Below are 71856 nucleotides of genomic sequence, written 5' to 3'. Positions count from 1 at the left end.
CTACAGGCACAAAGGATTGGGTTACTAGAGTTTTGTTATTTTCAGACTAGACACGACTTGATATGACCACAGATGGAACAATGAGCCAGTCGACCCCTCCCGTAAACCTCCTGGACGATTTAAAGCTTGCCATCTTACTTCCAACGGCACCCTTTGTCACCGCTCAGACAAAAAACAGGGGGCGTCAAGTTTCTAACCCTGGCTTTGGCCAACATCGGTTATCTAAACATGAGCAGTAACACAGAGAGAGCATCGGGGTGGTTTGTAGTGATGAGAATGGAGGTGACACTGGAGGTCATGTGGTGTGTGACAGTGTGTGAAGAAGCGCTGCGGGGCCTTGGCCTTGGTCATCCCCCCGTCTCTGTTGCATGGAGCTGTCATTAGCAGCACCAGCACTGGGGCTATACTACTGTTCCACTGGGGGAGTTGGCTGGGTTGTTTTGAGATGATAGCAAACCCTGTGGAGAGACAGATAACACACATTGATAACAAACAACAGTGTTACGTGGATGCATTAAAAGAGGCAGAATAGTGAGGCCATGAGGTTTACTGTCGGAGAAGATGTGCTATTAACCATCAAAAAAATGCTGAGGGTTTTAGTGTAAATCTTGCATGAAATAACCAATGGCTGCACACAGTGGCGTTAGCGGCTTCTGGATGCAGCGTGGAAAAATGCCTGTGCTCGAGACAATGCAAGCTAAGAGGTGTCACATGACAGTATCCTCGAGAGGCCTGTCACTCACCACTTTCCCAGGCCTAGCCCATGTGCAAACGAAACCCTCCTGACAGGCTGTTACCAGACAGTCCTCAAGGAAGATTAACACAGTGAGTCTCTCGTGAGCGATCTTCTTGCACACCAGCGGCTCGAGCAGCGGCACGTCCTCCATGCGCGGGCACAGCGTGGTGCCCAGAGTCTTGGCCGCTTCCGCTTTCGCCGTCCGCGTCGAGCTGAGCTGGTTGAGCTTGTCGCTGCTCTTGCTGCTGATGTGGCCCATGCTGTGGTTCCGCTTGTGGTCCTTCTCGTGGCGCTCCTTGCGCGAGTCGTGTAGCGACAGCGTTGCGAACTTGCTGACGCCGGTGGCAATGAAAGCGCTGTCTATGATGCTGTTGCCCTTGGTGGCGGTGGTGGTGGCGGTGGTCGTTGTGGTCGTGGTGGCGGTGGCGGTGGTGGTGCTGCTGCTGCTGTTGCTGCCTGTGTGACTGTTGGGGGTGCTGCCCCCTGTTGGGTTGGAGGAGTGTGGCAAGCTGTTGGACCGAGGCAGGGTGCTGGGGAGGGAGTTCGCTGGGTTGCCACTGGTGCTACTATTGCTCGCATTGTCTTTACCATTGGTGCCACTGGGATTAGTGGCGGATACAGTAGTAGTTGTAGTAGTAGTTGTAGTAGTAGTAGTAGCAGCAGTAGTAGTTAGTCCAGTGGCTGGAGGGCTTGTGGCACTCATAACATTAGTGTGAGTCCTAGTGCGGGACAAAGGGAGGTGAGGGAAGAGAATGTCCTCTGTTAGGTCCCACAGACACAGCTGGGTATCCTGTCCCACTGAGCCAAACCTGTATGTCACACTAACAGGTCTACTGTCTGTAGAGTTCCTCTTAGAAAGCCGAGAATGAGCGCTGTTGGCTCTGTCTCTGCCCGCACCGAAGTGAATCTGCTCGTGGAATTCCTCATCGCTCCCGCTGAACTCAGCGGGGGGGTCGCCGTCCTCCACGCTGGTGGTGCAGTGGTCGAACGCCACCACACTCACCCACGACTTGTGACCGTGCCCCCGCGCGATCACTCTGCAGTCTGAAAACGACCACACCGTCACCAGGTCGTCCTCCCCTCCCGCCACGATGTATCGTCCGTCGGGGCTCCAGCACACGCAGAGCAAGCCGCCGAAGTAGCTCTTCATAGTCCCGTGGAGCTCTGCGGCGTCGAAGCCAAACACCCGCAGGAAGCCGTCCTGGCTCGCGCACGCCAGAAACTTGCCGTCCGGAGAGAAGGCGAACTCGTTGAGCGCCCCTTCGCCCACTGTCCAGCGCAGTAGCGGGTTGCGAGCCGACTTGCTCTTGCAGGTATGCACAGCATAGTTTTCACCCTGCTTAAGGAGCTGGTAGTGAGGCGCCGTGGTGCCGCAGGTGTTTTCCACGTTGTACAAATACATGCTCCCACTGGAGTGGGCCACCAGAAACAAGCTCTCCGAACCAGGAACCCATCGTACACACGTTACTCGGGACTTGTCGATGAGTCTCTGGGGGGGAGACGGACAGAGAAACAGAGAGAGAGAGAGAGAGAGAGAGAGAGAGAGAGAGAGAGAGAGAGAGAGAGAGAGAGAGAGAAAACAAAGACACTGGTCAGCTAGTTATTCCATTATTTTAGACAACTGAAATTTAAGTTGTCTTCAGTATCTTTTAGTTGATCTAAGCATCAGAACATGAGACGCTGACTGGAACCCACCTCTTCATTGAAGAGTTTGCTGGTTTCCTTCTTTATCGGGTCGATGAGCTGCACCTGTCCTGCTGAGAAGCCCACCAGCAGGGAGACGCTCTCTGCTGTAGCTGTGATGGGGTTGAAGTCGTGACATGTCGGCTGCGTTCCTTTGTATATCCTCTTGTCTATGGGCTTACTAAGATCAGCAGCCTGGAACAATGAGAAATATAAACAAATGATTAAGTGTCAACCATTTAGACACTGCTTTGAAAAGACAAGCAGCTGTGATTGTGACACTTACTTGGCTACTCTTTAGACATTGCCTCTCCTTCAAGGTGACCTCTAATACTTAACTCCACTCAGCTTTTCTCCAAAGATTTCTAGATTGACATATAATCTATATATACTTCATTCGCAGTAAAGAACACCAAGCCTAGAAATTACATTTGATTCTCTCAAACAGCACCAGGGGACATCTTATCTCAGATCAGAATGCCAGAAATGGGGTCAAATGAACTTTTAGACTATGGAAAAATACCACTTTTTAAAAACTAAAATCTCTGCTTTCTACTTTTGTTGGTGTCTACAAAGTTCCAACCAAATGTTCCGGGTGCATGATAATAACGAATTATGACATATGGACAATCGTTATCCAAAAAGAGAGAGGAAGATCAGCCCAGCCAGACCATACAGGTTAACTGTTTAGTTTGCATTCCAGCAGGCAGTTGACAACACAACTCAATTTAATCCAAACATGACACTGAAGATTTAATGAAATGAAAATGTGATATAAAATGCATCTATTTTCCCATACCATAGGACACAAGTTTGAATCCTGTAAGCTTGAATAGAATGATCATAGTCGTTATCACCAATCATTACAAAACTGACCCTATATCATCACTGAGAAATAATCAGTTGTATTATTATTATTGTAGGAAAAAGGAAGACAATTAGCTAAACCTGTAGTAGGTCTAAAAAGAAAATGATTATAGACCTGATGAACATAGCTGCTAACCTGGCAGGGGTGTATCTGGCATTGGACCAGTGAAAATGTGATATTTATTTATTTAATGGCTTTACTGCTGCAACTCTCTTGTGGTCTACTTTAAAAAATGCATTAAAAAAGGAGTCAGAGAGAAAGCTTAGGGGACGTAATTAAAAAGCTGTCAGTGTTGTCGAAGTGCTACAATGATGATAAGGTTTCCCTATTGGCTACAAAAATATTTTACGGAATAATGAGACTTCATGAAAAATATTTTTTAAATCAATTAAATCATACACAAGCTGGGTCAAGACCACCAACAGCAGACTTTTGTAGGTCAACTCGGTTGGGGAAGTGATTGCCTAACATCAGAGGCAAGACACGCCATTAAAATAAATATAAGAAGAGATGGGCTGAATGAATAGATAAGCAGAATTTCCCCAACTATTGAGACAAGTGGGTCGGCCATATACTAATGTCCAACTTGTCCAATAATCCCCATCAGCAATCTGGCAGCATGACTTCTTATGATTCTATAGTCGTCTCTGATTTTCATCTAACAGATCAGAGTCATGTTTTCTGTTTGCCATCAGAGCTGCAATGAAGTCTAGATGTTACAGACCATGCTAACTCATTATTCAACTTCAAGCTGACTTGTAGACATTGACATATTTCTTGACTTTTCTGTCAACATACAAATTTGAAATAATATTGCAAGGGAGGAAGGGTAAAAAAAGATCCAGTCAGAGTTAGTTAAATCAAGAGCTGCAGGGAACAGGCGCTCATTATAATCTCGCCGAACCACCAAAAACACCACCGAGGTAAACACCACGTTTGCATCGTGCCTGCATTCCAAGAATGTGTTTGGGGTTGTAAATAGTACATCACAATGTAGATATCCATAAGAGTCACCGTTAATTGACCTCAAAGCAAATGCATCACACTTTAACCTGCAATTGTCCCCCAAAAATTAGCAAATTAAGTCATTATCTCTCACTACTGACTGATCATTTCAGCCTTCAGTTCAGCCATCACTATCAGGAATGATGTGGGTTGTCTTTATCAACTACCAAGTTATCTGGGCTCAATATATTTTAAATGAAAAACGTTTTATTGGGAAGATGATCTAATTTTTTTACCACCTATACTGCTACCAAATTCCAATCAATATACAGTAATACGTGTCTGCATAAATGTGTCTCTGTCATGTCCGGTTGTTTTTATCTTTCTATGTTTAATTTTATCTTTATAAGGTGTCCTTGGGTGTCCTGAGAGGAGCCACCAAATAAAATGTATTATTATTTTTACTATTAGTAAGTCTTAGCACAACTTCAAGTTGTTGTGTTTGAGACAAACCAAAAATCAAAATGATAAGAACAATATAGCAAATTTTCATTCTGTTGTTAAACTGACTTGTATTGTGCAATTGTCCTAGAAATTAATCATTAAAAATAAAAAAAAATACTTAAGTCATAACCAGGTAATTATCTGTATTAAAAATAATACTGGAATAACCCTGATGCTGCTTTTAAAAGCTGGAATTAGCTTGTTACTGACTGATATCTGTTTACCCTGTCTTTGGCTGTGTTGAGTCTACTTCCTCTCATAGTTTTTACTGTGCTGTGCGATTTTGAGAGACCACTGACTGAGGGCAACTGAATTGGATAAAAAAGCAGCAGAGTCCTCAAAGAAAGGCTTAGGCTTCTGATTGCGTATTCAGTGGTGGCTGCTTCAGGGACATCATCATCAAGCACGATCACCACTTGTCACAGTCACAGTCACACCATCCCTGCTTAAAACAAGACCTAACATGGCTTGCTGCAATGACATCATCACTGTGTGCAACCAAACAGTGGATCATATTACATCACATCCAAAACCCCTGACAGTAGAGAGTGCACACATCATTACATTACATCACGGATAACAAAACACCCCTCACTACCACTTACAATGTGAACACTTACAGTTCTGTAATATATCTGCAATATATATCTGCAACCATCTTGGACTCTAACCACTGGCGCACTTTACACTTACTTTACACTACACATCCTATATACCACTTTGTAGACTGCACATATGTACATATTACATTTATTTATTAATTGGACGGACTGCACACACTATGTTCACCCATTCACTCTGTATCTTTTATATCTCTATTATTGTTTTTATAATTTTTGTATACCTTTACCTCTCCTGTGTTTCACTCTGTTTGCTGATGTTGCTGCTTTGACACCTGAATTTCCCTTATCTTATCTTATCTTATCTTAATAAAAAAAGTTGACCCTGCTGGTTGTGCACACTGTTGACACTTGCCACCCTTTATATATAGCTTGTAAATAAGAAGGATGATAAACAAACACAGACATGACAAGCCTTTTTCTCACGTTATCCAGTTGGCTGGAAAAATCTCATGTCGCAGCTCACCACATCCAAAACCCCTGACAGTAGAGAGTGCACACATCATTATTACATCACGGATAACAAAAACACCACTCACTACCACTTACAATGTGAACACTTTCAGTTCTGTAATAGAAAAGAAAAGTTGACCCTGCTGGTGAGCAAACTGTTGACACCTGCACATCCTTATATATATATAGCTTGTAAAGAAGAAGGAGGATAAACAAACAGACATGATAAGTCTTATCTTATCTTAATAGAAAAGTTGACCCTGCTGGTGAGCACTGTTGACAACTTGCCACCTTTATATATATAGCTTGTAAAGAAGGAGGATAAACAAAAAGACATGATAAGTCTTATCTTATCTTAATCTTAATAGAAAAGTTGACCCTGCTGGTGAGCATACTGTTGACAACTTGCCACCCTTATATACAGTATATAGCTTGTAAAGAAGGAGGATAAACAAAAAGACATGATAAGTCTTATTTTATCTTAATAGAAAGGTTGACCCTGCTGGTGAGCACACTGTTGACAACTTGCCACCCTTATATATAGCTTGTAAAGAAGAAGGATGATAAACAAACACAGACATGACAAGCCTTTTTCTCACGTTATCCAGTTGGCTGGAAAAATCTCGTGTCGCAGCTCATCACATCCAAAACCCCTTACATTAGAGAGTGCACACATCATTATTACACCTCTCCAATCCTTTACAATGTGAACACTTTTACCTGTCTGTAATAGAAAAGAAAAGTTGACCCTGCTGGTGAGCACACTGTTGACACCTGCACACCCTTATATATATATATATATACATATATATATATATATAGCTTGTAAAGAAGAAGGAGGATGAACAAACAGACATGATAAGTCTTATCTTATCTTAATAGAAAAGTTGACCCTGCTGGTGAGCACACTGCTGACACTTGCACATCCTTATATATATATATATATATATATATATATAGCTTGTAAAGAAGAAGGAGGATGAACAAACAGCATGATAAGTCTTATCTTATCTTAATCTTATCTTATCTTAATAGAAAAGTTGACCCTGCTGGTGAGCACACTGTTGACACTTGCCACCCTTATATACAGTATATAGCTTGTAAAGAAGAAGGAGGATAAACAAACAGCATGATAAGTCTTATTTTATCTTAATAGAAAGGTTGACCCTGCTGGTGAGCACACTGCTGACACTTGCACATCCTTATATATATATATATATATATAGCTTGTAAAGAAGAAGGAGGATGAACAAACAGCATGATAAGTTTTATCTTATCTTAATCTTATTTTATCTTAATAGAAAGGTTGACCCTGCTGGTTGTGCACACTGCTGACAACTTGCACACCCTTATATATAGCTTGTAAAGAAGAAGGAGGATAAACAAACACAGACATGACAAGCCTTTTTCTCACGTTATCCAGTTGGCTGGAAAAATCTCGTGTCGCAGCTCATCACATCCAAAACCCCTTACATTAGAGAGTGCACACATCATTATTACACCTCTCCAATCCTTTACAATGTGAACACTTTTACCTGTCTGTAATAGAAAAGAAAAGTTGACCCTGCTGGTGAGCACACTGTTGACACCTGCACACCCTTATATATATATATATATATATATATATATATATATAGCTTGTAAAGAAGAAGGAGGATGAACAAACAGACATGATAAGTCTTATCTTATCTTAATAGAAAAGTTGACCCTGCTGGTGAGCACACTGCTGACACTTGCACATCCTTATATATATATATATATATATATAGCTTGTAAAGAAGAAGGAGGATGAACAAACAGCATGATAAGTCTTATCTTATCTTAATCTTATCTTATCTTAATAGAAAGGTTGACCCTGCTGGTGAGCACACTGTTGACACTTGCCACCCTTATATACAGTATATAGCTTGTAAAGAAGAAGGAGGATAAACAAACAGACATGATAAGTCTTATTTTATCTTAATAGAAAGGTTGACCCTGCTGGTGAGCACACTGCTGACACTTGCACATCCTTATATATATATATATATATATAGCTTGTAAAGAAGAAGGAGGATGAACAAACAGCATGATAAGTTTTATCTTATCTTAATCTTATTTTATCTTAATAGAAAGGTTGACCCTGCTGGTTGTGCACACTGCTGACAACTTGCACACCCTTATATATAGCTTGTAAAGAAGAAGGAGGATAAACAAACACAGACATGACAAGCCTTTTTCTCACGTTATCCAGTTGGCTGGAAAAATCTCGTGTCGCAGCTCATCACATCCAAAACCCCTTACATTAGAGAGTGCACACATCATTATTACACCTCTCCAATCCTTTACAATGTGAACACTTTTACCTGTCTGTAATAGAAAAGAAAAGTTGACCCTGCTGGTGAGCACACTGTTGACACCTGCACACCCTTATATATATATATATATATATATATATATAGCTTGTAAAGAAGAAGGAGGATGAACAAACAGACATGATAAGTCTTATCTTATCTTAATAGAAAAGTTGACCCTGCTGGTGAGCACACTGCTGACACTTGCACATCCTTATATATATATATATATATATATAGCTTGTAAAGAAGAAGGAGGATGAACAAACAGCATGATAAGTCTTATCTTATCTTAATCTTATCTTATCTTAATAGAAAGGTTGACCCTGCTGGTGAGCACACTGTTGACACTTGCCACCCTTATATACAGTATATAGCTTGTAAAGAAGAAGGAGGATAAACAAACAGACATGATAAGTCTTATTTTATCTTAATAGAAAAGTTGACCCTGCTGGTGAGCACACTGCTGACACTTGCACATCCTTATATATATATATATATATATATAGCTTGTAAAGAAGAAGGAGGATGAACAAACAGCATGATAAGTCTTATCTTATCTTAATCTTATCTTATCTTAATAGAAAGGTTGACCCTGCTGGTGAGCACACTGTTGACACTTGCCACCCTTATATACAGTATATAGCTTGTAAAGAAGAAGGAGGATAAACAAACAGACATGATAAGTCTTATTTTATCTTAATAGAAAAGTTGACCCTGCTGGTGAGCACACTGCTGACACTTGCACATCCTTATATATATATATATAGCTTGTAAAGAAGAAGGAGGATGAACAAACAGCATGATAAGTCTTATCTTATCTTATCTTATCTTAATCTTAATAGAAAAGTTGACCCTGCTGGTTGTGCACACTGTTGACAACTTGCCACCCTTATATATATAGCTTGTAAAGAAGAAGGAGGATAAACAAACACAGACATGACAAGCCTTTTTCTCACGTTATCCAGTTGGCTGGAAAAAATCTCGTGTCGCAGCTCATCACATCCAAAACCCCTGACATTAGAGAGTGCACACATCATTATTACACCTCTCCAATCCTTTACAATGTGAACACTTCTACCTGTCTGTAATAGAAAAGAAAAGTGGACCCTGCTGGTGAGCACACTGTTGACACTTGCACACCCTTATATATATAGAAGGATAAACAAACACAGACATGACAAGCCTTGGAAAAATCTCGTGTCGCAGCTTCATCACTTGACTGAGGGAGAACTCAAACAAACTGAGGGACCCTGAAGTGCACACAAAAACAACAACTACTGTGTCGATGTTAGCTCAGAGATGCTAATTAGCTTGGTCTGCTACATGGCCTTGTCTTTGACAACCTGCGCACTTCAATGACAGCAGCTAAGAGAGTTGACAGCCCTGCTGTTCAACACGTTTCAAGAAGCCCACATGTAAAGCTACTTGCTCCCTAGACAGCTTTGTGTCCTGGCTTCATGTGTCAGCAGCAGCAGGTCAGCAGTGTTTACCTTTCTGACGCCTTTGTAGATATAAAAGTAGAGTTCCCGGCCCACATTGAAGCAGATCCTGTCGCCGTTGCCGGACTGGTCGTTCACGTTGACGAAGGAGACCTTTACCGGGTTGGACCCTTGCGAGTTGAAGGGCACCCTGTTCGGCCGGCTGTACTCGGAGTGAGTGAGGAGTTTGTAAACGCCTTCTCGGGTGGTGAACTGAGTTTTAATTTCGTTCATCTCCTTCCCTCCTCCCTCCGCCGCCATCTTGGAAATTGGCGTTCATCCTTGTCCGAGGAGACCCGGATGTTAGTGACTGCGCATGCGCGTTGCATGTGAAGATCCTGCAGCCATGCGTGTAGACAGATAGAATAGTCATGTGAGGTAAGACTAGGAACATACAGTGTTTAAGTGTAGAAATCAGCTTCAAACCCAATAACAAAATATTGGCAATATTATTGGCCCTGCAGTGGATAGAGGAGAGGGAAATAAAAAATACCGTTATTGCATCTGACAGTTTTTCAGCACTCACAAGCATAGGATCTGGTAGATCATCAGTCAGAACGGATTTAATTAAAGAAATATTTCTCATTATGTATAGGATGGAAATAAAAGGCACAGGTACACGATTCATATGGGTTCCTGCTCATGTTGGTGTGGAAGGAAATGAGCAGGTAGACATTCTGGCCAAACAAACACTAAGAATTAAGAATATAGAATTACAGATTCCATTAAGTAAAGCTGAGGCTAAACCATTCATCAAGAACTATGCACAAAAAGTATGGCAGGAGTACTGGGATGAGCAGGAAACTGGAAGGCATATGTACAATATACAGAAACATGTTGGAGCAGGGAGAAAGGTGGGCTGGAAAAGAAGGGAAGAAAATATCATCACTCGACTAAGAATCGGACATACAGGTCTTAATCAAACATTATATCGAATAGGCAAGCACCCAACTGGGAAATGTACACACTGTAACCAGCCAGAAACTGTTGAACACGTACTGATACACTGCAGTAATTACACTATCCAGAGGAATCAACTTTTTCAGACACTAAGGAAGGCAAAACATCACGACTTTTCAGTGTCAGGTCTATTGGGGAATAAAGCAGATAATATATACAGTGAAATTATTCAGTTTTTGAGAAAAATAAGAAGAAGAAGAAGAAGAAGAAGAAGAAGAAGAAGAAGAAGAAGAAACCCAATAACAAGATATGCACGGATTCAAAAGCTGTTTTGGAAAGTATACATTCAACAAAAGCTGTAAGGCAAGATCTAATCATTGAATTGTACTATAGCTTGCTAAGACTACACAGAGGGGGTATAGATGTATTATTCTGTTGGGTTCCAGCACACGAGGGGGTGAAAGGAAATGAGTTTGCAGATAAACTAGCAAAAAGTTCACTGCAAAAAGACATTACAGTACCAGTTTTACTTGGGAAAGGAGAAGGAAAAGCTGTGATTAAAAGGAAAGGAGTTGAGATATGGCAGAAAAGATGGGAGGAGGACCAGAAAGGAAGGAGATATTTCAAAATACAAAAGTCGGTCATAACAAAGACGTATAAAGAAAGGAACAGAAGGGAAGAAATCATCATAACAAGACTCAGACTGGATCACACAGGTCTTAATGGCACTTTGGCATTAATGGAGAAAAGGAACAGTGACAAGTGTGGGGATTGTGGTGATAAAGAAAATGTGGAGCATATCCTAATTCAATGTAAAAAGTATGAGGCTGAAAGAAAAAGACTGCAGGACCAAGTCAGAGAGGAGGGACGGGATTGGGATCTGATGGGGATACTGGGAACAGAGGGTGAGGGGGTTGAAGGCACCAGGAAGGCATTATTAATGTTCTTAAGAGACACAGGATTGGTGGATAGAATTTAAGAGTAGGAGTAAAGAGCAAATGACATGATGTTACACACTCTTGTACAGTAGGTGGCGGTATGCACCTTAAAGTTGGTTGCGATCCGCCAGAAACCGAGAGAAGAAGAAGAAGAAGAAACCCAATAACAAGCACATAATATACTAGTATAGATATAGATAGATATAGATAGTGTATCTATCTATATCTAGTAATATACTAGATTTATACGTGTAAAAAGTTACAAACAGTCCCTTTAATAAGAGACAGCATTTGAATGCTGGATATTACCAATGCAGACACAATTAAATTAAATGGCGATTTAAAGTCGCAATTGTATAGACAATACAAACAATAAGTCTAAATTCTATAGACAATACAAACAATAAGTCTCAACCCCCCTCGGCACAACACAAAGCGTCTGGGTCAGTCGTTCTTGCTGGTAGCCATCAGGCTCCACAACCAAGGCTGACGTCCAAATGAAAACTGCACTATCTGGACTATCTGGACTATCTGGACTATCTGCATCTATCTGCAACCACCTCTCCTAACCACTGGTGCACTTTAAACTTTAAACTTACTTTACACTATGTGGTGGCAGTTTCTGTTAAAACAAGACACAAACCAACGTAACAACTTGTCTTTCAGTGAATTTAATAAAAAGGCATACATTAATAACTGAAACATCTGCAGATGGACTCACGAGCACAGCCACCTGTTGTGGACTGTGGCAAGTGAGCCCCGAATACAAAGAGTAGCCAGTATTTATACATTTAAAGCATAACATGAAGATAAGTGCAAAGAAGAAAAGAAGAGAAGGATAGAAAGTGTGTCAATGCGTCAGCACACAGCAGACAACAGAGCATCACAAGACATAACAAGTATTTCAGCAATCTGTTGTTTGCAGTTACAGAGAACTAAAATGTCAGGTCACTGTCCTATGGTGACGAAGTTGAACATGTGAGGCCCTGAGATTGTCTAAAGGTACAGTGTTAAACTGCAGATATGAAAATTGCCATTACACACTACATCCCATTTACCATTTATAGACTGCACATATTACATCTATTTAATGTACACTACATTTTTTTATTGATGGACAGTACATGCTATGTCCATTCACTATGTTCATTCACTATGCATATTCTGTATTTCTATTTATTGTTTTATAATCTTTTTGTACATCTGACCTCTGTATCTGCGCTTTGCTGCTTTGACACCTGAATTCCCCCCCCCGGAGATTAATAAAGGTTCACCTTATCTTATTATAAGTATAAGGCAAGCAACATTTTTGTTGCATATGTTTAGATTCACTGAAATTGTGTAGGCTATTTCTCTTTACTCAGGGAAGAAGCTGTAATAAATAGCCATCAATTTGTATGAACAAAATACAGAAAAACACTAGTTTAGTGGACTACAGCTAAAAATTAAGAAATACATGTGGCCACAGAAGATATAAAGTTCTCAGACTGAGATTGAAACTAATGGACTTTGCTGTAATCAAATTATTAAAGTAAGTATATCCGATCATGGATATCCCAGGATATATACCGCCACCATCCACTTCTATATTCCAGGAACATCCCTCTCTGTATCATTGCTCAATTCACACATGCACGGTCTCACCATCTTATTCTAGCTATTTAACCTTTGAGGAATCTGGCTCTCTCCTTCAGAAAATATCATGTTACACTGATTGCAACAGTTCTCCATGTTTCTCAGTTACATGAATAGTCAGCTTCTAGTAGTGTGGAAACATTTCGATTATATAACAGATCTGTAGCAAATGTAATACACTGCCATCCTCTGGTCAGCTGAAGTCACTAACACCCACACTGGACCAGAGAATTCTAGGCTTATACATGGTTGTATTTACTGTGTATAGTCCCACATTTGAAAACCCAGTGTGTGAGTTGTTTATGGTATAATGTAAATGTTGGGGGTTAAGATCAGATGAATTACAGTACACTAGTAAGCCTGCACCTTCTCCCTTTTTCTTGTGGCTCTGATAGCTCTCACCAACATACTGTTTTGCCAATTTGCTAATCGTAATTATGTCTAATTACTATTCCCTGTGTAGCATTCCCTGGGTATCACCTGAGCAAGAACTTAGTTTTGACTCATGTTTCATTTTAACAACCATATTATGAAACTATTCGTCATGTTTCCTTCAACTGAGAATAGTGCTAAAACATCAAATCATGACATTGAATGTCATTCATTATAGTTGCTCACAGTAGTCGAGTCAATTTTATTTGTATAGCCCAATATCACACATCATAAATTTACCTCAGGGGGCTTTACAATCTATACAGGATACGACACCCTCTGTCCTTTACAGTATGACCCTCTCATCGGATAAGGAAAAACTTAAAAAAACACAGTACATTTTACAATACATTTCTAAATTATTTTAATCAGCCACAAGGTACACATGTCAAAGCCCTACGGCAGGGCAGGGCCTACATTACTGAACTTTTGAATGTCAAATACCCTTAATGTGGTCTTTGGTTGTCGGACCAGGGCCTGCTAATTATCCCAACAAATTGAATTTTACGATTGTGGCCAATAAACTCATCTTCATGTTAAGGTGGCTGATTCTGTTTCCAAAGTCCAGTTGGTGAAGAAGACCACTAGATGCAAGTGAAAGCTCTGGACATTTTCCAGTTGGTGGACCTCGTGCTAAAACAGCTATATTAAAGTTTATTGATATTATGTTTTAAAGTCATATACAGCCAAAGAACCTCAGGAGAAATGTATTTTAATGTGTATCTCAGCTTCTCTGTGAAATCTTTGAGATTCACCCCAATCTTGCACGCCAAAAAAAGAAATGGGCCTGCTGTCTATAGGAAGCCTTATGGTAAGTGTGTATGTGTGTGTGTGTGTGTGTGTGTGTGTGTATGTGTGTGTGTGTGTGTGTGTGTGTGTGTGTGTGTGGCACCTCGACAGCAGCTGATAGCAAAGCACTGCACAGCTGTGACGCTTTACAGGGGGGTATGGGGCCTAACAGCTAGACAAGCTATCAGGAAAGCTCTCATTGTGAGTGACAGGCACTCCTTGTGACTCTGCGGCCCTACAAGGGCACATAAACTTTTAGGGCTCTGGTGTCTCACTCGCCACCCCCCCTTCCCGGCCTTTCCACAACACCCCCTCCTCAATGTAGTGAACGTATCTTCTGGAAGCTTCTGAATGGGAGCTTCGAGAAACCACCCCTGAAGTATAAAAAGACACCGGCATGTCGTGGGGGTCTGCATAGAGTCACTTCAACACAGCAAGTGAGACTTACTGCACACGGGAGGAGCAGAGAAACACACGCTTGGAGCTCATCGAGAAGAGAAGCTCAGTGATACATTTGACGACTATCATCAAGAAGCAACTGTAGGAAAAGTTTCTATTCAAGGTAAGACTGGAACTCCTAAAATCAAAGTTGGGTTTTTTTTGCATTGGTTGCTTAAATGGTAGGAGCACATGCAGAACAGTAAGAATACTTGCTGCAAATTAGAATACATACATAAAAATTGCACAAATATAAAGTTCTAAAATACAATAAAATATAAAGTCAGTTATTTGTAGTGTGGCAGAATAGCTCCTTTACCATTAGCATCAAATTGAGACTGTAACGTGCACGGAACACATGGCAAAGCAGGGTGACCCTGAGTGTGAACGCAATGGCGGAGGAGCAGGAAAACCGGTCCACACAAAGAGCAGATACAGTTTCACATCTTGATGCAGAAAAAAATATACAACAGTAGTTGGGGCAGTGTTTGACTGCAATGGAATCACATAGATACCAACTTTTCTATTTTAATCATGAATATGAGGAACTGAAGAAATGTTCCTACGAGGCTATTTTTTTGGTTCTGAATACAATTGCCTCACTTGTGTGAAAAACAATAATAGATCTGCTCTACAGTTGAAAACCAGATGTAGTTTTTCTACCATTTTTGAATTTCTAGCTGCTATTCCTTCCTTTAACTTAAAGGTGTTGGATGACACATGGTGAAGCATTTGGGGGATGGGGGAAGCATCCGAGCTCCACCCATTTAGCAAATGGCAAGTCTTTGATTGACAGAAGGAACATGTGTTCGTCTGCCATCCGCAGCAGCTAACCCCCTCATGCCATGAGGCTGCCTTTAACAAGAGGGAGGAAGAGATTTCAAATGTAACAGCTGGAAATTATTTCCAGATATCTAACTTTTATTTTAGAGCAAATAAGCATAACTATGAATCCAGTATAATATAATATAATATAATTAGGGCTGTCAAAGTTAACACGATAGTAATGCCACTAATTTCTTTAACGCATTAACACAACTTTTTTTAGGTTGCAGCGGGCTCATTTTTAAAGCTATTGAAGATACTGGTATCATATGAAACTAGAAAAACCTAAGGAATCCATTGGTATCTTAAATTTTGAAGAACTGGCATGGCCATTTTCAAAGGGGTCCCTTGACCTCTGACCTCAAGATGTGTGAATGAAAATGGGTTCTATGGGTACCCACGAGTCTCCCCTTTACAGACATGCCCACTTTATGATAATCACATGCAGTTTGGGGCAAGTCACAGTCAAGTCAGCACACTGACTGTTGTTGCCTGTTGGGCTTGAGTTTGCCATGTTATGATTTGAGCATATTTTTTATGCTAAATGCAGTACCTGTGAGGGTTTCTGGACAATATCTGTCATTGTTTAGTGTTGTCAATTGATTTCCAATAACAAATATATACATACATTTGCATAAAGCAGCATATTTGTCCACTCCCATGTTGATAAGAGTATTAAATACTTGACAAATCTCCCTTTAAGGGTACATTTTGAACAGATAAATCATGTGCGATTCATATCTGATTAATCGCGATTAACTATTTTAATCAATTGACAGACCTAAATATAATATTATGTGCTTTCCTTCAGATGCCTGCCGCTGGAAACGTTATGGAGGACGACGTGGAGACCTTTGCCTTCCAGGCTGAGATCGCTCAGCTTATGTCCCTCATCATCAACACCTTCTACTCAAACAAAGAGATCTTCCTTAGAGAGCTCATCTCCAACTCCTCAGATGTAAGCAAACTCAGCATTGTATCATACAGTATATGTTCCTCAAATGTAAACAGCCCTCGCATGTATGCAAACATTGCTATTTTAACAAGCTCAACCCTTCCGCACAGGCCTTGGACAAGATCAGATATGAAAGCTTGACAGACCCCAGCAGAATCGAGTCCTGCAAGGACCTGAAGATCGAAATCACGCCCGACCTGCTCGCCCGCACCCTGACCCTGGTGGACACGGGAATCGGCATGACCAAGGCTGACCTGATCAACAATCTGGGCACGATCGCCAAGTCCGGCACCAAGGCTTTCATGGAGGCTCTGCAGGCTGGAGCTGACATCTCCATGATCGGTCAGTTTGGCGTGGGTTTCTACTCTGCCTACCTCGTGGCTGAGAAGGTGACAGTCATAACCAAGCACAACGATGATGAGCAGTACATCTGGGAGTCTTCAGCTGGAGGCTCATTCACAGTCAAGGTTGACTCCGGTAAGTTCCCTCAGTGGTATAATATTCAATAATTTGCTGCATGATGAATACAATTTGGCTCATAACCTGAGCTCTGCTCTCATCATTGATGTTTTTTAGGAGAGCCCATTGGCAGAGGCACAAAAGTGATCCTCCACCTCAAAGACGATCAGACAGAATACTGTGAGGAGAAGCGCGTCAAGGAAGTTGTGAAGAAGCACTCACAGTTCATTGGCTATCCGATTACCCTTTATGTAAGTTCCATTAGCAGACCTAATGACAACCAATGATATTGAAATGCTTAAACATAATTCCTAAACCACCGCTCTTTCCATATATTTCAGGTGGAGAAGACGAGAGAGAAGGAAGTGGACCTTCACGAGGGAGAAAAGGAAGAGGAAGGTGAGAAACCAGAAGCCGAGAACCAGGACAAACCTAAGATTGAGGACGTGGGCTCTGATGAGGACGAGGACACAAAGGAAAGCAAGAACAAGAGGAAGAAGAAGGTCAAGGAGAAGTACATCGATGCCCAGGAGCTGAACAAGACCAAGCCAATCTGGACCCGTAACCCCGATGACATCACCAATGAAGAGTATGGAGAGTTCTACAAGAGTCTCACCAACGACTGGGAGGACCACCTTGCCGTCAAGGTAAGACGAGTCTACTGGTGATAAACATGCCAAAAAGTGCTACCTCTTTTTGAAAATTGATCGTTTAATGTGATGTTTTTCAAGCTAATAAATTCATACTTCATTCTTGTCTCTTGCAGCATTTCTCAGTGGAGGGTCAGCTGGAGTTCCGTGCCTTGCTCTTCATACCCAGAAGGGCTGCATTTGACCTCTTTGAGAACAAGAAGAAGAAGAACAACATCAAGCTGTACGTGCGCAGGGTCTTCATCATGGACAACTGCGATGAGCTCATCCCCGAGTACCTCAGTGAGTAACATATATTACTAATCGTTCACATACAGTCTGATCTTTCGAAGATATTAATGGCTTTAAAAGTATGCATTCTATCTCTCATAAGTTGTACAATTATTGTGTTAGTTGCATTGGAAGGCTAAGCCGTCTTTATCTTCTCTATTCAGATTTCGTCAAGGGTGTGGTGGACTCTGAGGATCTGCCCCTGAACATCTCCAGAGAGATGCTGCAGCAGAGCAAGATCCTGAAAGTCATCCGCAAGAACCTCGTCAAGAAGTGCCTGGAACTCTTCGGCGAGCTCGCCGACGACCATGACAACTACAAAAAGTACTACGAGCAGTTCGCCAAGAACATCAAGGTTGGTGGATCCATCTGAATTTATGTTTTTTTCGCTGAATTTCACATGTTTAATGTTGAATATTAGTAACACATCATTTCCCATTTAGCTTGGTATCCATGAAGACTCCCAGAACAGGAAGAAGCTGTCTGAGCTGCTGCGCTACTACACCTCAGCTTCTGGAGACGAGGTGGTTTCTCTGAAAGAATATGTTTCACGCATGAAGGACAACCAGAAACACATCTACTACATCACAGGTTAGCTTTTCAACTCGCTTCTTTTTGTTTTTATGATTTTGCTTCAAAGTTTTCCCAAAAGTGGTTTCAATTTGATTCAATGAATTTACATGAACTTTCACAGGTGAGACCAAAGACCAGGTGGCTAACTCTGCCTTCGTGGAGCGCCTTCGCAAAGCCGGCCTTGAAGTTATCTACATGATCGAGCCCATCGATGAGTACTGTGTCCAGCAGCTGAAGGAGTACGATGGCAAGAACCTGGTTTCAGTGACCAAGGAAGGCCTGGAGCTGCCCGAGGATGAGGATGACCTGAAGAAGCAGGAGGAGCTCAAAAATAAGTTTGAAAACCTTTGCAAGATCATGAAGGACATCCTCGACAAGAAGATTGAAAAGGTAAAGGAAATGGCAGAATCTAATGTTCCAATGCAATTCATTGTCAATTATGCTAATATAGTATAGCCAATTTTATTTGATCATGACAATAATGCAACATTTCATTATTGCCAGGTCACAACCTCCAACCGCCTGGTCTCCTCCCCCTGCTGCATCGTCACCAGCACCTACGGCTGGACGGCCAACATGGAGAGGATCATGAAGTCTCAGGCCCTGAGAGATAACTCCACCATGGGCTACATGACAGCTAAGAAGCACCTTGAGATCAACCCCCTGCATCCAATCGTCGAGACCTTGAGGGAGAAGGCAGAGGCCGACAAGAACGATAAGGCCGTGAAGGACCTTGTCATCCTCCTGTTCGAGACTGCCCTGCTGTCTTCAGGATTCACACTGGAGGACCCTCAGACACATGCCAACCGCATCTACAGAATGATCAAGCTGGGTCTTGGTACGTTTTTTTTTTTCTACTTCACAACTGACATTACAGGAATTAGTCTGTTTATCATAGGCCTACGTTCATAAGTGGCTTTGGTTGCTAATTTTATGCATTCTCATTCACAGGCATTGATGACGATGACTCTGCAGTTGAGGATATCATTCAGCCAGCTGATGAGGATATGCCAGTCTTGGAAGGAGATGATGACACATCAAGAATGGAGGAAGTTGACTAAAATACTTCAGGAGACTCTTTCCCTGCTTTGTTAATTATTATTTTTGTAATTATATTGCTTCTTCAAATAGACATCTCACTCATTTCACACAACTCTCATCTCTTAAACAGTATTAACTAGTCAATACAAGTTAATAAATGGAATTAATGTAGGCCACAATGTGGCTTAGTCTACATTGTTATCAGCTGCTTCTATAAAACTACTGACAATCATTAAGAGTGATATAAAGTCACTGGGAATTTGACTTATGTCTCTTTTTTGTAACATTTTTTATGAAATGCATTCAAATTTGTAATAAAAAATATTAAGAAATAAGACCTGCAATGTCGCTTACTGAATCTACTGCATGCTGAATTTCATTAATTTGTTTAGTTGAAAAGGGATATCCATATTTCAATTCAATTCAATGTGAACAATATTGCCAAAGTGTCAATTCAATAATAAAGAAAAAAGAAAAAAAGAACAGAATAAAAACAAAAACATATATATACATACATACAATTCATTAAGCAAATTACAATATATAGATATTTTAAAAGAACATGCATGTAAATGGAAGAAAACAATAAAGAAGTAATTAATATTTGTTGTGTCAATAAAACAAACAAACAAATAAAAAACAATTAATAACAATATATTGCAATATCTTATAATATTAAGGATAAATGTAAAATAAATAAAAAAATAAAAATAAATAAAAAAAACATGAAGTAGAGGAGTAAATAAAAGTGTGAGTTACATATATTATGTGTTGTTGTGGTTGTCTCTTAGATACAGATACAGATACAGATACAGATTTATTTATCCCCGAAAGGCAATTCAGTTTCTTCAGTCCACCGAGACATATACACATTCATACTGCACAATCATCGATGACAGAGGGAACACAGTAGGTGGCATATGGGGAGGTGCAGATCAATAAAAGTACAAGAATAAAAATATTTGCAATAAAAACAATAAATACAAGAATAAAAACAAGACGAGATAAAAAAAATAAAAGGAATAAATAGAATAAAGTGCAAAGAGTATTACACATTGCAAATTACATTCCAGGAATGTACCTAATTGCAAACACGGACAACCATTATATGGTTAGTGCAAAATAACTTTACATTCAAAGTAAATAAAACTTGTATTAGGCTGTGACATGAACTGACATAATACAAGTAACTCTCGTCATCAACTTTTATTTTAATAGATGTTCTGGAATTTTCAGTGAACACCTCATGGTTCATCCTAGTACTCCTACTTCCGCCCGCCCTCAATCCTCTCCTTTTAGTCCCGCCTCCTCCACCCAAATATGGACAGAGTTGTGTGCACACGTCATGATTGACAGCCCACTGGGCCTGTCAGCGGCCACCACCGGAGCTGTAAGCGAGGAAGCTTCCAGATGGTTCTGGAAGCTTCAGGTCGGGATATTCTCGAACACTCGGAGAGGATAGAAAAGCTGCACACAGCTGACCTGTCTGTCAGCAGCATCTACACACTGTATCTCTCTACTAGTGTCTACGACTGCTACCACCTCCACACAGCTCACACCGGAGAGGTTTCACTACACGGAGGACCAAGGTAAATGAATGACATGTTTTATTTAATGATAATTTAATGATTAACCGTTTTCCATCGACAATAATGTTAAAATGACATGCCTTGGATGCAAAATATGGTGATGACTATGAGTCAATGTAGTTCATGTACATGGTGTTATAATCAGCTTATGACAATACTATAATCTGTGATTTGCTTTTATATTTTTTACATGGAGATTTGTAACTTTTTTCCAACATTATCTTGACAACCATCCCGCCCACATTTATTACCTTTGCATCCCTCAAAGGTGGCTGACAGCAGCAGCCACATGGACCACATGATGTGGTGCACTTGTTAGGCAGGACTTATGATAAGCAGGAGGCAGAATTTAATGCAATTAAATCAGATCTCCTGAGCTGAGATTTTAACATTGCAAACTCAGTGAAGTACAGAGGAGATCATTCCATCCACAAGTACTGTTACCTTTGCAGATGGTTTAAGAGGAGGAGCTTTCCATTCTTATGGAAACTGCTAGAGAGTCCTGTTTGCATCTTGGTACCTTCTAGAAAGGTGCAATTCACCCGGTAAACCGGTAGGTGGAGTCTTACTGTTTTACTGATATGTAATCCTTTAGCCACGCGCTCCTCTCTCTCTGATCAACCAATAATCAAGCCTATCAATCAATTTGCAGTAAGATAAGATAAGATAAGATATTCCTTTATTAGTCCCGCAGTGGGGACATTTGCAGTGTACAGCAGCAAAGGGGATAGTGCAAAAAACAAGATGCATCAACTAACACAGTAAAAAAAGAGAAACAAAGTGTAACAAAATATGAACCATTTAAATAGAAGGAAGTGTAAAAATAGGAGCAGTATATACAGTATTGACAATAAACAGAGTATTAACAAAATTGCACAAGTGGAAAATGATATTGCACAGTGAGAATGAATGAATAATTCAGTTTTTATGTCAAATCTCTTTTTTTTCCGTACAGATATTACTAAGATGGATAGTTGGCAGTAGTGTTAACAGTGGTGTGTTTGGTTATCATTCAGAAACCCCACTTCAACCCACTACAACTACCCTCTACACCAGTTCTTGGTCCCTTCCCAGTCCTCATCCCACCGACCTACCCAGGAGTTTCATTCACACACATAGATACCAGGACAGGGAGAAGTAGAAGGGAGAACCTCTGACCCAAAAAAACAAAACAATAACAATAAACCATAATGATAATTTTAAAAATCTGCTGAGTACAATTAACTTTCTACAATTTCCAGTTTTTATTATATTTGCAGAAATAAAATGTATATTATGTAACTTGTGTAAAGACAGAAGCAGTTGGATCTGGTCTCATTTGCTAAAGATGGATTAAAGGCAGGTGGGGCACTGAGCAGAGCTGGACAGTCTGTTACACCACCTGCCTGCACCATCGATACATGCTTATCATACTGATGCATACCTCACTGTTATTTCGGATTACTTAAGTCAGTGTTTTTTGATCATTTATTTATTAATTTATTTGACAGGGACAATACATGTAGGCATTTTTACACTCTATTAAAGTGCAACCGATGTAATGTATATAGGACTTCTAGCCGTTGCTAATTTGCAGACTTTGTCCCTGGTTAGACTTTTTAGAAAAAATATTAAAATCCATAATACCACATCATACATAAACTCACATAATACAACACCATACATTACAACCAATTTACATAAGTATGTTCCCAATCGGAAATCAGTGACCACAGGCTTGGTTTAGTTTCAGCCAGTGTTTCACCTTTTCATTAAACTAAATTACACGTTAAAATGAATGGCACTGACAGGTGATGGACAATATTGATGGATACTCATAAACATAATTGTCATGTAATAAATAGTGTTGACTCTATTATTGTAAGATGTAACTAACCCGAGGGGGATTGGCAGTGCTTGGTGTAGGTGTGACAGCGTAGTGACTCACTGTGCTGCAGCGGATCCTCAGGCAAACAAACCTGCACACATGTCCGTAACATGCCTGGATAACTGCAAAAAAATAGATAGGAGTAAGTAAAAATATAAAAGTGTCTGACATTACACCTTGTGGCAATGCATCCAGTTTGCTAATCTAATTAAGATAATTGTGTAGGCTTTTGTGCACTGTGCTTTAGGGAGACAAATGGTGCCAGTTTATAGGACATACAATTCATTTTGTGTGTGTGTGCATGTGTTATCCATGATATATACATATATCATCTAAAAATATTCATGTGTCCCCTCTGTTTAGATGCCTGAATTACACGACCAACCAATGGAGGAGGAGGTTGAGACGTTTGCATTCCAGGCTGAGATCGCTCAGCTGATGTCCCTGATCATCAACACTTTCTATTCCAACAAAGAGATCTTCCTTAGGGAGCTTATCTCCAACTCCTCAGATGTAAGTTGTTGTCATAGTATTAGGCTAAAGCTGTTTTAATCTCATGTTGTGTCAAAATTTGTTTATTGAAGTGGTTTTAAGTTTAAGTATTGTAATAAGCTGTGGCTATTAGGGCTTTCCCGAATACCATTTTTTGGGCTTCACAGCTTCGGTGAGAAATATTCGAGTGTATTCGAAGCTTCGAAGCTGGTGCAGCGCGGATCAGCAGGCTGACATGTTCTTCTGTCTGTCTGTCTCCATCTTCCCCGTTTCCGTACTCGGGACAGTGCTGCTGCTGCTGCGCTACTGTACACACACACACACCTCTACACACAAAAAACAGCCATATCCGTCTGAAATTAACAAATAATAATTAATGTTGAATATGAATAATAAATACTCTTGTATTATACTTATTTCATGGGCTATTTTGGGAGTTATATATTATTATTACATACTTATAATAAAAAAAAAACAAGAAAGCATTCGAATACTGATTTGGAGGTTGATTACCATGGCAACGGTCGAAGCTTCGAAGCATTCGGGTCAGCCCTAGTGGCTGTAACACATAGTAATATGCTAATAATCAAAGAATTGACAAATCCTCCATCATTTAAACGGGAGTTTTTCTGTCAGCTTTTCATTAATGGCTTTTTCTCCCCTCCAGGCCCTGGACAAAATTCGCTATGAGAGTCTCACTGACCCCTCCAAGCTGGATGATGGCAAGGAGCTCAAAATCGAAGTTATTCCCAACAAAGAGGAGCGCACCCTAACCTTGATTGACACGGGCATCGGCATGACCAAGGCCGACCTGATCAACAATCTGGGCACAATAGCCAAGTCCGGCACCAAGGCTTTCATGGAGGCTCTGCAGGCTGGAGCCGACATCTCCATGATCGGTCAGTTTGGCGTGGGCTTCTACTCTGCCTACCTCGTAGCTGAGAGGGTCACGGTCATAACCAAGCACAACGATGACGAGCAGTACGCCTGGGAATCCTCTGCCGGAGGCTCATTCACAGTTAAAGTGGACACCTGTAAGTAATATAAAGGCCATTACGCTGTTGCTCTTTAACAATTTGGTTCTATTGATAAAGGGGTACCTATCTGTAACTTTCATTGACCCATCTTTTCCCCACATAGCTGAGCCAATGGGGCGTGGTACCAAGGTGATCCTGCACTTGAAAGAAGACCAGATAGAGTATATTGAGGAGCGAAGAGTCAAAGAGATTGTGAAAAAGCACTCACAGTTCATTGGCTATCCCATCACGCTCTTTGTAAGTACTCATTTAAGTTGTTTAATGAATGAATCAGTTAATAAAGTAATCCCAAAAACCATGACCAGTGACTGAGTTCTATTTTTATGCAGGTCGAGAAAGAGCGCGACAAGGAGGTGAGTGACGACGAGGCAGAGGAGGAGGAGGAGAAGGAGAAAGACAAGGATGAAGACGAAGACAAGGACGAGGACAAGCCCGAGATCGAGGACGTCGGGTCAGATGAGGAGCACGACCACGACCACGACCACAAGTGTTCAGACAAAAAGAAGAAGAAGAAGAAGATCAGGGAGAAGTACATTGACCAGGAGGAGCTGAACAAGACCAAACCTCTGTGGACCCGAAACCCAGACGACATCACTAATGAGGAGTATGGAGAGTTCTACAAGAGTCTTACCAACGACTGGGAAGACCACCTGGCTGTCAAGGTAGGTCTCTTAATGATGTCTTGTCCATATCGGACATATTTTAATGTAAGTAATATGATCAAATTTGAAAACTGATCTAGTCAACCTTCTTTCTTGCAGCACTTTTCAGTAGAGGGTCAGCTGGAATTCCGCGCCCTGCTCTTTGTGCCTCGTCGCGCTCCCTTCGACCTCTTTGAGAACAAGAAGAAGAAGAACAACATCAAGCTGTACGTGCGCAGGGTCTTCATCATGGACAACTGCGATGAGCTCATCCCCGAGTACCTCAGTGAGTATTAACCCAAATGGGAAATTAATAGCGTATACAATTAGTTAATAAATCAAAAAATCAGATTATATATTTCAAATAACAAATGTCATCGTATACATTTTAATATATTGCTGATCAGGTTCTCTTTTTCCATCCTCTTAGATTTCATCAAGGGTGTGGTGGACTCTGAGGATCTGCCCCTGAACATCTCCAGAGAGATGCTGCAGCAGAGCAAGATCCTGAAAGTCATCCGCAAGAACCTCGTCAAGAAGTGCCTGGAACTCTTCACCGAGCTCGCCGAGGACCATGACAACTACAAAAAGTACTACGAGCAGTTCTCCAAGAACATCAAGGTTAGTGTCCTCACCTTTGCACCGCGCGAGCTGCGTGTGTTTTGGCAGCCACCTTGTGCTAAATCCTTGGATACTTTGATATTGTCATCACAAATCCTGCCAAATAGTAATCTGAATTTTCATTTCTTATGTTTTCTGGAAGTGAAAAAAACTTAACAAGAATCTGTGGAACTGTAGTTAATGATTACGGGTTGTTCCGCTGACCTTTTACACAGGAGCCATCTGTCTGATCCTTTGGCCATATTGTCCTAATGAAAAGCTGCTTTGGGTCTTGTTTGGTGCTCCTTACTGCCATCTTCTGTTTAAATGGAGGCACTCTGGTTTATCAATGGTTACACCTCGGCAACCAATATCAGTGTTTTTTCATGTTTAACACTGATATAGTTGTTGTGATTAGGGCTGCGTATTGGCAAGAATCTGGCGATAAGATACGTATCATGATACAGGGGTTACGATTCAATATATTGTGATGCAGTAAGCAAGGTGATATATTTCTTTTTTCTTTTTTTTTTATCTAATTTTAGGAAAACTGTCATATAAAGAACACACCAAAAGTTTACTTTTTTATGCAGTCAGAACAGTGGGATCTGCATTTATCACAGTAACTGTAACATCCAACATCATAGCGCTACTTTTAGAGGGCACATACACTGAGAGGGTGCATCTCTTTGCAAACTAAATAAAATACTAAGTGTTAATCTTTGCATGTAAACTATTAATTAAAAATGTATACTGTGTTTTTGAGAATTGATACAGTATCACAAAACATAATATCCCGATATTAATTTGTTTTCCATATTTTATTACACCACTAGTTGTGATGCAACTTTGTTTTCAACTGCACTTTACTGACATTTAATTTTATTCATCTTTCAGCTTGGAATCCACGAGGATTCTCAAAACAAAAAGAGGCTGTCTGAGCTGCTGCGATACTACACCTCAGCTTCTGGAGACGAGGTGGTTTCCCTGAAGGACTATGTCACGCGTATGAAGGACAACCAGAAACACATCTACTACATCACCGGTGATGATGCTCTTCACCCATAAACCGTTCATGTGAATTAAAAATGACATGAACTGAGTAAATGAATGTGATGTTACATATATTTCAGGTGAGACCAAAGACCAGGTGGCTAACTCTGCCTTCGTGGAGCGCCTTCGCAAAGCCGGCCTTGAAGTTATCTACATGACCGAGCCCATCGATGAGTACTGTGTCCAGCAGCTGAAAGAGTTCGAGGGCAAAAACCTGGTTTCAGTGACCAAGGAGGGCCTGGAGCTGCCTGAGGATGAGGACGAGAAGAAGAAGCAGGAGGAGAAGAAGACGCAGTTTGAGAGCTTGTGCAAGATAATGAAGGATATCTTGGAGAAGAAGGTGGAGAAGGTGAGAAGATTAATAAATTAAACAACCCATGAGGTGTTGTATAACTTAATATTATCCAATGTTGTGCAATTAAGGCAGAAAATTGTGTTAATTGTTGTTTAACCTCCACAGGTCACAGTCTCCAACCGCCTGGTCACTTCCCCCTGCTGCATCGTCACCAGCACTTACGGCTGGACGGCCAACATGGAGAGGATCATGAAGGCCCAGGCTCTGAGGGACAACTCCACCATGGGCTATATGGCTGCTAAAAAGCACCTTGAGATCAACCCCGACCACCCCATTGTGGAGACCCTGAGGCAGAAGGCAGAGGCTGACAAGAATGACAAGTCTGTGAAGGACCTTGTCATCCTGCTCTTTGAGACGGCCCTGCTCTCTTCAGGATTTACCTTGGATGAACCCCAGACCCACTCCAATCGCATCTACAGAATGATCAAGCTGGGTCTTGGTGAGCATCAGTGTTTATTGACGCAATGTATATAGCTTTCGTGACATTTGTATCGATGGTTCTTGCACATTTATGAACTATAAATTATTCTAGTGAAATTATTTTAAATAAACCTGACTCATAATGTTCCTACTTCCTTTTTTTAGGTATTGATGAAGACGATCTGACACCAGAAGAACCCATCTCTGTTCCCACTGAGGACATGCCCCCTCTTGAAGGGGACGATGAAGACACATCAAGGATGGAGGAGGTGGACTAGGCCGGTTTCTGCTGCCTTGTTAGCGTTCAGAAGTAGTGTTACATAAAATTTAAAGTTTAATGTTGTAAATGAGCCTGGAGTGGCTCTCCCCTCAACCCCCTTTTTGACCAAATTCTTTAAAACCTTTATTTCCCCTTACATTGACCATATGCAGCTCAGATTCATTCCTTTTTAGAGACTTGTTTTTTAAGTTGTCACTTTTTGTAACTTGAGTTTTATCAATGCTTTTTTTTTTTTTGTATTTATTGACATTCCAATGTTCTTTGTGTGTTCTTACTTTAACTGTAAATATTATCAAAATTGGTACGGTTATTTGAAACGGGTGGGACCCATAAATAAAGGTTTACCATGTTAACAAGTTATATTTTGTTCATTCTTACAGATTTTTTGTTGTGAAGACAACAATTTGTAAAGGTACAGGAAGTTACAGCTAATGACATATGAAATATGTATAAATTCAGTTCAATCATTTAAACCACAGATGAGTGAAATTAGCATTGTGTGTATGAACATAACTCACATATGATGTAGCCAGAGCTGTCTTCCACAGCAACTGATATGTGTTGCCATTAAGTCTCGACCTCCCTTACTGTCACATTGCAAAATGTCTGAATTAATAACATAAACAGATATCAGGTGCTGAAATAAAATTAGTGGAAGAAATAAAAATAAGGGAAAAACAAAATACAAAAAATTGTGTGTCCTCAAGTCGTTGGGTAAAATGACCAGGATGGGGACACTTGCAGTGCGGTGTAAAATAGGGCATGACCTCAGGGGTGACTCCACATATGGCTAGCATAGGACAGGGTTGCAAAAGCATATTCAAGAACATGAACGGTGATTGATTAATATCACAATAATGATCATTTATTTCAGACTGTAGCCATAGTGACATTGATTTTTCTTTGTAGCTTTTGTGACATGGATCTTGCCACAAAAAAAAAGGAACCGAATCAAAATAAGAAACTCCTGAAGAGGAGGAATTGATTCTTTCAAGGACATTGCCTCACAGTCGACCACTCCATCATCCTAATAGGACAGCAGCAGCAGCAGCAGACATTTTGGCTTGTCACAGCAGCAGGAAGAGCACAGGTGTTACTAATAACACTAATGATGGCTCTGCTCTACTCCAGTGCCCCAGTCAGCCATGACAGTGAGACAGTGAGCCAGCATGCACACTTGAGGAATTCAGACATAATTTATGTGGTTATTTACACCCGTGCTTTTTCCTACTCTGACACGTCAACATATCTTAAATGAAAAGGGCCTATTACAGAGGCGGGGGCATATTAACCTATTGGCAGAGACAAAAAAATAAATATTGGATTTTTTGGGGGGGTAAATTGGGATTGATTAATACAATTCAGGGGAAAAGTAGACATTGTAAGAGACTGTAAAATACCAGTAGATAGCAGTAATACGAGACTAAGGATGCCAGCATTATGGTTTCACCAATTTGTATATATATATATATATATATGTGTGTATATATATATATATATATATATATATATTTTAGAAAACTGTGTGGCATAAGGATGTTTACCAGCCAGAGGAAAATAGAAGTTAGGGAAAAAGGGAAATAGTTTATTGCCACAGTAAAGTTAGTAGATTAGGTAAACATACTTTAGAAGAATTGTGAGAGATATTCAGTTAAGGACTAAGAACACGCTCACACTTAATATGAAAGTCACAATATGTACAGAAAATATCATCTATAAAATGTTGACATATTCAAATTGTTGGTTTTGTGCAGTCCAACAGTCCAATGTATTCAGTTTGGGATAGAAGACTGAGATAACCAGCCTATATTAACATATAAGAAGCCTGGACCAGAGAGCATTTTTGTTGAAAAAAATGGAAGTAATTAAATCAAATTTAATAATAGATAGATAGATAGATAGATAGATAGATAGTAACTTTATTGATCCCGAGGGAAATTCAAGTTTCCAGCATCACAGTTCCATGGTGCAAAACATGTTAGTAAAAAGGCAGTGAAAAAGTTAGTAGTGCAAAGTACAAAGTACACAAAAATATACCACATATATAAAAATACAAGGAGATGAAGAAAACTGTTAAAACTGAATATAGTGCAGGGTAACAGCTGTGATACACGACTATTAAAAAAGTGAGTATAGTGCAGAAGAGACTGTTAAAAATGAGTATAGTGCAGGGTAACTCCAGTTGCTTAGTCTATGAAAGTGCACTGTGTGCATTATTATCTGTCCTGCAGACCGTTCTAATTTCTATATTTTACATACTTTTTTCTGATTGGGCATTCACAAAATACAATTTACATAGCTAAGAGCAAGTGAGTAACAAGTTTTATGCCAGTATGATGAATGAAGCCTGCTGTCTCATGTGTTGTAATACCTACCTATCACCGACAGGGGGCTCCTCCCTCCCACTGCCCCGCAGTGCTCAGCGCGTCACTCTGATGACGTCGCAGTCAGCTGACAAGACAGCAGCCAATCACAAGGCGAGGACGGGCTGAACCGTTTACTTGCTCTGAGAGTTGTCAAGGTTTCTGGTTGTGGAGGATCCGAGAGAGGAGCACGAAGGGCGGCTACGGTTCTACTACAATATGCCGAATAAAACCAAGAAAGACAAGGTGAGTGCGAGAATGTAATTGAAAGAAAGCTATGACAGTTGAAGATAAAGTTTTAATGAAGTGTATTTCAGCGCATTTTATTTATAAACTTACCTTAAAACAAGACATTTTAATATAGTTAGCGAGCTATCAGCGCAGTGTCCCAGTGACGTCAGCTAGCAGCAGCAGCTAGCCGCTACTCTGCCAGCATGTGCTGCCTTTATTCAAATAAAGAGCTGTGAGGTGTGAGAGAGTATCCTTTGAATGCATATCCTTTTGACAAATATGTGTGTTAAGTAAGCCTTTGTATCTTTATCTGAATGCCTGGGTCGGTGTGCCTCTGTAGTAACGTTAGCCGGCTAGCAGCAGACTTGTATTCAAACAGGAGGAGTGTGAGACTGGGTGTGTGTGGGAAGGCATGCTATATTTAGCTGGGATTTTTTTTTGCATGGCGGCATTCACTGATAGACTGCACACCGATGTTGTCAACCTAACTGTGTCGTATTTGCTAATGTCAAACCTTTTCTTTTCAGGAGTCCCCGAAGTCTGGTAAAGGTGGCAAGAGTGGAGGACAAGAGAACTCAGAGCATGAGGTAACATCAGGTTAACTCTACTAGAACACTTCCTGGAGTAGGACAGTAGGACGTTGTCTTAAGATAAGATAAGATATTCCTTTATTAGTCCCGCAGTGGGGACATTTGCAGTGTATAGCAGCAAAGGGGATAGTGCAAAAAGTGCACAAGATGCATCAGCTAACACAGTAAAAAAAAGAGCTAAACAAAGTATAACAAAATATGAACCATTAAAATAGAAGGAAGTATAAAAATAGGAGCAGTATATACAGTATTGACCATAAACAGACTATTAACAAAATTGCACAAGTGGAAAATTATATTGCACAGTGAGAATGAATGAATGAATGAATGAATGAATGAAATTCCACCTGAAAATATCAGGTTATTGTCAGTTTTTTGGTGTGTAAGTGGTCTACTGGGAGCAGTGCTGGTTGTGGAGTCAAGTTCAAACGCAGTCTGAAAATGGGCGGCATCATTATCAATGACAATGAATCAAAAGAATCCCACCCCCTGCATTATCAGTGTCCTTTGCAGTGATTCTGTCATTGGCAGGACTTGGTTGTATCTGGATTATGGTTGCCCCCCCTCCTGACTCATGCTGCTGTTTGTTGATAATCTATTGCCCTAATAATCATGTAGATGACATCAGTTTAGGACACCAGCCAATCAGTTGAGTTCACCAAGGTTCTCGGCTACTTGGACTGTTTACTTGTCATAGTATGCTCAGTATTAATATACTTGAAATCCATTCTAATATCTCTACCATGTACAATTACTGATCATTTGCAATATGCACGTTATGTCATGTTGAAGGTAGTGTTGTAAATGCGTGCCTTTGTGCATGTCTTCCAAACTACTTTATTAGCCACCCATAATCCAGGGGACAGAGAAAATTACTTTATACTAAAATAATCTGAATTAAGATAGCTAGATGATCAGGTCATTAAGTTCAGCTAGCAGCAGTATCTATCACCTATTGGGATCATATTGTCATTACCTTTATATGACACTTTCAGCATAACATGAGGCTATCAATATTCTATAGACTAAAAGGTCCTTTTCATACTTGTATGTCCATTGGCTACAAAAGAAATCAGTGTTTAATGTGGCAAGGATACTAGTTTCTAATCAACAAATGTGAACTATTACACTGGCAAAAAGGACTGGTCATCTTTATTTCTCCAAAACGGAAAGGAGAACATTCTACAGGATTGGTGCCTCAGAAATGTCCACAGAAGTGAATCATTCGACTCCTCAAAAGTTATAATATAACATTGCGAAAATGGCAATACGATGTGACTAGCCATTGACCTTTTTTGCTTGCATCTGGATTGGGTCACATCTGGAAAAGCCAAAAGGGGTAGCTTTAGCCCACATTACAAACTGTTAAAAATTGTGTCGGTCCTGCAATAGCATAGTCATCTGGTGTGAATCATTATGTCACAGTATTGCACTGCATGGTCCTGTGCTGTATTTGTAAAATAGTACGAGGGCATCAAATGGGACCAGGTGCCCAGTATGGTTTCAAACACTATTCTCATGATTTTTTCCAAGATAAAATGCATCTGTTAAACTCAAACAAAGAACAGATTTAAGTCCGACTTCTTCCATGACGTCTGCAATCACCATATATAAACATCACCGAGCCATTGTGGAAAGATTTCAACTTCTTTCATTCTTCAAAGAACTGGAGGCTTTTCTTTTTCACGGCAAGTGAAATCCTTCATGCACTCTTTTTCAGGGCTGGTTTGACAGCTGACATCTGTTTGTGCAGCAAAATGTCCTCCTCTTTACTACCCATTTAATATTCATATTGTTAGGGCTGTTGACCACCTGTTCGTATTTTTAGTGGCTGAGTGTAACACACAGTCCAGTTTGCTGTAATATAAAAATGCTCACATGAGGCTTAAAGAAGTTACCTGCTCCCTATATTGACAGCATTCTTAAGACAAAACTGTGCATATTTAATTTACTTTTTATGTCACTTTAATATATTACCCAAAACATATATTTTCTATTTGTCTTATTGCCAATTAGTTATGAAGAATTTAGATATATGATCCTCTATCAAGCTTCTGAATTCTTCCTTTCTCAGCCTCCTAGTCATCTCTTGCTGGTTAATAGCAACCAATAGCAGCGAGCAGGTTTGCTGTTGTGTCAACAGCCATGCGGCAGATCTACCGCTGCCCCAACCTTGAGTGAAATTGAAATTGCTGGGCTGCAAGCTGTTGTTGTTACCCCCGCCCCTCCCTTTTGTCTCATATACTTGGTAACCAGAAGTGTTTGAGACTAAAGGGAATGTTTACAACATATAGGAAGGCTTCATTTAACAATCATATCAGCGAGGAAGTACATTAAATAGCATTAAATTAGAAAATCCTAGATGACAGATGTTTCTACTTTAGCTTAATGAACTTACAAGTAGAAGAGTTAATTCCTATCGTTGTATTAATATGTAATCTATTTCCTAGTAGAGGCCAGCTCAGCATTATTTCCCACTTTACTAGACAGCTTGCTAGTGGCCCAGCTCTTAAGCTCCTGTCTTGTAGCGCTGCAGACTGTGGCCAACTTTAGCTGGGTCTTAACTGAATTTAATAATTCCCCCGTGACTCAGACTGACACAGCTCCACAGCTGCATCTGGTGAAGTAAGCTCCCTGTGCCATCAGGTGTGTGTTGATGAATGGATCCCAGCAGGCAGGTGGGACCAGCTGTGAAAAACTTGCCATCAGGATTATATCCAGCCCTATTAACCCTCTGTGTTTTCTAAGTCTTCTGAGACACAGCTGGGTGGGTTGGTGAGTGGATGAAAAAGCAATAATGGTTTGCTTTTTCCATGTGAACGTGAAGCGTCCCCAGATAAATGTACTGTTATAGTGTCTGTACATTGGGTGAAGTGTGGTTTATGACCTCAGTTACATAATGCAAGACACTGTCTTGTTAAGTAAATGGTGACGCACTTTATATAATTAAAATGTCCAGTCTAGTGTATGGCACCAAGTCACACAGTTTTATCAGATTCCTAAAGAGGTAGTTGCACTCTCTTTCACCCTCTGTACTCCACATGTGCTTGCGCTACCTCGGTGTCACTAATGTGGGTTTTTTCCTCTTGTTTCAGCAGAGCTCTAACAGGAAGGCGAGCAATAATGTTCCTCCCACCACTCAGCTGCTAAAGGGGAAGCAGCCAGGTTCCCAGACACCTGTCAAAAAGGACAAGAGGCAGAGCTCCTCTCGTTTCAGCTTGAGCAACAACAGGGAGCTGCAGAAACTGCCTGCTTTCAAAGGTATTTACTGGTACAATCACTAAATCCTGTCATCCAATCACATAATTAACCAACTACCCAGTGCTCTAGGTTTTGGAGTTGTTTGACGTACACACATACAAGAGCATTTAATACTGTTTCCAGGCTGGAAGATTTTGCACTTGGTTGTGGAGTTGTTGACAATTTGCCTTTTTGTGGGCAAAAATAATGAGTTTAAAATGTTTTTCAAGCCTGAATACAATACTTGAGAAATCACCCAGAAGCCATACATAGAGCAGAATTTTCCTTAAGGCAGGTTGGGTAAGAAATCCCTGTAATCTTGACAGATAAGTGTAGGCCTCGCAGACGTGCATACTTACAAGCACACACTCCGTTATTTTCTTTCCACGCTGAAACATCCATGAACATCCCCTGCTGCATCACCCTCATTGTAATACCAAGCTGAGCATGACATTACGCAATACATGGAAACAAACAGAGGACGTACATGGCATGGACTTTGCGCTGGATTTAACCCAAGCGTCTATATTTAGTGGTAATCCAGAGATAAAGCTTTAATTCCATGGTCCTTGTGTTTCAGGATGTTGCCAGTGACCAGCACTGTCTGCCAGGCATACTAGTATTCCTTCTCTCTTCCTCCCCTTGTGGAGGAGAAATTGGCAGATTTTTGTGGATGTATATATTGACATTTAATGTAATGTCTAAACTCAGTGCCAGCATAGCACCAGATGGAAAAGCAAAGAGTGGGCACTGCCGTTAGGCCGCTGGGCATACTATCTATGTACTGTCTGTGTGTGCATGCATGAATACACGCAACAATATTGTCCGCTGCCTTCTACCAGCACACTAATTATATAACCTGGCAATGTACTGAAAACAAAAGCCTATAAATCTATAGTAGGTTATAAAGTTTGCGTGCAAATAAACTTTTTTAAAGAAACATATTTTGCATATGCTAGTGGAAATAAGACTGACAGCAAGAGAGTGAGTTACTCTGTGGGAGGCAATAAATAGTCCTATGTCTGGGAATTATAGAAAACTCAGAAAATATGGAGGAAAAAACAATCCCTGGCAGTGGTGTCATCGAAAAAAAAGTTATAACCCTTTTAGTAGCAACGGAAATATCCCCTGATGACTATACATATTAATAAGCAAAATAAAGTTTGGACATTGGAGGTTTTGCCTGGCAGTTTAATAGAGGGAGAATTATACATCTCCCCTCAAAGACGGGTTTACAGTTAATACGGCAATGAAAAGTCTATGTAATTAAACTGAATTGTCGGGCTGTGTAATTAATCAAATTTCATTTACAATTACAGCTTCCAACGATAACACATAATCAACATAAAGATTATTGTGCCACATTCCATTTCGCAATGACGCTCTTGTTTTGTCTTGTGTTATAAATCCAGAGCACCCCTTCCCTTTACAGCTGTGCGCTTTTGCCCCGCTCGGCGGGTCAGGGACGGCTGCTCAGTGTGGGAGGATCCCTTCGTGGGAACTCTCGCCGGGCGTATTGGTGGTGCGCCACGACCAGCTCTAGGTCGGCTCAGAAAGGCCCGAAGTGACGGTGGCGCTTTATAGCACCCCTCGCCCGGACCTCACCGCTTAGTGCTCGCTGTGCCCTCTCTCCCTGCGGGGAGGGACGTAGCTCCCTGCTCCCGGCGCGACTGTCTAACGGGACAGAATGTCCTCAGTGCAGCGATGATTATTTTTGCTGTGTCATCACCATTCATAACTATACAACCAATGTGTTTATGATTAAATTGTTTCCTAGAACACAATTTTCTTCATATATCTAGCCTCTTAATTTTGCTCTCAAAGTGCACCAGATTGATTAATTTAACTTTAAAATGTAGGCTACAAAATCTTCTTTTTAAATGCATGATGTTTCCAAAGTCAGTGACTAATCGTGTTAAATAATCCTCATCTCAATATTGACCATAATAAAAATAATAATAATAATCGATTATGATATTTGCCGTAATCGAGCAGACCTATTGAATTGTTTTGAATTTAATCTCACTGTTTAATACGGTGAGCGAGTCTGTTGAGGAAAACACAGCATGTTGTTTGCAGTCTAACAGCGTTACTATATGTGAATTGGAAATGATTACATGAATGTCAGAACTTAAGATGCAACAACTCCCCATTTAGGGATGCACAATTAATCCAAATTTTATTGAAATCGCAATATGGCGGCCTTCTGCAATTTTCAAATCGCAGGAGGCGCAATATTTGTTAAGGGCGAATGTGGATCAAAATACCATCTTTAATTAAATATTGTGGTGCTGTAGAGATGTCCTGACCTACACATCATATTCTACAGACTTGAGAAAACATCTTTGTTTGGTACAGATCCCTGCAAAAATCACAACATAATAATTTTAATGTTTTTCAATGAAAATTAGACTAATGATGTAAAAATTATCATTCCCTCAAATATTGCAAATCATATCGCAATTTCAATATCAGTCAAAATAATCGCTATAATAATAATTTTTCTAAATCGTGCAGCCCTATCCCTATTTAAAGAGAGGAGTTGTCCTATGAGTTATAGACCTAAGATACCACCTGAGAAAACTGACTTTTCTCAAGACATACTTTGGTGTTAGCCACTAAAATAAAGGCCTTGATATATTATTTATTCCTCAGAAAAGAGTGCCTTTGTTTTATTTTTCCTCCTCACTCTTAAAGTCAGAATACCCTACTTGCAGTGAGCACATCGCTACAACACACTAAAGCAAAGGCAGCATTCCTCTCCAGAGAGAATTTACAAATGTTATTTCTCTCTTTGGGAGACTTGGCTAATAGTACAAAGTGGAGTTACTATCTGTGACTAAAGGCAACAGCTTCTTTTGTGTTATTGTGTGCCATTTGTTTCAGTCTTTTGTGTGAGATTAGAATTAATGGACACACAATGGAGTTGATTTCTACCATAAAATATTCCTGTATCTTTATCTTGTTTTTTTCCATTACCCTTGTGCTGTGTCAAGAAACCATTAAGCATAACTTAATTTCTGATAAAGGCTGCTCTCTTCCCACACCCCAGTGGGAGCTTTGATAACATTCTGCAAAACATTATCCCACAGTGGCCCGGTAGATGTTATCACTTAGTCCTGTCCAAACAGGCTCCTCGCTCGGCCTGTTTTCATTCCAAGCATGTTCACCACCTCCTGATGGAAACACATGTCCGAGAGCCTGTCCTGCAGAGCCACAAGGTTGAGGAGAGACTGGAAACCCTGACCAGCAGGCTTTTCCCATGAACTCGCCTCAAACCCAAGACTGTTTGTTGTGACTCTAAAGTACATTTTAGCCAGCATTTGCGTTCAATAGCGAAGCAGTTTAAAAATGTTTCCTGTTGAAGACATGTTATGGTGAGCTTATTTTATAAGGCCCAAAAAAAATCAAGAAATGTGTTTTGGATTAATGCCTTTCCTGCAGCTTGTAAACAGGAGATACATGCTTTCAATGTGCCTGTTTATTTCTCTCGTTTCAAGTGTAATCATACTTGCCAAAAAGCACAGAACAACAACAGTTGCTGCCTCTGTATGTGTTCTCTTTTACAGCAGGCGCTTTCCTGTGTGAAGCATCTGTCTCGTAGGGTTTGTCGCCATCTGCTGGTTAGTCAGATATTTGAGTTGCTATCATGTAACTGGAACAAACACTTCAATTGTCAGGATGTAATATAACCTACCCCTGATTGCTCAGCCATGCAAAACAAACAAAACCACTGAATCTAATCAATGAATTTTAGTGGTTTTGCAGATAAAGACACATTGTTTGTTAAAGTTTAACATGCCAAGCAACATAAGTTATATGATAGGGAACAAATTATGTTTTAGTGCAATGGTATATTTACTTTTAAGTCTTTGTGTAAACTAGAATAATTGTTTAATCCATGTACTGGGTATATAATATTGTGCATCTAGTTTGCAAATCTCCTCCTTTTTATTAATGTTTTTGAATATTATGAAGAGGACACAGTAAGGATTATTTTTCTAGGATTGTTTTAAGATTACTCGGTGTAATTTGAAAAGTACAGACAGAGTACTTTAGTATAGGAAGATGAGGCTGTCGCTTGTTATAGCATAAGTGATGGGAATGTGACACATTTCCTGTATTCTACCAAAATATGCAGCTGTCTTCAGCCGTTGACCTATTCCAGACATGTTCCAAGGAAAGAGAGACATGAAAACATAGTTTCTAAAGTAGTTTTCATCTGAAGGAATACTGAAGGAAGCAATCCCCATGTAACATCAGTTACTACAGGAGTTACATCACGTACTATTGAAACAGTGTCTGCAATATTGGTTGCTTTAGACCATGATTGTACTATAGTGTTCGCTTATGTGTCACCTACACGTGTTAGTCAATGTTAAGCAGAGTTATGTTAATCCCTTCTTCGTAAAGTTCTCTGTATGTGTTTTTATTTTAAACAATATTATCTTGTTTTGTTTTTAACAGCCAGGTTAAAATGTGGAAACTTTTTTTAACATTGTGGGCAGATACTTAAAAGCAGGATGCAAAAGGGCAAGGCAGGTTTGAGGGAATGGTTTCCTTTACCGCTCCTGCAGGTGGTATAGGAAAAGACTCCCACACCTCATGAGAGAGACTTCCTTTTTCAAACATCTCACATGAAAAAACAAAAAAACATAACTCACTAGTTGTGATCAGCTGTTGAAGCTCTAAATGGTTTGGCAAATGAAATAATATTTAATCGAAAAGCGTCTCCTCTCCCATGCAAACACATTATCTGCTTGACCTACCGGGGAAAGTACAGTACGTTACCGAGCCATTATACAACTGTCAGTTTAAAATTGCTGAGATCAATAGCATCACACCCAATCTGACATCATAGCATCCTAACAATTTTTTGTCTAATGTCGAGTTTATAATGGAATTTGCAAACAATAGTTTTGTGAGCAATATTTATCACTATGGGTCTGTATAGTTAGATGGTCTGTAATCCACAACAGGCTGCAATATTTTAAAACTGTAATTCATATTTCACAGAAAGACAGGCAGATTTAATTTACACATACATACAGACAGGCAAACCCAGTCGCCGTCAAATACAGCCAACAAAGTAAATGCTCAACATTTGGATATGATTATGATATAATGTTCCTCAGTTGTGTAACACAGTTTTAGTGGCAGAATTTATGGTGATTTCTATTGAGTGTATTCATCTTCGTCATCCGCCCACAGGTGTTCCCACTTAGCACTGTACAACATTATGATTGCCTGTGTCCCAAAATAATACCGTCTAAATCTGAGCTGTTCCTCCCTTCATATTTTATTCAGTCTTTTTGTGAAAGTAATACAGAGCAGCCATAATGAACACGACCTCTCTAATTGAGTGGGTGAGAATTGATCTAGGATACTGACAGAGCTGTGTTTCTATCATTGGAAGCTGCTTACGGGGAACGTTTAAGTTCAGCTACTGTTCAGCTGTGTCGATAGGTCTGTTTCTCCAAAATAGATTTGAGCCTTGAGGGTTTATTACAGAGAACCGTGACATTGGAGATCAGCAGATCTGTAAATGAACCACTCAACTGTGGCTGACCTGCTGCTATCAATGATGGATTTAGAACACGCTCTCCATCCCATCCAGGACCAGACCCATGATGCCTCACAAGTTCACTCTCTTGCCACTGCCATGAATAGCACAGACACAGCTCAAGCTCAAGCTCAAGCTCATGAATGCATGTGCCAAATGAGCGTTCGGTGTGTGTTTGTAACAAGTGGGCGTGTTTAGCGTTGTCTTGGTCAGAACAACAGATCTTCTGATGGGAGGTTGCCTCATGACTAGGGAACAGAATGGCAAGAAAGAGCCCTTTATACACTCAGACTAGACCCTGCTGCTGAAATACCCCGCTATTGTATATATTAGAAACAGCTAGACTATATGTTAGAGGTCTGTAGCACTGCTAAATTGTGTTTGGAGACTAGATCATTATGCCGGGGATGTATTCATTCCCATTTCCTTACAATGTAGCATAGTTTAAAACATTCAAGGTTTCTGACATTGCCCACGAACATAGATGGCTGAGATTACGGTTTCTAGCCAGTGTAGCAAAAGTAAACGTCAGTCAAACCAAAATTCTGGGAAAGTTTAAATATGGAGAAAAATCATCAACAAATCAATGATCCTGGGTTATAGCAGAAGCTTGCTATCAAATTAAATAGCATGGAAGTTTTCCTTGCAAGCACTAGCCACCCTATACATAATGTTTTGTCAAATCAGCTGTTAACTGAACACTCAGAGCTCATTCATTTTTACTTTACCTGAACTTTAATTGAAAGTGCTGCACAAAATACATAAGTGACAACTCGTGTCAGGATCATCCAGTTGTACGAAATTAAGTTGCGACTGTAACAATCTTTGAGAAAGAAGAAACTTTTATATCCAGCACTCGGCAGTCAAACACACGATAACACTAAAACAACACTGCTCAGCAGGAGATGGGAACCTATAGTAGCAGGCGCAAACAGACCATAGACCATCCGGTGCTCTAGCCTAATATGACATACCGGCAATGAACCACCCCAACACCTCTCCAAAGCAGAAGTACAGACGCACAGGGAGGAGCTGCAACACACTATTATGTGTTAAAACCGCATGTGCTCTCTGAAAACACAGGATATAATGCATTTTTGCACACTGTAGACATAGTGGGTCTTTGACCTAAAAACACTCTGCTTTGATTTTAAAACTGTAAAAGTTCCCCAACTATATTTACGTAAAGTGTATTTTTTTTTTTATCTAAACCAAAGTTTACAGCTACATCAGCAAAAGAAACATTATTAGCTACAAATAATGATTTAGTAGAATACTTTTTTGGCATGTAAAAACACAGATATGAATTAGACTTTCTACATGTAACAAAGTATAACTTGACTTCATTTGTCCTGGCATATTACACAGAAATAGTAAAAGGAGAAAAACCGAGCATACATGTTTATTCATTCATTTGCAACCTTCTATAATCTTGACTTAATCATTCATCTTAATCATTGACAATCCAAGAGGAGTAAAAAGTAATGCTCAAACCAATTTTAAGTATGTAAATGTCTTTAGACAAGTACATTGTGATACCTTGTACTTCACCAAAGGGAAATACACTAAGGTTAGTGTGCTATACACAAGCTTTACATTTTAAATAGGACAGGAAATTACTTTATTCTTGGTAGTTTCTCACATGCTATTTTTCATTGAATGCCTTTTTCAAAATGATGAAACATTACCAAATTACAAATTTGATATAATGAATAATATATGTTGTCCTACTCAAAAATGCAAAGAACACCCCCTGCATTGTGTTGTTTTGCAGGATGTTCGTCAAATCAATCATCATGTTTATATGCGCGCTACAATCCTCGCAGCATGATGGCACACACAGACAGTACACATGGGGATTGCTGCTGATAGCATATGTCATGATAGTGCAATGGGTTCATGCACACTATGACTCAACCTTTCTACCTAATAGGGTGCCATGGTTACAGGATTATATCATTACAGGTCTGATATAGAGAAGAATGTTTGTGTATGTGAAAGGCTTGTTTAATTGCACTTAGTATTGTGAGAAAGATTTCACTGTCTGCGTCTACTGTAGATTTGCCCTTTCCCTGCACAGCTTTACAGTGCAGGGTTTTTGTCCCCGGAGCTGCTGAGACAGACAGAGTGCTGCTCTCTGCTTATGCACATCCTGTGTTGCTCGCATTGAGACTTCCTGCCTTCCTGTTTCTCTGTCACATACACCTGGGCTCAGGCTGTGCTCCTGGAGAGCCATCTGTCATGCAAAACCTCACACATGCACACAAAGACGGCACATGCATAAAGAGGGGCTTAATATCTGACAAACAGTGTTAGACAGTCTTTTGTCTTATAGTTGATGTTACATCTTGTAGCTGTTATATATGGAAAGAAATCATGCCTAAACTTGCCCTGTGGCATGCATGCTTAACGCTTGTTGTTTCCTGTTTTATTTTCAGTGTTTTGAGCTTTTTGGCATTGGACTTATTGTAATTTGTTATGTCAGTTGCGGTTTGTTGGTGGGAGTTAGGCTGTGAATGAGAAATGAGTCATTTAACCCCTCCTCTGACTCTTACAAAACAGCCTACATGTTGGATAGGAATGTGTATTTCCTGGCCTTATTCTTGTATTTCAATAACAAAATGGGCTAAACTGATGGCAGATCTGCAGTTTGCGCTTTAAAACTCTTGACAGATGTAGCTGCCCTCGCTCCAATCACAGTAACAGTCCCACCCCTTCCCCCTCAGTCCACCAGCCAATCCCTTCCCTCATGTTTATTTATACTGACAGCCAGCCCATGTGATTGCAGCCAGCCAACCGGACAGCTGCAGTGGGGGATGACATCACTAACTAGCTGGTTCCCTCCAGCAGCAGGGGAGCTTCATTTTCTGCTCCGAGTGTTCGTGCTAAAATGGAGGCTGGCTCCTCGCCTTAGCCCGGGCTGCCCTCCTCTCCCCTGTCTCCTGCCTCCGCTCACTGATGTTGGCATGCACTAGAACCGCCAGTGGGATGGTTCTGGATGCACCGAGCTCCAATGGGCCTTTCCAGCCTGTGGCCCTCATGCATTTTAGAGGTGAGAATAGGAAATCTGCTGTTCTGTGTTTGTGTGTTTCAAGGGGAGATGGAGCAGAATGTTTTAGCAGCTGCTAATTTGGATTTTGTAGAAGAAAATAATTGTGTCAGATGACTTTTTTAAAAGTTGCTGCAAGAGATTAAGAGCCTTTATCCCCTTGTTGTTGGTGGCACGAGTGTTTTTGGAAGAGGAAGCGGGGGATTGTGTTTGTATGTCAATGAGGAAGGTGTTTTGCCAAGACATTGCATAGCTTAGCTCGAGTCAGGGAGGGAGGGCGAGAGAGTGAGAAGGAGTGCTAGTTTAGCAGTCTCCCATCCCCCATCAAGACTGCTGATGTCACAGGAAGTGAGGTCAAAACTTGTTATCAGCGTGTGCGTCTGTATTGTATTGTGTATGAGTATCTGGTGTCGGCTGAAACACGTGCAAGTTGAAATGCTCTGCTTGTTGTTGCTGAATCCCTAGTGGGATTCTGAGTTGCTGTCTAACCAGACAAGCGTGAATCTGGGACTTACAGCCAGTGTTGATCATGGAAAATAGAAACTGACTCTAGGTCAAAGTTAAGAGATACTGTGGATACGTTTTTTTTTAGTTTAACAAATTCAAGGCAAATGTTTGTTCATATATTATTTTCTTAGCAATCAGCCTTTCTCCACAAAATGTGACCGTGTACATTTCACATGCAAACTATCAATGCACACACCCATCGGCGAGATGTTATTAGTGTAATGTTGTAACTTGCATCGGTGTTAAAGGAACAAATGTGTTACATTTTGGGTGATCTATTTGCAGAAATTAAATATAATATTCATAACCATCTTTTCATTAGTGTATGATCACCTGAACGGACAAACCAAACACTGGCTCTAGCGAGAGACTTTAGTGTTTTTATGTTACCTGAAGGCCACCGTAGTTCTCAGACACGCTTGTGAAACTGCGGTAACATGAGCTGCAGAGTGCAAAACTGCGGTATCGTCAGCCGCCGTCTGACTTCCGTTGCTCCTATGCCTAGTTCACACTACACTTTAGCCCTGATTTTCCGCTCCCCGATTTAAGAACCAGATCAAATACAAATTGGCGCTGGCTCGCCGCTTGCGTCATGTGTGAACTGTTCAAAGACGCCAGCCGCGAGGCTCCCCGATGCCTCGCCGACACATTCCAGATATCTAGCATGCTAAATATCTGGACCTGTCGGGGACTCCGGCCATGAGCTACAACCAATGAGAACGCAAGACCCAGTTGAGGGGAAACCTGGGGGAGGAGGGGTCACCTGTAACAATAGGAACTTACTGTATGTGTTGCATTTGCAACACGAGGCGAAGTTGTTGTTGCACCTAGAGGAATAAATAGTAAAGAACAGGATCATTTTGGCTATTTTGTGAACACGTGCCAACAACAACATCAACAATGTGTCTTGCGTATGGTATCACGTCATTTACCGTGTATTTCTCGCGTGTTTTCGTGACAAAATGTAGTTTCGAGACCTCATCAGGGATTCCTCCCGGTGAAAGATCTTCTAGTGTGTGACCTCCTGTCGCCGGTGAGTCATGTAGTGCGAAAACCACACAGACTTGAAGACTCCCGATTACAAGACAATGAGTTGTGTAGTATGAACAGTGCTGAGATCTGATGACTTTGAAAGTCGTGTAGTGTGAACTTAGCATTAAGTAGTGTTATTATGATAAGGCGTTACCAGGGTTTTGCACTCGCCGACTCACGTTACCGCAGTCTTGGAAAGGGACGAGTGAGCGGAGGGGTACTCAGTTGGTTGCGATCTGCAACCTCACCACTAGATACCACCAAATCCTACACACTACCTTTTTCAATGGCCTCAAGATGTGTAAAAGGAAGATAATTGTAGACACATAATAGCCACATGCTTCTGCATTGGTTGGTCTATGTCTGCATTGACATAGAATATGTGCAACATATTTGCGACTGGTAGTTTACTAATCGGTTCATTAAATATTCACATATTCAGTCGACATTGTGGGATTTGAGATATGTACTTGAGAGCAATTTGTGTCCATGCCTGGTTTCCTGTGAGCACGCTGGGGCCTTTAGATGAGTAAAGGTTAGTTGCCCATCCATGCAGAGAGACCCGTGTGTGAAGTCTGCAGCTGCACAGCATGTCTCTTAATATTTTAGGCCTGTTCAGAAACCCTAGTGCTGTTGTGTAACAGGAGCTGCTGGACCTCTTGGCACTCAGGGGTTGATGAGATGAGGTGGTTATAGGTGGACCCATGTTCCAGCTCGTTAGTAACAGGCACCGACCTTTCAGGTACTGATGAATTAAACCTAAAATCACTTGTTAAACTCTAATCACGAGCAGATGGTCCACATTAAACTTAACGACTTCTAAAACACGTAGCTGCCAAGGTGATGATTTAGGGGTGTCCTAGTTAAAGGGCCACTTTTGCATAGATTTTTATGTTTTGTTCTTGTATTTAGATCAATATGAAGAGATTTGTTTGCACTTTGACATTAATTTCATGTCTTTTCCTGTTCAGTGTCAAAGATGTACTGTATGTTTTTTTAGGTATTGTATCTGCGGGGGAGTTGTACAGTAACAGGCACAAAAAGTGGTTGCAAGTTTCCCCCAGAAAAGTTATATTAGTGGCAGCAGCGTCACAGTTTAAAATTGCGGCTTGTTGGAAAGGAAGCCAGGACAAAAGAATATACTGTAGCTGTGCCTTACATAAACACAGTGTTGAAACATAAAACAGATCTGGGGTTCTCCATGGATGTGGTAGCCAAAGCTCGGGGGTGAAGCAAATTGCCAGCTGTTTGACCTTTTTGATGCGGTCGATTAGATCCTGTTTGTGGCCAGTAGTTTGGAATAGAGGGAATGAAGTATGATGTTACAGCAAAGCCACTTACAGACTTGTCACTATTCTACACTGTGTCTGAATATAGACTTAAAAATGTTTTGTAAGGAGTTGGCTGGACTACTTGTTCCAAGGCACCGTGCAGCACAAGCAAGCCATAAAGGCTCAAAAAAACAAGTTACATGACGCCTCGTCCACTATGTCAGGAAACCCGAGTTGTAAATGTGTTTTTTCCGAGTGCTCTGTTTGGGGAGAAATACATTTAACACAGAAGCAATTTGGTTCAAGAAATCATTAAATAGGCTACATATACAGGAAATAAAACATGGCATTTACAGGTAACACAGAGGTAAAGACATTTTGTGCTGTGCGTTGAATACCAGCTGTGCCACTGTGACTCAGAAGTGTGGAGGTGTAGGGAAAGTCTGTCTGTTGGTGCTGTTAGTCCCAGGTTCAGGTTCTAGCCTGTGTGGGAGTGTGCACTACCTACAGTACTGTATCTCTTAGACTTATTTCACAAGTGCCAAGAAATTCAATTTAAGTATTAATTAAGTATCAACTCTTGTGTTTGAACCATTGCCACGGTATATAGTGCTCCAGGGATGACATATTTTTGTAGGCTAACCAGGAAGTTAAAATAGAAAACAGCAGCGAGCACGTCTCCAAATCTTGAACAGTATCGGGTGCCAGGTAGTAGTAAGAAAAGAAGAAACAAATCACCGGCACTCACAGATAAAGAGTCTTTTTAGCCGTCACTAAGCTGATCACTTAAAGATGAAAAGCGTTTGTTTGTTTGCCCAGAATAAACTAAAAAAAAGTCTTTATCTGTGAGTGCTGGGGATTTTTTTCTCCTAACCAGGAAGTTAGCATCGGCCTGGTTCCCTCGACAAAATGCTAATGGGATTTTTCCATTTGGATTATTGCAGAGAATAAGCTCTGTGGCTAACACATGTTTATGATACTTACATGTTTTGTTCAGCAAGATAATCTCCACAAATGAACACACCCTTTATGATTTTTTGAAGTGTAAATCCAATCGGCAGAAGTAAAAAGCTAACGTTAGGCTATAAACGAACATCACGGACGCATGAGCGTGAAATAAACAACAAGACTGTAAAGGCAGATGTTTAGTAGTCTCATTTAGCCACTTGTTAGCAACCGCCTTTTTTTAAGACACTTTAAGGCTTCAAAATTCAGGAGTGGGATATTTACTGACGTATTTTATGTGGTAGAACAAAACGTTAAAATCTCTTAAGCTTATTAACCACAGACCTTATTTCAGGCATCTAACTACAAACCCATTCAAAAAACCCACTGACTTCCAGACGAGGCAACCGTAAATGCTAAAATGCTAACTCATTTCTATTGGCTGCTACTTTGTACAAATGATGGATACAAAATGTTGCTTGGAAAGAATGTCAACAAGACCAAAGCTGTTTAGAGGAATGTGCATACATAAGCAAGTCATATGAGTGTATGTGATTTTTATTTTTATGTCAATTATGTATCTGTTATGTGGCTATACAAAATTGGTATTTGCTTTGTAGGTAAAAATAATTAGTATGGAGCTTTTAATTTTTGGTGTTATTGGTGTAAACACATGTATGTTCTGGTGTTAGTTGTAGTTAATTGGGGTGGGGTGGTGCGCGCTTTCAATTAGCATAACTTTGTAGCATTTTTTTTGCTACAGAAAATCTGAATTACCCGAATCAACCACTCCTCTGTAATCTGAGTTTCCCCTTAATGTGCCATCTCTTTTGATAAGCTTAAACTGCAAAAATGTTTTCTTAAATCTGACATTACTTGTTTTTACGATCTGATGTTGGCTCTGTATGTGATGTGAGGTTACAGTAGTTTGACTTCTGGCATCCACAAGCTAATCCGTGTCAGTACGGGTTTCTGTATAAATTGAATATTACTATCTTCATCTGTCATACATATATGTTGTTTATGACACAACCAACCTGATTTTGTTTGTTTGAGGTTGAATAATAAGGGCAGTTGCTTAATTACCTTTCGTTATTATTAGATGAATTTTTGTAGTTACGTGTGCTTTTGTGGTTTGATTTTAGGATGTGTCCTTTGGGAATCACTTGTCACAATGATATTAGCTTTTAGGCTCTACCTTTTGCATGCCAAACCACATTCCTGTTATGTTTAAATCTTTTTTGCTTAATGACACACAATTGTTTCTTAACAGTAACACCTCTGCATTTCTACCTTTTTATGAAGTGTTGTAGAAAGTGTTGACTGATTGGTGTTGGGTCTCATCTGGCATTATCCACGTTTTACGAGGTCAGTTTGGCTGACACGTCTCTTGGCCGCAGCTGATGGGCTCAACAAATCAGCAGCATATGATGCCATTGTAACAGCAGCAGCCTGCATGCATCTTTGATTACCAGCGGTCCAAAGTCCCATCTCTGCCTGTGGTCACCATGGTGACGTACAGTACACATGCAGATTGTTAATGGGGAGACGAGACCGGCTTATAAATCACAGTCTGTGACGAACGAAACTAATGCTGCCCTATGGGTAGTTTTTATGAGGTGGCATCTTGTTTTAAGTCACTAATCCCCAAGTTGGATGAAAATGAATGGGCACCATTGCACTTCTTCTTTGGTTTCAGGGCACTTTTTGTGGATTGGGAACCTGACCAACTGAGGCTGAATGGCTGAGGCTGAATGGCTGTCTTTCTATTGTCGTTTCTTATAGGCTGCTATTGACATTTTATCAATTTGGAAGCAAAATAGTTATTCCCTCAGTGAAAGCGGCATGCCCCAATGCAGTATGTACGTCATGACAGAGTTTATATTATTACTGCTTTCTCAGTCCAATACATAGACTGATTATAGTAATGGTGTGTCCTATCTGGTCTTCCCAAAAAGCCACAAGTCAGTAACATTTGATTCAGAACTGTGCTGCCTGTACTGACGTACATAATGGCTATTTCCAAATCCCTACCATGGTTTCCTGTATTTTTAGCATTGTTCTAAAGGTCTTTTACTTGTTTATAAAGCACTACAGGGCCTTATTCCTTCTGCGTCTGAAACATTTTTGGTATACGAGTTGGGAAAGCCCTTCAGGTCCTCCGGGAGCAGACTTGTAACGGCTCCAAAGTGCAGAACAGAAATCCTTGGTGATTCTGCATCTAGCTCCTGTGCTCCTAGCTTTCTGGCACAACACCAGAGGGGTTTGCTGAAAGTCTTGATGCATTTTAACAAGAGCTCAAAACGTACCTCTGTGGAGTTATTATTTGAGTTATTCTCTTATTTTATAATAATGTTGATTGCATATTATTTTGAGTAAGAGTGTTTTGTGTGATTTGTGATGAAAATTGATTTTGCTTGAGGCAGCTGTTGTACGGTGATAACGCACTGCACGCTGGCAGAATAGAGACTGGCTCATTGGCAGTGAGTGTGCAGTCGCTACAAAAAACGTGTAATGATTTTTAAATGGCGAGTTAATGATTATACACAGACAGGTGTGGCTTAATATACCTGGAGGCAGATTAAGAGCCTCTGCATCACTGATGTAGTGATTGACAGTCTTTAAAAGGCTTCATTATTGATTTATGAAGTATTTAAATGATGTCTCTACCACATGAAATCCACAGTAGCAAAATACACCTGCACTGAACCTGAATAAGTCTTGAAGCTTTGGTACAGATGATCATTGACTGTGACAGAAAGGATGGAGGGGAGACAACAGACACGCATCATGCTTGTGTTTTCCTAAATATTAAACTTCTAACAACTTTTTTTGGCCACTGATTGTGACAACCCCAATAGTGTGAGGGACAATTTGTCAGATACAGTGTTAATATCTGGAATGAATGATAAGTTGTAGGGATGGGAATCACCAGAGGCCCCAGGATACAATATTATCACGATACTTAAGTCATGATATGTTGAGTATTGTGATAAGATATATTGCAATTTATTACCATTTCTCAACTGCAAATTATGCAGTTTGTCGACATGGGTTTTATCTAATAAGATAGTTTTCTCTCTGTTCATCTCAGAGTTTTCATTCACATATCTTCAGGTGAGGGTTCAAGGGACCCCCTGATAATGGCCATGCTAGTTATTCCTCGCCAAAATTTTGCGTAACTTTGGAGCGTTATTTAAGAAGAAGAAGCTTTTGACTGAGCCTGCTACAACCTTTGAAAGACAGAATAGCAGCCGGGCCGTCAGATTAAGAGTCTAATAGTTTCTATAATTAAAGATTGAAACGTGACGTCCATGTATCAATACAATATCGTCACGCGAAATATTGCGATACTATGTTGAATCAATTTTATCCCCCACCCCTAATTAGTTGTCATCTTCTTATCTGTTGAAGGCAAAATCTTCACACACAATGTCAGATCTGTTAACTCCCATTTTCCTTCCATTTGTGTCTCGTAGATGTTCCCCCTGCAGAGCAGGAGAAGCTCTTCATCCAGAAGTTGCGGCAGTGCTGCGTCCTCTTCGATTTTGTCTCCGACCCACTGAGCGACCTGAAATGGAAGGAGGTGAAACGGGCGGCGATAAGCGAGATGGTGGAGTACATCACCCACAACAGGAACGTCATCACCGAACCCATCTACCCAGAGGTGGTCCACATGGTCAGTATTTATTTAAACAGACTTGGATTCGACAATGACATTCACATCAAGTCAACAGTCATAAATATTATTTTATTTTGAGCTATCAAACATAAAGGTTCCTGTATACAAGGCAAAGCAGTTGCTTACGTTGCACGCCCGACAAAGAATGTGGTATTTTCATTTCCTTCACAATGTGGCCTCTTTTGTTCTGCTACAGGATGGATGTTGTTTTTAAGCTACTGTTGCAGGTTTGCGACTCTCAGATGAGTCAAAGTTACAGTAAATGTGTAACTGCTACTGTTTTACAAGATGTTTTAAAATTGTTCTAACTGAAATCTTTCGGGCAGATGTGAGATTCAATATTGCAATTATTTTTAGATTTCCGGTTGCATTTTATATTTGGACATTGAAGAACAGTTGATTATTATTTTCAGTTGTATTTTATATTACATATAAGATCTTTAATAAGAGAGGCAGTGTGTTTTCAGAAAGCTTTATTTTTGTGAATAGTCACAATATGACTTATGTTCTTGGAGTCTTTTAGGAGGGTAAAGCAACAGGTTGCCTTCTTTCAACTTGTTCCTGTTATTCATTAAGAACATGAATCACATCATCTCCGTTTCCCACAAATGAAGGCGTCTTTTTATTTTAAATTGGTAAATTTAATTTAAATACAGCCACAATCACCTACGATGGATAACATGGGCTTATCCTACAGTATCTATTGATGTTATTCTGCAGCAAGTGTACACTCATTACTAATAGGGATGTGATGGTGAGGAAATTTTCCCACCGGTGAATAAACTCGTGACAACACCGGTGTTACCGATTACACCGGACATTTTTCAAGAAAAGATGACGGTCTATATGTGTAACACGCTTGCTTTGATCTTTAACGTCGGGTTGCTGTGTGTCAGTCCAGCTTTCGTTGCAGGGCCGCAGGTTTCCAACCAGCTGTGACTGCTCCGTCCTCCTCACAGCGATGGCCTCATAATGTTATGGTTCCCTTATAGCATTGAGTTTAAATCTGAAATATTGCCAAATAGGCGCTTTTGCTTTCCGCTTCGCATCATCTTGTCTGTCAACTCAATATTTACTGACAGCTAGCGTTTTAGGATGGTTACTGCAGTCCAACTTTAAAACATTCGAGCCGTGGTCCGACCAGCAGTAGTCGGAATCACTTCACCGGCTGTGTGTCTCAAATACTCGCTGCCTCGATGACTCAGCAGCACATGGACCACAGAGAGATGCGCCGAGGCTTTTCAGGTCGGATAGAATCTAATATTATGTTATCTCTGTTGATCCAGACAGTTTGCTTGCTTCCATGGCTGCAGAAGGCTGTGTTTGCGTGCCAATTTGTTTCATATGTGGCAACTGGGTGTTGAAATGGGCAGTGGACGGGATCACACAGATTCAAACTAAAAACAGATGCTCTGTACCGGAATGGAAATTTCAAAGGAGAACATACTGGCTGTAGCATTGTTGTCAGAGAAACCAGTATTTCAATTCAGCATGTTTCCTTAATCTCTGATGACATATCATCGTCCATTCATGATTTATTACAGTAAATGTATCACATATTGGTCCCTTAAGTGTTCCTGACTCGCTGAGGTGAGATTTTCTTTCCTTGTCTGTAAAGCTCTATGATATATAACTGTGAATAAGGCTCAGCTGTACATCACTAAGTGCATGTGACCTTGAAGAACCATCTGACTCGGTTGAATGTAGCTTTTGCTTTCATATTCCATTAACATCTCTATAAGGATCTGCTATTTGTTAAGAACAGAGGTCTTTTCATGTTTTTCATTTCTGCACCATGGGAAGAGACTGAACTGTGGTTTCTACTGCCCTGGCAGCAATATTTACTTGTTTCAGAGTCAGTTAGTCTTTATTTTTTTGGCTCCTCGCTGAGTCATAGGAAACTCTCATGAGCATCACTGAACTCAGTTTGAACCATAAGATCGGTGTCACAATAACCCAACTTAACTTTTATCCTTAAAATCATCGGTAAGCCATTAATTTTGTTTCCCCTCAAGTGGTCACTTTGTGGTGTTTGTCTAAAGATGGCCAAGAAAGTTAACCCATATGAGGTCACTAAACCTAAATCTGCTCCATCCTCTGTTCATTCAGTTGGGTCTGTAGTCAGCGTGGCTGTCATTGAGCTCCTACTGTATATTTATTAGAATATGTGTTGCTCTGGGTCGTGGCATGGATGCGTTCGTGGTGCCCGGTTTGCTTTCCCAAGCCAAATTTAAAAGCCTTTGATTTTAATCAAAGCCCTGCCTCAATGCCACATGGTAAACTGCAGATGATCAAGGTGCAAATGAATCCCCGTCCTCCTTGTCGTGGCTTCATTTGATCTGCGCTGCAGAAAATGCAACAGAGCTTCCAAATCTGCATGAAAATATACTCTTATTCCTGACGGGCCCTCTTAAAGGCAAGCACTCTTTGAAGCCTACTGATGGCTTTCATCATCAAAGTATGGAGATTGACACGACAAACTCCTTTTCTAGCCATAAGGAGTGTATTCTTATGTTAAGGCTGTACACATGATTTCCTCCAACAGCCCTTGTTCTTTCAGGGCTGATGTTTGATGCCTCGGTGTTCAAGCTTTAGAACAATATTTTGGCAGACCTTTGGATGACGCGACAGTGGTTGTTCCATTAGTCCCATGCTCTGGGGGGAAGTAAGAGATGGTTTTTGCTGAGAACATAAACACGATGGTGGTGAGTGAGTGTGTTTTGACCTCTGGTCGACTGCACTCTGGAGGGACCGTCTAAGTGAGCTGTCTTGAAAGTGAGAATAGACTCAGAAGGAAAATAGATGGATGCTTCCCAGTTTGGGGAATTGTATCGCAAGTGAAACAGGCTGCTATCTCAGACAAGCACAAGAGGGAATATTCAACCTAGGGCTGCAACTCAAGATTATTTTCATTGTCAATTTAATTAGTTGATTATTTTCGCGATTAATCAGTTAGTTGTTTGGGCTATAAAATGTCAGAAAATGGTGAAAATGGTGTTTCCCAAAGCCCAAGATGACATCCTTAAATGTCTTGATTTGTTTACAACTCAAAGTTTATTATTAAGTTATTCAATTTACCGTCATAGAGAAGTTAGGAACCAGAAAATAATCACATTTAAGAAGCTGGAATCTGCGAATGTTGACTTTTCTTTCTTACAAAATTACTCAAACCGATTAATCAAAATTATCAAAATAGTTGATGATTAATTTAATAGTTGACAACCAATTGATTAATACTTGTAGCTCTTATTCAACTATCAATACATATTTTCATTCATTCTTTTTCATAAAGAAAATGCAATATTTTGAAGGCAGATTATGATTAATATCACACAAATTTAATTAGCAGTATTTCTATTGACTTGACAGTTTTGAGCAATAAGTGGAGTACTGGAAATATTTTTTGGGTTGAGTTACTTTTTTAGTGAGCAGCTAAGTTGTTTCTCTAAAGCAAAATTAAACCTGAAGATGAATCAGTTTACAATAGCTTCATAACATTGTACCAGTGTTTGCTTTAACATGTATTTTTACTGTGAACGGTGTATTAAAATAGCGAACATATCTCACTGTTTTACTTCATTTTGGCACGGCAAAGTTGTTGCAAAGAGGCTTGTTTTCCTCTTTACTTCTTAACAGTCAACTCCCCCGACAACCTTGTTTGCTGGTCAAATATTGTGGCCGATGGCTTTCTGAATTCCCCACGTCAGGTTCATTATTTCAGCTGTCAAGATGTGTTTTAGCAGCAAGCACTCAATCATCGGTAGTCAACGTGGTAGGTAGGCAGATCAGCCAGGCTTAACATCCAGAGCTAATGTTTACTAGGATTTGGCAATAGCAACTGTTATTTTCTCACTCTGTAAGCTAAATGCAGCATAAAAGGTAGGTCAATGCGCATTGTTGGGAAAAAGAGGTGTGTTTACTAAAACACACACTAATGATGCTCAGTCATCTGTTGTCCACTGCTTCCGGTGTGTGCATTCAGTTTCTGTAGAGACCGTGTCCTCCCCAGATATAATGTATCCACCAGCTCGGATGAAAAGCAGCAATTAAGACTTAAGTTTGACATGTTTTTCCTTCAGTGTTATTTGTTATTAATTTTTAAGTGAGTCGAGCATCTAGTGGAACGTAATTGTACTTCTAATTATTTAATTTGTCCCTGTTCATTTCTTTCATTGGCTTTAATTGTTGCTTGATATCAGACTAATGCTGGACTGAAAGACATGTCACAATCTGCATGTTAAATCACATTACATGTAGTCATGGGGCGGCTGGAGCTTAGTGGGTAGAGTGATTGTCCTTTAACTACAGGGTTGATGCGCTTTACAGCAGCAGACTGCTCCTAAGGATGGGTTAAAAGCAGAGATCAGATTTAATATATGGATACCAGAGTTTGAAGATAATTTGACAATTCCTGTTGTTGTCCAGTGATTCTTCTTTTTTTTGTTTATATTGTATTGTAAAATAAACTGATTGAATCTATAACAGATATCTGTGACACTAGTTGAAACATGATATCATGAATGTGTTGCCTGAGTTACATCGATTTTTTACAGTGGATTGTTGAGCTGACCTACTGTTCTGTTTTCCCCCCCCATAGTTTTCTGTGAATATGTTCAGGACGTTGCCGCCGTCCTCCAACCCCACGGGTGCCGAGTTTGACCCAGAGGAGGATGAGCCCACGCTGGAGGCTGCATGGCCACATCTACAGGTACACTGCAGCACACACACAAATACAAAGACACACCGTGAACTGATGTGAATAAATCTATACAGCTGTTACGTTCACGTCTTTTTAACCTCGGATCTTCTTTCCACAGCTCGTCTATGAATTCCTCCTACGGTTCTTAGAGTCGCCTGACTTTCAACCAAACATAGCCAAAAAGTATATTGACCAGAAGTTTGTAATGCAGGTGAGCACATAATGACACAAGTTTATGTGCACTGTTATAAATGTTTGAGAGCGTAATGGCATTGTCTGCATTATCATGATGCTTGAGTGTGTTTTTCCTTTCTCCTTTATAGATATTTGGTGCTCAGTTGAATTTCCTGTGTCTCAGTAGCCTTTGTTTTGTCCACAGCTCTTAGACCTGTTTGACAGTGAAGACCCCAGGGAAAGAGATTTTTTAAAGACGACCCTTCATCGCATCTACGGCAAGTTCCTGGGCCTGCGAGCGTACATTAGGAAACACATTAATAACATATTTTATAGGTGAGTGAGTCATTGAGCTAAGCACTTTGTGACTAATCGAGTGCATTTTGTTAAATGTACCATGATTTATCACCATGTTGCTGTTTTTCAGGTTCATTTATGAGACTGAACATCATAATGGAATAGCAGAATTACTGGAAATATTAGGCAGGTAAGAGATTTTCGAGAGGTGCACCCATAACACTTTTTTCATGGTTATGCTTCAGGGTGTAGATTTGTTTTTGTTTTTCAGTCGTAAAATGATGAAACGGGCACATTCGTATTGATACACACAGGCATTGCCTTTATCTCTGTTGTGTCTCGACTCAATTAGAGTCTTAAGTACAACTCTACCTCTTATTTCTCTACCTTTGTCTCTTTACAGCATAATCAATGGATTTGCATTGCCGTTGAAAGAAGAGCACAAGATATTCCTGCTGAAAGTTCTGCTGCCTTTACACAAAGTCAAGTCTCTTAGTGTATATCACCCACAGGTAACCACTTTGTCAGTCTTAAATATTGTGTTACACTTTGCTCTGCCGTAAATAAAACCTCATAACAGTTTTTACAATCCTGCAGTTTTGTTAGAAGTGGTGACATTATGTTGTCTTTCTCCTTTAGCTGGCTTACTGTGTGGTACAGTTCTTGGAGAAGGATAGCACCCTCACGGAACCGGTAAGATGTGTTTTATTAATGTTCTTAATATTGTTGATTGAATTACCTGAATGAACCCAAGGACTCCACTGCCAAAGTCTAGTTTTTGATATTTCCGTACTATGCTTAGTTGCAATGTGATTTGTCTGTTACTCATATTTCTGCATGTAAAATCTCAGTAAAGAGCAGAGGAAATGCATTTGAATTCTAACCAATAAAAAAACAGTGACTGTCCAGTTACTTTGAAAGGAAGTCCTCGGTATAGGATGGCAATCATCCATCAAAACATCCGAGGCACTCTGAACGCGTTTCGACTCACAAGTCTTCATTAGGGTGTGTAGTCACACCCTGTCTTAATAAAGGATTTTTAATTCACTATCAGAGTGCCTCGGATGTTTTTCCAGACTGCCGTCCTATACCAAGGACATCCTTTCAAAGTAAGCTGGACAGTCACTGTTTTTTATTGTTATTTGACTACTTGCCCAATCCCCGAAGAGCACCTGTTTTTTTCCCTTCAACATTACCAACATAGAGTTTCCTGAGCCAGTGCAGCACTCCCACAATTGAGTTATTTTTATAAAAATAAAGGGATAAAAAGAGAGAAAGATGTAGGCAATTTCCTTGCATGGCCTGTATGATTTCAGTACAAGAGATAGAAAAGCAAACTTAATCTGAGTTTAGTGGATTCAAAATTCCTCAGTCCCGTATGACAAATACCATGATATACAAAAAGTATGTACCGATACATATCTATCTTTCCTTTAATCTCTTAAGTATTTAGTGTCTGTCGATCTTTTTTCAAATGTTAGCTCCTGTAGGAATTCATCAGCAGATTATTAGTTGAACAGATCAGCCTGTTCATACGTTCTTCTTTAATAATCCTGTTGTCCTTGTGCGCAGACGGTAATGGCTTTGTTAAAGTATTGGCCAAAGACCCACAGTCCAAAAGAGGTGATGTTCCTGAATGAACTGGAGGAGATCCTGGACGTCATTGAGCCTTCGGAGTTCGTCAAAGTCATGGAGCCCCTCTTCAGACAGTTGGCCAAGTGTGTGTCCAGCCCACACTTTCAGGTCTGGCATTCATCCCAGTACACATATATAAAGTGATGTTTGTTATACATACTGTATGTGCAGAGATATCTGAGCACACCTTCTTTTTTTCCTCCCATCAAAAGTTGTCTGTCTACATATGTAACCCCGTTATGAACTCATGTGTTCTTAGGTGGCAGAACGAGCTCTGTACTACTGGAACAATGAGTACATTATGAGCCTGATCAGCGACAACGCAGCCAAGATCCTGCCCATCATGTTCCCATCCCTCTACCGCAACTCCAAGACCCACTGGAACAAGTGAGTCACTACAAGGGCTTTGTATTATGTCTATCTCTGTGTGTTTCTGCCTGATGATGAGTTGGGATGATACTAAGTACGTAAATCGAGTGACCCGTGGTAACCTTTTGTCTGTCTGCAGGACGATCCACGGGTTGATCTACAACGCTCTGAAACTCTTCATGGAGATGAACCAGAAGCTGTTTGACGACTGCACTCAACAGTTCAGGGCAGAGAAAAGCAAGTAAGTCACAAGCGAGACGTTCACGTCTGAATTTCTAGTGCAGCAACAGCTCTCTTGGTCTTCTTACATGTCATAGAAAACACCACACAAACGTAATTAGAAATGGAAAGAATGACTAAGCAAGTAAGTGAACTGAACAACAAACTCCTGACATACTTTGAACATAACAGATTTGTGAGGTCAGTGTCACAATCTTTGAGTAAACTCTTTCGTGTGTCTGATGATTTTCTGTTTTGTTGTTTTGCGTCTCAGAGAGAAAGCCAAATGGAAAGAGAGAGAAGAAGCGTGGCTGAAGATTGAGAATCTTGCAAAGTCAAACCCACAGGTGAGCAAAGAGATTTTAACGTAGTAATGAGGGCTGTATCGAATGTCTTTTCACATTCAAAGCTTCTATTGAGGTTTTCAAATGCAGCTTGGAAGGTCTCAAATGCTCAAACACAATCCTCAATTTGAATGAAGTGATTCATCGGAATAAATGAGTTAGTCTTTTTCTATTAAATCAACTTCATTAAATGAAGAGGCTATAACTCGTGCATGCCTCCCTTTGTGTGTGGCAAATGAGAGAGCAAATAGTTTTGACAGCCGTGAAAATTTTGTTTTTGAAAGTCTAGACGCCAATTACGTTTGATAAAAACATGTTGCTGAATTTTGGAAATGAATACATCTATTTTTTTTCCCCAATAAATTTTGACTTTTTGACATTGCAACGCTCTGGAGATATTGAAAATGTTTGGATCATACGAGTTGGAAACAATCTTACGCAGCCACCACTAGAATCTAATTCTACAAATAATATAATACTATTCACTACCGAGCCTGTTTGTAATCGGTACCGCCAACGTTATCACGAGAGCAGAAGATATTAATGATCGCGGTGCGCCGCTACAGAATGAATTTATTGGGGGAAACACTGATTAGTGTGGCCTAATCTTTATCTGTTACTGTGCAGAAACACCAGGTTTAAACAGAATGAATAGACATGCAAAAAAAGCTGCGCAACATTCAAATGTTGATTTTAGAATTTGAATGTCAACGTTATGAACAAAGCGTTGAACTAGTCGGTACAGGCCTACTAGTAATCTATCAATACTGCAGACATCGTACTGACTGATGATGTGTTTATTGCCTCAGTAGCTATAATCTTGTACAACAATTACGTTTCTGTGATTACAATCATCACCCAGTGTAGTACAATCAATTAGGTATTATTATTATTAAGTACAAGTCAATTGCACAATCACAGCCTTTGCGTATGCATCGAGCACCTATGTAGCAAGAAAACAAGCTGAGTTAGAGAAGCATGTAGAGGCTCCACATATGTTCATGGTGGCACTAAACTGAGTTTCCAAAATGAGTCAAAATTTCATATAGTTGATCAAAGATTTAAAGTCAACAGCAGGAATAATTCAACACACCAGACAGTTCTTATGTGGTGCCTTTTAACCGTTCCTCCTCCTCCTCCTCTTCCTCTCCTTGTACAGTTTCTGGTATACGTCGACTCTATAGGCTCAGGTAGTCCGATGGACATGGAGACAGACGGGCCGCTGCTAGACGATGCCATGCTAAAGAAAGCAGTGGAGGAGGAAGCCACACAGGTACGAAATGCAGTATAGTGTTGTATAGCAGTGAATAATACTGGGTTCTTAGGTCTAACATTGCCTATTGCTTTAGTGAAATCATTGTGGGCCAACTTTGTATCTTTTTATATTTTCGTATGCTTAGTTTTTATTGTATATAGTGAGGGTATGCTCAAATGGAACCCATCCAGCTGAAACAATGCAAATGTGATTGGACACAGAGTTAAATCAACTGTGTAACCGGCCACAGCTGAAACATTTGAGGCCATTTCAGGTTATGTTACACACTTAGAAGAAAAAAACGTCGCCTTCACTTTGTCCCGTAAATAATTAGTTTTGTCAAGATGATTGTTCAACGCTAACAGACATGAGTCACATGATTCACAAAGTATCATCCCAGCTGTCTTCCAAGTAGGACAGGGGACAAACTAGGGAATTTAAGACGTAAATATGTGTTGTAAAAATGTTCTACTATGTGCAGCCACAGTGAGACATTTGGATTAGGGATGTAATGGTGAGGACATTTTCCCACCGGTAAAGAAACTTGTGACAACACCAGTGTTACGGATTACACCGGACATTTTACAAGAAAAGATGACGCTCAATATGAGTGCAAACATTGATCTTTAATGTTTGGTGGCTGTTATGTCTGGCCTCTTGAGTCCAGCTTGCGCTGCGGGGCTGCAGGTTTCCAGCTGGAGCCGCTCACACAGGCTGTGACCGCTCCACCCTCCTCACGCCGATTGCCTCATTAACGTTATGGTTCCCTTATAGCATTGGGTTTAAATCCAAAATATTGCCAATGCGAAATAGGCGCTCCTGCTTTTCGCTTTGAAACCAAGTCCTCCGCCATCGTCTCGTCTGTCAACTCTCTCTCGTCCAGTGTGTGTGAAATCTGACACCTGCTACTCTGAGCTAAGACACTGTCTCCTTCAGTTTGTAGCGTCCGTCGTCCGACTATGTATTGATAACACTCCGCTGCTTCGCGGAAATGAACTAAATGGGTTTTATTTCAATAAAAAGAGGAAAAACGACGGTAGGGGGCCGTGGGCGAGTAATGCAATCAGTGTGTCCCTGAAAACCGTGTAACACCGACGGCAAGCCTAATTTGGATCTGACTAAATTGTACTGAAAAGACATTTTTTTGTTATGTGCTTGTTGAAAGTGTGAGAGCAGGTTGCTTCAGACGTACAAAGAGTACAGAGATAAATGTCAGCCTTTTCGGTTCACCTTTGCAGACAACCTACTGCACAGAAAGGGAATTGACTGTGAAGTTTCTCAATGTCACTGATCCCTCTCTGTCTCACTGTCTCCGTGTGTCCAGATCCTAAAAGATCAGCGTCGAGAGCGCCCATTGATGAGGAGGAAATCCGAACTCCCCAGGGACATCTGCACTGTCACAGCCTTGGAGTTGCACCGGAGAGCCGAGGAAATGTTGACGACGCACGACGGCCACTAACAGACCACCCCAGATCCGCCATAAACCAGCAGCAGCAGCATCCACAGAGGAACCACAGGCCCACAGAGGGCCAGCACAACAACAGATCTCTGGTATCTCAGTCCAGCCCCAGCACAACACAGAACTGAAAAGTCCCAGCTCCACCTACCTGACGCAGAAAAATGTGTAAAGCCGCACGTCTAAGCCTTCGGGCTTTTCGGGACAAGCGGCGCTCAGTCCCTACTGACCTCCCTCCTTTTATCCACCTGGTTGTTTGTCCAGCAGAAACGTCTGTGGTGCTGGACGATCCAGCCAAGTTCACCCCAAGAGACTGTACTGTCGTTTTCCCCTCCCTCGTCTTTCCCCTCTTCCCCCCTGTCCTCTCAACTTGTAGTGTTTTTTGGGGTGCTGTGCTGCCCCCTCCTGGTCATTTCTCTCAGGTGTTCTGTTCTGTGTGTGAGCTGTCTTCTCTTCTTGCCTCTTCTTTTATAGATGTCAGGTGCTTGTACAAATAATATGAGCCTTGTTTGGTTTTGATTTTTTTAAAAAGAAAAAAAAGCATCAGTTGATGAGAAAATGTCAGTTGTTTCTATATATTTAATATTAGCCATTATTCTCATAACATTTAAACTAGACAGCGGTTTATATTTTATTTTTTCCTACATAGTATATTAGGAGCTCTTCTCAGAGTAAAACACACTTCCTATCTGTATAACTGCTCTGTTTGGAGCTTGCTATTTTTTTTTTTTTTTTTACATTAGCTGTGAAGATTCATTGACCTGTTCTGTTAATCAGGACAGGGTCATGTGGGACTACCAGTAGAAGTGTGTCTGGATTAAAAAAAGCAAACAGTGCTGGCCCTGACGGAGGTCTAGGTTTCTCAAATAGCAGATCTTGTGTAGAAGCGTAGTTCGGTGCCAACTTTTCATCCATTTAGTTCCTTTAGGCAATAAGTTAACACTGGTTGGGTGGCTCAAACAATGGTCAGATAGTTTGTTGTTACATGTTTGGATCCATTTGATTGGTTCTTGGAATGAGTCCAGCCCTGAGCTCCGGTTACATGAGAGGGGGGATTGTGGGATTTATTTTTGGTCCCAACCATGGCAGGAGTGTGTTCAACATGATCATTAGCATTCAGTACAAGTCGCTGTCATTCATGTGAGGCTTACGAGAGGTCAGAGAGATGTAGTTGCTCGTCTGGGATTTACACAATGCTGCTGTGTGTTGAGTCAAACGGGGGGTGGGGTAGGGGGGGGGGGGAGGATGGGGGCAGAAACTGTGCTGATAGTGATCACTTTTTTTCTACTCTTCTCAAGCAAGACCCTTTTATTTATAAAAAACACTTGTTAGACCGTTCCATAGATGAGGTATGTTTGGTTTCGAAGAGCAAACATGAGCCTTTCTTTTCACAGTGCCTTTTTATAGTCTAAGGGGACATTTGCTCAACAGAGAATCGAGTAGCTGCGTGAACTAAAAAAATGGCAGAAAAAAAAATGTACCATTTAGCTTCCAAAAAAAACAACACGATGCGTTCAAGTCTCCAGCACATGCCTTGTTGAAGCTACAAAAGTGGAGAGGAGGAGAAGCAGAGTGGTCGCCCCCAAGCCACTTTAGCGATGAAGCACTTCCTGATAAAACTTGAAAGAAAATAGAAACAAAAAACAAACTAGTAGAGAAATTGAAAATCCGTGATGCTGTCTGTCGTGGTGCGTGGGGTCACCTCCCCTTGGTGGGTCGATAAGAGCTAGCCTCCGCAGGAGAGGAAATCACCTCCCATTGTGACTTTTCCATTCTGTGCCCCCCTCCCACCTCCCGCTGTCCCATTCCGCTTTTGAGTTGAACCATTGTTTGACCCCCCCTCTGCCCAGACGTGCACACTGGCTGTAACCCCCTCTTCTTTGAGTAAAACCCTGCTCCCCTGTAGGGCGCGTTATTTGGACATCTGTTTGATCTGCTTCTGGATGCTCGCAAGTTCTTTTTGTTGTGGTTTTTAATCCTTCCTTTTGCCTGCAGAACCTCTTGTCAGTGTTTCAACTGAATGTGCAAATTGTAAATAATACTGCAGTCGCGATGTTCCGTTCTCTCCACGTTTTGTCTCGAAGAACAACATTCACCGTTTTACCAAAACCTCATCCCCCTCTGCCCTGGGTGTTACAGTGATGAAAGTGATTCCATCCCTTCAGTATTCTTGCATCCTCTGATTGTTAGCCGTCATGCAGGAGCGCCATCCGACATGTGACTGTTGTTCTTCTTGAAAATGGCTTTAATATTGGCTTCTTTGGAGCTCTCTTCATTTTGCATAAGCTTTGTTCTCCTTTTTTTTTTGAAAAGAATGAAGTGTCCTTTAGTATTCGTCTCATGCTAAACGGCTTCATCTAATATTGTACATATAATGTACTTTTATTTTATGTTATAGCTATTATTAAACGGTAGATTTCATATTTTGTACAAAATACCCCCCCCGTGTACAGAATACAGAGGTTATTAGCAACTGCAGACAGTTGGTATGTGGCACAGACTTCAACACGTGACGATTTCCATTTAGAAACCGTTTAGAATTTGGATAGTTTTTTATCTATTTGTAATCCGACATCCTTTTTTTTCCATTTTTTGTTTTTGTTTTTCATCTTCAGACATGTGTTGAGACTCTACATACATGAGCTTTTTGTGTGTGCTTTTATCCAAATCTCCAGTGGTGTACATCTATCTATATACAGCAAATAAAGAGAACATGTGAGTTTTATATTTTCATCCTAAAAAAAAAAGAAAACTTCTGTGAGTCGTCATTGGTCGCATTCAAGCTGTCTTTTTTTTTGTTTTTCCCTTGCAGCGCTGTTGATGAACAACCAGCCTCACCTCCGGCGCAGAGTTTTTTAATCAAACAACCACGTGGTTCTTTCTGGAGAGGTGACAATGTCGCAGCTTTTGGTGCCTCCGTTGTCAGGTTGGACAGCATGAACACGAGTTTCTACGTCAGAGGAGAAATTTGGCATTTACACTCTGCTCTCTGAAAAAGCCGTTTCTAGTATAGTCCCTAATGTCAAAGTTGAATCAACAGCATGTCAAATCAGTGTCATTAGTTACAACTGAAGGTTTTCTAGAAAACCAGTCCAAGTCATTAGAAATAAGTCTGTTTCAATTTAATTCAGCAAATTAGAATATCTCAAACTTAAAATTTGGAAACATTCAGATTGGAAAACTGATTTACCAAAGTCACGTCAGGTCTCAAATAAACCAACCTGTGACTTGAGTTCAGATCATGTGACCTAAGTACCCATGAAGTAACAGCAGGAACTACACATCGTTAATATTATTTTACATCGAATAAGCAACTCATGCTCTAAATTTAAATATGCAACATGCATCTGTCACCAGGCAATATAGCAGAATGAGTATACAGAAAATTCCGTGAATACAGACAGTTTATTCATTAACCTTTTAGTCATTTCTGTCCATTCTGGTACAAGCATTCATATAGATTTCATAGTTTAAAAAAAGAAATTAACTGGGTTTTTTTTTATGAAATATGGCATTTTTTGTTGACATTTCCTTCAACAAAAACATTATAAAACCTCAAGAAAGGAACCAAATCCCTTAATCCTAAAATAAATAAATAAACTGCACATGTAATCCCTGTTGAATTTGACTAAATGGAAATGTAGTCTTTTGCCGCCATCTGCTGGACAATACTGGTAAAAATTCAACACCCCTGAAAGCCTGATGATTCATCCCGAGGCTTATCCCTATCATAGATATTCTGATCACTGCGGCGTCGAGTTACACTCTTACTGTTTTACTGTATCACACTAAAAGGTGTAAGTCCAGTACTTCTACATCTCTGTACAGTCAGCATAGACTACTATAGTTCTACCTCACAATGGGAACCCTTTAAATGAAGGTTTCATGAAGCTTACTGGGTAGTTTAAACACAAATACAGACCAATGCCTCACCCTCCTATTTTATTCATTAAAGCTGCCAAGTTATTTAACTGCGGTTTCCATTAATTAGTTAACATTACACAAATTAAAATGTCAGAGATCCAGTCAGTATTTCCTTTAACCATATAACTCTATTATAAGAAGAAGCCTGGTTGCATTTCCTCTGAATGATTTGACATGTTTAAACCGGGTGTTTTGTCCTATGTGACCGCTTCTGTTTGAAATCAGCTGACATAATTAATTCATACATTGCTGAATAAAACTGGCATTGATATTCTGGTTTTAATTCATAAGCGGTCTTATTTTCATACGGTATCATTTGAAGGACACTGTTTCGCTTTTCTACACATGTTGCTAGGCGCTGGCCATCAGCCATTCACAGTTGGCCCTAACGCTCTCTAGATTGGCTTGTCTGAGGTCACTTAAGTTCCTCTATTCATCGGAAGACAACAGTGAGGTTTGGCACCCGCCCATACCTCTTGTGTCTAGCACCCCCGCTGGGGTCTGCGCTGGACCCAGATGAACCTGCGGGGATTCAGAAAACAAACACTCGTACACACTAAAAAACACAAATAAATGTCGGGATGACACAGCGAATGAGGGCATCGCGATCATTGACGTGCGAGTATGCCCTTTGAACTTGTTTTATTACTACGTATTTTATCTGATGGATTCACCAACACATCCTATTTATCAGGGCCAAACATACATTTATGTATTAACTGTAAATGAACAAAAACATCGTAGCATAATAGCCTATGTCTCTGAGTGTCTGCCCTAATGAGGATGCAAATTGTCTCCCACAGAAAAAAGTGCCTCATTATCACCACATTGTACCCCAATTATCTAAGAGGAAATATTCCTTTGGACTACGTACGTCATTGAAAATCAAAATACGTCAGTGTTTTTTGTACGTGGTGTAAAGACTCCCCCTCTCTCTCCCTCTCTCTCTCTCTCCCCCTCCCTCTCTGCTCTCAGATGAGGTCATTTGGGTTCATTGTTTTTGCCTGCAGTCGGAGTGCTGTCGATCTTTTACTTGAAATATGTTAAGTTTTTTTTTCTGATCAGGATGTTCTGACAGCCTTTCCGTTGACTGTCAGTGCTCAGATCCCCCCTCTGGTCCTTGCGAACCACAAAACATCCTGTCACGACAGGAGATGTCAGAACCTATCGCCATGGAAACAGAGCTCAAAAGTTTGGAGCGTCGACCCCCATTGTGACAACATCCAATCAGATTTTAGGAAAAGCTTTCAGCGCTGCATTACGTTACTCTCAAGTGCAGTGTGGGTACATCTGTGTGGAACTCATTCTGGGTCTCTGTGTGTGTGTTCAATTCTGCTTGGTGGATTGTGTGTATGTGTGTGTGTTGTTTTTTGAGGATCGGGAGCCAGAGAGTGACTCATCACACCACCCCAGGGGGCTGAGATCCGACTCAGCTTCGTGGTGTTGCATCCCTCCTATCGCACCGAAGCTGTGCAGCACCTGAATACCTCTTGAGCAAAGTGACGAGTCACACCTTGCCCTCCTTCGACCCCATCGTTCCCCCCTCTTCCCAGCCCTCCAGGATGGAAGGTTGGGGTGCAAGCCCAGTCCCTGTTTCTTTGATGCTCGACACTCGGGCTTCAAAGTGCTCGGCATCAAAGCCGGGGACTTGGGATCAGGCCCAGCAGCGGCCCGGCATCCTGCCCTACACGCACAACAGAGAGAAAGACACAGGGTAGAGTGGTCTTCCCTTTAGGTTTATCCGGCTTTGACAACACTAGCTTGTAGGGTAGCTTCCTTACAGGGTACTCCGACAAGACAAAGTGGGTGAAAATACACTTTAGGACAAAATTTCTATATTCCCAAAGCGTGGTGAAAGTATTTTTCTCAGGGGGATAATAAGATATGAAGTTGTACAAAACCACAAAACATTTAATAAAGATGGAAAATGAAAATAAGCTACAGTTTCCTACTATTTCTTAAGTAAAACTCCATTCACCTGCAGTATGCACTAGGGCTGTGTATTGGCAAGAATCTGGCAATACGATACGTATCATGATACAGGGGTTACGATTCAATATATGAGATATATTGCGATACTGTAAGTAAGGCGATATACTGCGATTTAAATCAAATTTGAGGAAAACTGTCATAGTATAAAGAACACACAACCATATGAATACAATCTGAGTAAAAAACAAAGTACTTTTTTATGCAGTCAGTACAGTGGGATCTGCATTTGCATTTATCAAAGTCCCTGTATAACATCCAACATCATAGCACTACTTTGAGAGGGCACATCTCTTTGCAAATGAAATAAAGTAATGATTGAGTTAATCTTTGCATGTAAACTATTAATAAAAAATCGATACAGTCTCACAATACATAATATTGCGATATTCGATTTTTTCGATATTTTCTTACACCCCTAGTATGCACGTTAGAGACTGATGCAAACACATCTACCACAATACAACACCATTTCTAGGATATTCTGCTATGTTGGGTACAAGGTTTTAATTTTCGTTTTCAATTAATCTGTTGATTATTGTCTCGATTAATTGATTAATCCGTTTGGTGTATTTAATGTCAGAAATTGGTGGAAAAAAAGTCCATCACAGTTTTCCATAGTCCAAGTTGACATCTTCAAATCTCTTGTTTTGATCAAGCAAGAGTCCAAAACCCAAAGATGTTCAATTTAGTGTCCATAGAGGGTTTAGAAAATCAACGAATTTGTGAGACTTTTGCTTAAAAAGGACTTATATAACTCACCATTTCAGCTCTATCAAGTATATGCTTGTTGAAAATTTAATAATGTTTGACCCAAAAAGCTGCAGAGGTTACAAGAAACATGGGAAAGATGACTTTGAGGGACCGTCAGTGAATCACAGCAGTATAAATGTCAAAATCCCCTGATCAGTAAATACAGCTTTACAAAGTGCCACATTGTGCTTCCACATAATAATTGTCATTTAATTTTGAACCAGAGTGCAGGATTTAGTTTTAGACACCAATGTTTTCTACAGACAGCATGAGGCTGACAACACGGAAGCTTATAGGAATAAAAGTTGAGAAGGGTCAAAACTCAGGCCTCTTTCATTGCGGCCAATTTGACGTGTCATAGCAGGGCGAACACAGGTGTAATTGATAACATGAATTAAGGTCCCATTCTATTTAGTGTGTCCCAGCCATTCCAGTGAGCCAGCATGCACAATACCAGGGTCCTGGCCCACATGAATGAATGGAACAGGGCCACAATGAATGTTATTAATTACACCTGTGTTTACCCTGCCATGACATGTCAACACTGCTGCTGTGAAAAAGGCATAATATACAAGCTGTTCCGGAAGTTGCTCAGAGCCTGAAAAGATCCAGCATCCTTTTTTTCCAACACGACACAAAGGCCACAGAGAAGCAAGTACAAATTATAATCTGATTTACACAGTAGAAAAGTAGTAGTTTAAAAAGAAATTTAAGTAGAAACAATGATCATGACTCCTCTCTAAAATGCAGTGCCCCTTAAGTCAACTCCCTCGGACCAGAATCTGTTTTCTGGTGGCAACAAGAGCGACATTCAGCCAACTATAAAGAAAACCTATTAGAGGGGTGTGTGTCAAAGTGTTTTTGTATTCGCAGCAGAGTTGGAACATGATAATGATGTACATGTAAGGTGTTAACCTCCAGAGTATCCTGGGTATTGCTGCAGATCAAACTGGTCTGAGGCGTCACAGCATTTTGGTGTAGAGCTGACACGATAAGTCAATTGGAAAAAATAAAAAAATAAATCACTGGTTGTAGCTTCTCAGATGTGAATATTTGCTTCTTTTCTTAACCTTCAATGCTAGTAAAATTGGTTGGACAAAATGAGGCATTTGAAGACGTCACATTGGGCTCTGGGAAAATGTGCTGGGCATTTATCACTATTTTATGACATTTTAAAGGAACAGTGCGTAACATTTCAGGGATCTATTAGTAGAAATGGAATATTCATAACTGTTTTCATTAGTGTATAATCACCTGAAAATAAGAATCGTTGTGTTTTCGTTAGCTTAGAATGAACCCTTCATATCTACATAGGGAGCGGGTCATCTTCTCAGAGTTCGCCATGTTTCTACAGTAGCCCAGAACAGACAAACCAAACACTGGCTCGAGGGAGACCTTTCACATTTTTATGTTACCTGAAGGCCACCGTAGTTCTCCGACACACTTGTGAAAATGCGGTAACATGAGCCTCAGAGTGCAAAACCGGGGTACCGCCAGCTACCTTCTGACTTCTGTTGCTCCTAAAGTGATGTTATTATAGTGAGAATGGCCCCTGAGCGAGGAGAACGGCGTTACCATGGATTTGCACTCGCCGACTCGCGTTACCCCAGTCTTGGAAAGCGGAGGGGTACTCAGTTGGTTGCAATCTGGAACCATACCACTAGATGTCACCAAATCCAACACACTGTACCTTTAAGGGAATCTTTAGTATTAAGAATAAAAAAAAAATACAGGAAGATCAGGTGTTAATGAAAATGGTTGTTAGTTGCAGCGCCATTATATTTATGGGTGTTTGATTAGCCCAAATATTCAGTCTGAAAAGGGTAAAAGTATAACATTTGTTAATTAATTCATTTATTTTATTGAATTTATTTTATTAAACAGACAGCAGAGAGAAGTCCTATCTAGGGAAATGTATTGTTACTAATCTGAAGACATTTTGGATGTGCACATTTACCAATTTTCTGCAAAAATCCCGCACATTTGGCCTGTCAATCGATTAAAATAGTTAATCGCAATTAATCACAAATTAATCACACATATTTGATCTATTCAAAATGTACCTTAAAGGGAAATTTGTCAAGCATTTAATACTCTTATCAACATGGGAGTGGGCAAATATGCTTGCTTTATGCAAATGTATGTATATTTGTATTATTGGAGATCAATTAACAACACAAAACAATGACAAATATTGTCCAGAAACCCTCACAGGTACTGCATTTAGCATCAAAAATATGCTCAAATCATAACATGGCAAACTGCAGCCCAACAGGCAACAACAGCTGTCAGTGTGTCAGTGTGCTGACTTGACTATGACTTGCCCCAAACTGCATGTGATTATCATAAAGTGGGCATGTCTGTAAAGGAGAGACTCGTGGGTACCCATAGAACCCATTTTCATTCACATATCTGGAGGTCAGAGGTCAAGGGACCCGTTTTAAAATGGCCATGCTAGTTTTTCTTGCCAAAACTTGGAGCAAGTTTGGAGCATTATTTAGTCAAGCTAGTATGACACGGTTGGTACCAATAGATTCTTTAGGTTTTCTAGTTTCATATGATGCCAGTATCTTCACCCTAGCTTTAACCCTGCATTGCGTTAATGCCTTAAAGAAATTAGTTAATTAAAACTAATTTGATTTGTTAATGCATTATTATTGCGTTAACTTTGACAGCCCTATTTTAAAAGGTATGTTTTAAAGTCCAGGCCTATAAGGTATCACTGCAAACCATCCATGGACCAACATCTAGAGCTGATCATTGCCTACTGAGTGTGTGCACAAGTCTTCATGACGTAGAATGAAGTAGAAAGATCCATATTATGGTAAAACACCATATCCAGAAACTTGCTGTCTGATTCTGATGAAGAGCTCTGGTTTTATATGAATTTGAAAATCTGAGTTATCACCCCGACCCTAAATGCCTCTTTGGCCTTATCAAAAACAAAGATGAGTTAAAGCTGTTGACATTGTTGGTCTGTTCCTCAAAAACATGTTTGCATACGTACGCCGTGTGCGTATATGTGTGTGTGCATATGGGAGATAAAACTGTGATAACCTCTTCAGGCAGTAATCCTACTGCCTTCCACTGTGACTGTCTGGAACATACACACACGCACACACACACGCACACACGCACACAACCTTTATTATCTTCCAGTATCTGGGACACCTGGGGACAACCCTATTGTCTGAAGCCATGCAGTCGCATAAGCCTTAGTCTGTAGCAGGGACACAGGTAGCCGTCTGATTATATGTAGGGCAGATGAACAGAACAGCACACGGCAGCCTCATCTGACCGTCTGGAGCGATCGCTGCTCTCAGCACACGAGGGCAGAGAACACACTCTAGGGGAGGGACACGGAGGCCAGAGAGCAGCAGATTGAGAGCAGAGCACTGAGTTTTATTTGGAAAAATAAGGGGACAAAGAGCACAGAGGGAACTGGACGGAGGTCTTTCACACTATTATGCTCCTTTTTTCCACTTGGCTGAGCGATAGATGGATGTGCAGAAAGTGACGGAGGCAACCTTTTCGCAGAAGAAGGGGATGTTCAGATGAGAGGCTTTATCTAAACAGCACGGGTGAATGTTTTTTCTCAGCATGTGCATGGATGCATTTATGGGTTTGTGTAGGTATCAAGGGGGTGTGCTTTGCGGGTAAATTGTTTCTAGGCACATTTTCCACAAGCTATAGTATATGTGTGTGTTACAATGATTTGCACAATCCACCTCATGTAACCTCCCTTCAAGCACCACTCAGACATGCCACGAGCACACGTGTACTCTGCAAACAGACGTGTACTCTGCAAACAGAACCAATTTCAAGCTCATCTTTAGGCCCCGTTATCAGCATGACCTTCCATACATCGTGGCTGGATGTAAACAGGGAAAAAGGGAAAAAACACGCGTTTAATTCAATTTTTCTTACAGATTCATGTGAATTTTAAACACATCATAAACAGGAACAAGCGTGGAAACTGTAGTAGGAAAGATAAACATTATAATACGGAGTACGTTCTGCACTTTACAAATGATTCTCAACCATGAAAGTCACGCTATACCACATAAGCTTCTTCCGCTGGATCTAATTGAAATGTTAGCCTGGATCTCTGGTAGCCAAGTGGGGTCAAGTTGATTTATCGCATGCTTGGGCTTTCTAGAGCGTCTCATGCGAACGCTGGAAAAAAAACTGTACTTTATTGATTTTGTTGAAGGTGGTGGAGGGAGGATAATCTGCCGGATGTCCACCCTCTGTCAGGAGACTAACTTTCTACCTTCTCAAAGTAATTCACCTGTCGGCAACACGTTGTAGGAAAAACACTTATGAAAGCAACTGCTAGAGGGGTTTTAGTAGTCTTGTGTGAAAGGAGCTGCATGAGTAGGCTGTGTGGTGTGATGGTCCTTGATC

General features: G+C 40.6%; 4 protein-coding genes across 6 annotated transcripts in view; 3 read left to right on the top strand and 1 right to left on the bottom strand.

Annotated features, from left to right (window-relative positions):
• The window catches only part of wdr20b (WD repeat domain 20b), an 11310-nt gene extending 1343 nt beyond the window's left edge, over positions 1 to 9967 (bottom strand). Inside the window, exons 1-4 of the mRNA XM_037750861.1 lie at positions 9636 to 9967; positions 2432 to 2614; positions 744 to 2225; positions 1 to 458 (exon numbers count right to left, since the gene is read on the bottom strand). The exon at positions 1 to 458 is cut by the window's left edge and continues 1343 nt beyond it. Of these exons, the coding sequence (XP_037606789.1) occupies positions 402 to 458; positions 744 to 2225; positions 2432 to 2614; positions 9636 to 9884 (1971 nt within the window). The 5' untranslated portion in view covers positions 9885 to 9967 and the 3' untranslated portion in view covers positions 1 to 401. The remainder of the gene's footprint in view (positions 459 to 743; positions 2226 to 2431; positions 2615 to 9635) is intronic.
• Positions 9968 to 14720: 4753 nt separating this feature from the next.
• Positions 14721 to 19865, top strand: hsp90aa1.1 (heat shock protein 90, alpha (cytosolic), class A member 1, tandem duplicate 1). The gene is made up of 11 exons (XM_037750998.1): positions 14721 to 14879; positions 16392 to 16538; positions 16646 to 17012; positions 17112 to 17245; positions 17336 to 17641; positions 17761 to 17926; positions 18079 to 18269; positions 18358 to 18505; positions 18609 to 18877; positions 18992 to 19325; positions 19439 to 19865. Exons 2-11 carry the CDS (start codon positions 16392 to 16394, stop codon positions 19546 to 19548), a joined length of 2172 nt encoding a protein of 723 aa, XP_037606926.1. The 5' UTR covers positions 14721 to 14879; the 3' UTR covers positions 19549 to 19865.
• Positions 19866 to 20932: 1067 nt separating this feature from the next.
• hsp90aa1.2 (heat shock protein 90, alpha (cytosolic), class A member 1, tandem duplicate 2) lies at positions 20933 to 28222 on the top strand. Its single transcript, XM_037751036.1, has 11 exons — positions 20933 to 21117; positions 23348 to 23497; positions 24144 to 24510; positions 24617 to 24750; positions 24843 to 25175; positions 25275 to 25440; positions 25585 to 25775; positions 26652 to 26799; positions 26888 to 27156; positions 27268 to 27601; positions 27748 to 28222. Exons 2-11 carry the CDS (start codon positions 23348 to 23350, stop codon positions 27858 to 27860), a joined length of 2205 nt encoding a protein of 734 aa, XP_037606964.1. The 5' UTR covers positions 20933 to 21117; the 3' UTR covers positions 27861 to 28222.
• Positions 28223 to 30317: 2095 nt separating this feature from the next.
• Positions 30318 to 63530, top strand: ppp2r5cb (protein phosphatase 2, regulatory subunit B', gamma b). Of its 3 annotated transcripts, none has more exons than XM_037750622.1 (16): positions 30318 to 30471; positions 30984 to 31043; positions 34145 to 34307; positions 50133 to 50332; positions 54933 to 55043; positions 55153 to 55245; positions 55414 to 55544; positions 55636 to 55695; positions 55909 to 56017; positions 56145 to 56198; positions 57078 to 57248; positions 57400 to 57527; positions 57649 to 57750; positions 58003 to 58075; positions 59232 to 59345; positions 60652 to 63530. In XM_037750622.1, the coding sequence occupies exons 1-16, from the start codon at positions 30445 to 30447 to the stop codon at positions 60784 to 60786; spliced, it is 1731 nt and encodes a 576-aa protein (XP_037606550.1). In that variant the 5' UTR covers positions 30318 to 30444; the 3' UTR covers positions 60787 to 63530. The 3 variants fall into 3 exon arrangements, with proteins under 3 accessions (XP_037606550.1, XP_037606549.1, XP_037606551.1); XM_037750621.1 differs by having other exon boundaries at positions 34142 to 34307; XM_037750623.1 differs by lacking the exons at positions 30318 to 30471; positions 30984 to 31043; positions 34145 to 34307 and adding an exon at positions 42686 to 42901.
• Positions 63531 to 71856: the final 8326 nt, after the last annotated feature.

The sequence above is a fragment of the Sebastes umbrosus genome, chromosome 18 (genome assembly GCF_015220745.1).
Source record: "Sebastes umbrosus isolate fSebUmb1 chromosome 18, fSebUmb1.pri, whole genome shotgun sequence".
NCBI classification, from domain to species: Eukaryota; Metazoa; Chordata; class Actinopteri; order Perciformes; family Sebastidae; genus Sebastes; species Sebastes umbrosus.
The sequence above is the reverse complement of the archived record's forward strand: the minus strand, read 5'-3'. Positions and strand labels throughout refer to the sequence as shown.

Coding starts and splice junctions, on each gene's coding strand:
- hsp90aa1.1 (XM_037750998.1), top strand. CDS start 16,392: ATGCCTGCCGCTGGAAACGTTATGGAGGACGACGTGGAGACCTTTGCC. Junction 17,927..18,078: donor GCTCATCCCCGAGTACCTCA/GTGAGTAACATA, acceptor TTCTCTATTCAG/ATTTCGTCAAGGGTGTGGTG. Junction 18,878..18,991: donor TCGACAAGAAGATTGAAAAG/GTAAAGGAAATG, acceptor CATTATTGCCAG/GTCACAACCTCCAACCGCCT.
- hsp90aa1.2 (XM_037751036.1), top strand. CDS start 23,348: ATGCCTGAATTACACGACCAACCAATGGAGGAGGAGGTTGAGACGTTT. Junction 24,511..24,616: donor CACAGTTAAAGTGGACACCT/GTAAGTAATATA, acceptor TTCCCCACATAG/CTGAGCCAATGGGGCGTGGT. Junction 27,157..27,267: donor TGGAGAAGAAGGTGGAGAAG/GTGAGAAGATTA, acceptor TAACCTCCACAG/GTCACAGTCTCCAACCGCCT.
- ppp2r5cb (XM_037750621.1), top strand. CDS start 30,445: ATGCCGAATAAAACCAAGAAAGACAAG. Junction 57,751..58,002: donor TTCAGGGCAGAGAAAAGCAA/GTAAGTCACAAG, acceptor TTTGCGTCTCAG/AGAGAAAGCCAAATGGAAAG. Junction 59,346..60,651: donor TGGAGGAGGAAGCCACACAG/GTACGAAATGCA, acceptor CCGTGTGTCCAG/ATCCTAAAAGATCAGCGTCG.